Here is a 72,089-nt window from a genome sequence, read left to right as displayed (position 1 = left end):
GGGTGAATTTTTGCTCCGAGGGGTAAATTATGATAAAAAATTAGGTACATGTTGATGGTTTAATCAGAGATATACCATTATTTACTATTTATTAATTTAGCTACAACTACATTAAAATCACTTCCAACGACGAGGATGGGATACGAACACACGCGTGCAGAGCACAATGGATTAGCAGTCCATCGCCTTAACCACTCGGCCACCTCGTCCTATTGGGTGTTTGTTAAATAGGTTTTTGGTGGATTTTTGCTCCAAGGGGTAAACGATAACATAAAATTTGGTACATGTTGATGGTTTAATCAGAGATATACCATTATTTACTAATTAGTAATTTAGTAATCACTTCACCGACAAGGATGGGATTCGAACCCACGCGTGCAGAGCACAATGGATTAGCAGTCCATCGCCTTAACCACTCTGCAACCTCGTCCTATTGGGTGTTTGTTAAATAGGTTTTTGGTGGATTTTTGCTCCAAGGGGTAAACGATAATATAAAATTTGGTACATGTTGATGGTTTAATCAGAGATATACCATTATTTACTATTTAGTAATTTAGCTACAACTACATTAAAATCACTTCACCGACAAGGATGGGATTCTAACCCACGCGTGCAGAGCACAATGGATTAGCAGTCCATCGCCTTAACCACTCTGCCACCTCGTCCTATTGGGTGTTTGTTAAATAGGTTTTTGGTGGATTTTTGCTCCAAGGGGTAAACAATAATATAAAATTTGGTACATGTTGATGGTTTAATCAGAGATATACCATTATTTACTATTTAGTAATTTAGCTACAACTACATTAAAATCACTTCCACCGAAGAGGATGGGTTTCGAACACACACGTGCAGAGCACAATGGATTAGCAGTCCATCGCCTTAACCACTCGGCCACCTCTTCCTGTTGGGTGTTTGTTAAATAGGTTTTTGGTGGATTTTTGCTCCAAGGGGTAAACGATAATATAAAAATTGGTACATGTTGATGGTTTAATCAGAGATATACCATTATTTACTATTTAGCTACAACTACATTAAAGTCTCTTCCACCGACGAGGATGGGATTCGAAGCCACGCGTGCAGATCACAATGGATTAGCAGTCCATCGCCTTAACCACTCGGCCACCTCGTCCTATTGGGTGTTTGTTAAATAGGTTTTTGGTGGATTTTTGCTCCAAGGGGTAAACGATAATTAAAAAGTTGGTACATGTTGATGGTTTAATCAGAGATATACCATTATTTACTATTTAGCTATAACTACATTAAAATCACTTTCCCCGACGAGGATGGGATTCGAACCCACCCGTGCAGAGGACAATGGATTAGCAGTCCATCGCCTTAACCACTCGGCCACCTCGTCACATTGGGTGTTTGTGAAATTGGTTTTGGGTGAATTTTTGCTCCGAGGGGTAAATTATGATAAAAAATTGGGTACATGTTGAGGGTTTAATCAGAGATATACCATTATTTACTATTTAGTAATTTAGCTACAACTACATTAAAATCACTTCCACCGAAGAGGATGGGTTTCGAACACACACCTGCAGAGCACAATGGATTAGCAGTCCATCGCCTTAACCACTCGGCCACCTCTTCCTGTTGGGTGTTTGTTAAATAGGTTTTTGGTGGATTTTTGCTCCAAGGGGTAAACGATAATATAAAAATTGGTACATGTTGATGGTTTAATCAGAGATATACCATTATTTACTATTTAGCTACAACTACATTAAAATCACTTCCACCGATGAGGATGGGATTCGAACCCACGCGTGCAGCTCACAATGGATTAGCATTCCATCGCCTTAACCACTCGGCCACCTCGTCCTATTGGGTGTTTGGTAAATAGGTTTTTGGTGGATTTTTGCTCCAAGGGTAAACGATAATTAAAAAGTTGGTACATGTTGATGGTTTAATCAGAGATATACCATTATTTACTATTTAGCTATAACTACATTAAAATTACTTTCCCCGACGAGGATGGGATTCGAACCCACCCGTGCAGAGGACAATGAATTAGCAGTCCATCACCTTAACCACTCGGCCACCTCGTCATATTGGGTGTTTATGAAATTGGTTTTGGGTGAATTTTTGCTCCGAGGGGTAAATTATGATAAAAAATTGGGTACATGTTGATGGTTTAATCAGAGATATACCATTATTTACTATTTATTAATTTAGCTACAACTACATTAAAATCACTTCCAACGACGAGGATGGGATACGAACACACGCGTGCAGAGCACAATGGATTAGCAGTCCATCGCCTTAACCACTCGGCCACCTCGTCCTATTGGGTGTTTGTTAAATAGGTTTTTGGTGGATTTTTGCTCCAAGGGGTAAACGATAACATAAAATTTGGTACATGTTGATGGTTTAATCAGAGATATACCATTATTTACTAATTAGTAATTTAGTAATCACTTCACCGACAAGGATGGGATTCGAACCCACGCGTGCAGAGCACAATGGATTAGCAGTCCATCGCCTTAACCACTCTGCAACCTCGTCCTATTGGGTGTTTGTTAAATAGGTTTTTGGTGGATTTTTGCTCCAAGGGGTAAACGATAATATAAAATTTGGTACATGTTGATGGTTTAATCAGAGATATACCATTATTTACTATTTAGTAATTTAGCTACAACTACATTAAAATCACTTCACCGACAAGGATGGGATTCTAACCCACGCGTGCAGAGCACAATGGATTAGCAGTCCATCGCCTTAACCACTCTGCCACCTCGTCCTATTGGGTGTTTGTTAAATAGGTTTTTGGTGGATTTTTGCTCCAAGGGGTAAACAATAATATAAAATTTGGTACATGTTGATGGTTTAATCAGAGATATACCATTATTTACTATTTAGTAATTTAGCTACAACTACATTAAAATCACTTCCACCGAAGAGGATGGGTTTCGAACACACACGTGCAGAGCACAATGGATTAGCAGTCCATCGCCTTAACCACTCGGCCACCTCTTCCTGTTGGGTGTTTGTTAAATAGGTTTTTGGTGGATTTTTGCTCCAAGGGGTAAACGATAATATAAAAATTGGTACATGTTGATGGTTTAATCAGAGATATACCATTATTTACTATTTAGCTACAACTACATTAAAATCACTTCCACCGACGAGGATGGGATTCGAACCCACGCGTGCAGATCACAATTGATTAGCAGTCCATCGCCTTAACCACTCGGCCACCTCGTCCTATTGGGTGTTTGTTAAATAGGTTTTTGGTGGATTTTTGCTCCAAGGGGTAAACGATAATTAACAAGTTGGTACATGTTGATGGTTTAATCAGAGATATACCATTATTTACTATTTAGCTATAACTACATTAAAATCACTTTCCCCGACGAGGATGGGATTCGAACCCACCCGTGCAGAGGACAACGGATTAGCAGTCCATCGCCTTAACCACTCGGCCACCTCGTCACATTGGGTGTTTGTGAAATTGGTTTTGGGTGAATTTTTGCTCCGAGGGGTAAATTATGATAAAAAATTGGGTACATGTTGATGGTTTAATCAGAGATATACCATTATTTACTATTTCGTAATTTAGCTACACCTACATTAAAATCACTTCCAACGACGGGATTCGAACACACGCGTGCAGAGCACAATGGATTAGCAGTCCATCGCCTTAACCACTCAGCCACCTCGTCCTATTGGGTGTTTGTTAAATAGGTTTTTGGTGGATTTTTGCTCCAAGGGGTAAACGATAACATAAAATTTGGTACATGTTGATGGTTTAATCAGAGATATACCATTATTTACTATTTAGTAATTTAGCTACAACTACATTAAAATATCTTCCACCGACGAGGATGGGTTTCAAACACACACGTGCAGAGCACAATGGATTAGCAGTCCATCGCCTTAACCACTCGGCCACCTCTTCCTATTGGGTGTTTGTTAAATCGGTTTTTGGTGGATTTTTGCTCCAAGGGGTAAACGATAATATAAAAATTGGTACGTGTTGAAGGTTTAATCAGAGATATACCATTATTTACTATTTAGCTATAACTACATTAAAATCACTTTCCCCGACGAGGATGGGATTCGAACCCACGTGTGCAGAGGACAATGGACTAGCAGTCCATCGCCTTAACCACTCGGCCCCCTCGTCACATTGGGTGTTTGTGAAATTGGTTTTTGGTGAATTTTTGCTCCGAGGGGTAAATTATGATAAAGAATTGGGTACATGTTGATGGTTTAATCAGAGATATACCATTATTTACCATTGATTAATATAGCTACAACTACATTAAAATCACTTCCACCGACTAGGATGGGATTCGAACCCACGCGTGCAGAGCACAATGGAGTAGCAGTCCATCGCCTTAACCACTCGGCCACCTCGTCCTATTGGGTGTTAGTTAAATAGGTTTTTGGTGGATTTTTGCTCCAAGGGGTAAATGATAATATAAATTTTGGTACATGTTGAGGGTTTAATCAGAGATATACCATTATTTACTATTTAGTAATTTAGCTACAACTACATTAAGATCACTTCACCGACAAGGATGGGATTCGAATCCCACGCGTGCAGAGCACAATGGATTAGCAGTCCATCGCCTTAACCACTCTGCCACCTCGTCCTATTGGGTGTTTGTTAAATAGGTTTTTGGTGGATTTTTGCTCCAAGGGGTAAACAATAATATAAAATTTGGTACATGTTGATGGTTTAATCAGAGATATACCATTATTTACTATTTAGTAATTTAGCTACAACTACATTAAAATCACTTCCACCGAAGAGGATGGGTTTCGAACACACACGTGCAGAGCACAATGGATTAGCAGTCCATCGCCTTAACCACTCAGCCACCTCTTCCTGTTGGGTGTTTGTTAAATAGGTTTTTGGTGGATTTTTGCTCCAAGGGGTAAACGATAATATAAAAATTGGTACATGTTGATGGTTTAATCAGAGATATACCATTATTTACTATTTAGCTACAACTACATTAAAATCACTTCCACCGACGAGGATGGGATTCGAACCCACGCGTGCAGATCACAATGGATTAGCAGTCCATCCCCTTAACCACTCGGCCACCTCGTCCTATTGGGTGTTTGTTAAATAGGTTTTTGGTGGATTTTTGCTCCAAGGGGTAAACGATAATTAAAAAGTTTGTACATGTTGATGGTTTAATCAGAGATATACCATTATTTACTATTTAGCTATAACTACATTAAAATCACTTTCCCCGACGAGGATGGGATTCGAACCCACCCGTGCAGAGGACAATGGATTAGCAGTCCATCGCCTTAACCACTCGGCCAAAAATGGGGCAAAAGGGACTGCTAGGGGGGGGGGAGAAGGAAAAAGAGGGGGGGGGAGGGGGGGAAAGAGAAAAAACGGAAAGAGAAAAGGAGAAAAACAAACAATTTGTCATGTTTTTTTCTCCACTCACAACGCCTTTAAAGTTATTTTCACACGCATGTGCGCTTATTTTTATCACTTTTATCGACAACATTGACACTTTGTCTCCTGCAGGATTCGATCCGACGACGCTGTGCACCGTGGCAGCATGCACCAATACCATGCATTAACATAATATTTCTTTCGTATAACGTGTATATTGCTTGTATTAAGTGAGTTGTGTGAATATTGCATGTATTGTTTAAAAGCAGCCAGAACCAAAATCATTGTGTGTGTGTTAACATACTTGGCCAATAAATCTGATTTTGATGTAATTAAAGTGCTATGTGTCATTCATCCTGATTAGGGGGTTAGTTGTCCCAGATATATATATATATATTTAGCAACTGTCCCAGACTGCGGGGGACCAGAAGTGGGTGAACAACCTGAACTTGTTCTTCAACAGGTTTGATCAGCCCCTACCCCGGCTGCTGCACACCTCAGGTGCACCCCCAGAACACTGCCCTACCCCCATCTCCACAGCACTCAGGTCACAGACCCCCACCGCTTTGGCTTCTCCTGCCCCATCCCTTTCATCTCACCTCTTACCCTCAGCTCCACCCCCTCTCAACACCCCCTACAACATCAAACACTGGTGAGAAAAGAGGTCAGGAAGATCAAAGCAAGAAAGTATGTATTTTCATTGGCAGAGGGCTTTCCAGGAGTGCTGATATTTAATAACAGCACTGGTAGCCTACTTAGTTACTTTGCAAGAGTTCTAGGAATAAAGTATAGGAGGTATAGGAGAAAAACAATCCAGAAGTCAAAATTTGAGAAACTTTGGTCAGTTTATTAAACCTGAAAGTATATATTTAGCAAATATATACATCTTTATTTTTTTGTTGTTTTCTTTTTTAGAACACCATGCAATGCACAAACACAGAAATGAAAAACTTAACTATATACAATACTTAACTATTTACACATAACTATTATATACAGTATTTATTTATTCATACATTTTCCTTTATTTCCCACTGGCAAGACTGGTCAACTGGTCCTTCCACTCTGCCAGGGTGAGTCCTGAGGCTGGACAGTACCACCGCCCCTTCAGCTGGGTGTGACCCGTACTTTTGTTTTTCCCCTGCCCACACTGCTTGCAAATGTACTGGTAGGTATCCCTGAACTTCTTGCGTGGAGGTTCACCCCTAGCCATCAGCTCCTCGTTCTCCTGGGCAGCTTTTTTCTGTCTCCACGTACGTTGCCTTGGCTGAACAGAGGTGCCAGGTGGTGGAGGGGCCAGGTACAGTGGATGGTCAGCAGGTGGCTGGAAGGGGGGAGGTGGCTGGAAGGGGGGAGGTGGCTGGAAGGGGAGAGGTGGCTGGAAGGGGGGAGGTGGCTGGTACGAAGGCCAGGCAGGAGATGGTGGTGGTGGCAGGTAATCCTGCTGGTACGAAGGCCAGGCAGGAGATGGTGGTGGTGGCAGGTAATCCTGCTGGTACGAGGGCCAGGCAGGAGATGGTGGTGGTGGCATGTAATCCTGCTGGTACGAGTCCCAGGCAGGAGATGGTGGTGGTGGCAGGTGACCCTGCTGGTACGAGGCCCAGGCAGGAGATGGGGGTGGTGGTGGTGGCAGGTGACCCTGCTGGTACGAGGCCCAGGCAGGAGATGGGGGTGGTGGCAGGTTACCATGCTCATACGAGGCTGAGCCAGCAGAACCAGGCCATACGTATGACCCAGGCTGGTAGTGCTGTGCCAAGGCAGAACGAACACTGTGCCGAGGGCGTATCACTGCCTCACCCTCCCGGTTCTCTGGCTCCTCAAACACCATAGCCTCATGCCCATGCTGCACAGGAGCAGCCGGAAGAGTCTGGGCTTCAGGGAGTGAGTCCTTGGCCAGTTCAAACCGTTTGGGGAGTATGGTGCCCTGCAGCAGCATGTCCCTGTCCTTCCTCTTATCCCTCCTAAGCAGCCTAAAAGACAAAAATGCATACAGTAGCTTCAGTTAGTTCTTTTATACATAGTAGCCTATCCTCCTATGTTTAGTATTTTCTAACAAGCAAGCAGTTGAAGGTTTTTCTTGCAGTTTAATAATATAATAATATAATGTCATTGTATAGGAAAGGTGCACACGTAAAAAACAAGACTCACCAAGAAGAGATTGTTGTGTTGTTTACTGGTATCAGAACCACGTTGGTCTTCTCCAGAACAACCCTGCTGTCCTCCAGCAGCTGTTTAAGATGGCTGTAGGCCACCACAATGGACTGTGGGATGGGCAGAGTTCTACTCCTTGTGTCCTTGGGCCTGTTTGGTGCTTGCTGAAACTCTTTTAAAAGTCTCAGGCAAACACATTCGCTGACCCTGTGGACTTCGGGGTCCTGGGCTGCCTGCCCGTGAGTCATGAACAGTCTTTGGGAAAGAAGGATGATATGGTCCGGACTTTAAACAAGGCTGTAAACAAAAAAAAATAATAATAGCAACAACCTGTCACCTGTGAACAGCCCAATTTACCCCCCACAAACTAATATAATCACAAAATATTTTTTTCAATCCTGGTTTGACGCAGTACAGCCTTCTGATTCAATGATTTGTAATGAACCAAAATGATTAAGAATTGTGTCAAATCACCTCTCTGCCGCCTGCTGTCCAGGAGCAGAGCCACTCGGCTTCCTGGGCGCTCTCCAAGGTCCTGCCACGGTCTTCTTCCTCGCTTTCTGGCCGAACCTCAAAGGTTCCTTGTCCATAGCAGGGAGAGCCATGTAAAGATGGACTATGTCAGCCTCCTCTTTTGATGACAAGGCAGTGATGGTTCGGTTCAGGCCAACCAGGTAGGCTGCCAGGTCATCAACCGCATCCCAGCCCAAGACACCTCTGGAATCACATCGGCTATTCTGAAAAGTGAAAATCATGAAAAAAACACATGTAAATAAATGTGTAAATTTCTTTGAACTATTTGAGCAATGTTGACCTTTTTTCTCTCTCCATAAAACGTAATACTTGACGTTTTACTTGACAAACGTATGATACTTGTGGCATATCATTAGCGAACTTGTTACATATCTTGTTTTTGAGAAAGGTGTTACATTACCTGGTCTGATGTGCTGTCTTGTGTGTCGTCTTCCTCCACAATGATGTCCTCATCCAGGGATCTGGGTCCACTGTCACCCTCCAGTGTCACCTGGGCCTCCACGGCACATATTGGAGGATCAGGATCACCTACCCTAAGGTCAGCTACCTGGCACACCGTGACGTCAGGTTCACCCCCGTCGTCCTCGAGCTCCTCTGTGGGGATCTCTGGCAGCTGCTGTGGAACCAGCAGGTCGCCTCTATTGGACTGGGCCAACAGGTACTCCACAGCAATGCGCTCGCCTGTAACACATAGTGTTTAAACACATAGTTAAAGAAGAGGAAAGGACACAAACACAGACACAGACACATCTCCTACATGTAGAGCCCGATCTTCACTCCCACGTCCTCTGAGGAGGGGTGGAGGTGGCAGAGAAAAGAAAAGTGGGAGAGGAAGTAATACTCAAATGCTCAGTGCTGATCTGAGAGCTATCTCACCAGTAGGTTTTCCAGGTGGGGTGAATTCTGGAACCAGAGAACAACCAAGGACCCGCTGGCTCATGCTGTTTAGGTGAGACATCAAGCGAACATCAAATGTCCTCAGGGTTGATGCCCCCACCACAGCTACAGCTTCCTTTGCCCGGTTCATGTTCCACCTCGATACCCCCTCCAGCATGTACATTTGTGTGTGCAATGCATTGCATCGAAAGCCTAAGAAACAAAATACTCAGGTTAGGTCAACCATTATTATGAAGTCAATACATATTAACACCTATTAAATACAAAGTGACAATTACATTGTTATTTGAATAATTCAAGTGCATACTATGTCATAACACAGACTTTTTTTTAAGATCAGCATACGGCAAGTTAACATTTTGAATTTACCTGGAACAAAAGCACACTGGTGGCGGTGAAAACTCTCGAGGGAGGAGGACCCCCTCCCACACCTGAGGACGTCAAGGACTTTGCCACCCTTCTGCAGTGTCCCTGTCTTTGTGTACAACTCCACCCCTGCAGGGTCCTGGATGCACTCCAGGTGCTTCTGCTGCACCTCCCACACATGGTGCATGCTGTCAGGGTTCACTAGACGCAGCCCCGTGGTGTCAGTCAGCTCCCACATCGATTCGAGCAGCCCCGAAATCATGACCCGGATTTCCTCCACTGCACGGGTCCTCCGCCTGCAGTGCTTTGCCATTTCACCAGTGCTGATACTGGCCAAGAGCAGTGCCTCAGTGGGAGCATTTCCGCCATGGCTGCTCTTCCACTCCCCTTTCTTGGCCTCCTTAAGCCGTTGCACATCCTCCTGATCCCACTCAAAGATACAGGCGGAAAGTTTGGAGCAAAAGGTACCGTAGAGAGGGTGGTGCTCAGTAGTGAGGCCGCAGTTAAACCTTCGCATGAAGTGGAAGACGTCTAAACGGACGACAAACTTCCATGGTCGAAAGAGTCTCAGCACTGACGACACACCTGTGAAAGACAAACATTGATTATTACAGACGTGATCATCTATTTTTTGGGCAATTACATTACATTGTTAGTTTATAGATTACTATCACCATTTTTCTCTTTTTTTAACATCATAATTAACTTTAGTTAATTACATACTGTAATCTGCAATGTATATTTCATAAAGTAACAATTTCAGCATCCCACCTGACTGGCTGCAGCAGTCCCGGTCAACATAGATAGCCTCAGGCTCAGCTTGTCCAGCATTCTCATAACGTGTGACGATGCCCTGGCACAACTCTTCCAGCCCTGCACCTTCACCTGTCGTCAGAACACTGTTCAGAACCTGGCCAAGCTCGTTGCCGATGTTGGACATCCATGCAGCGGTGTCCCCTATACTGCCAGCCAGCTTCTTGGTGATCTGAAAAACAAACAAAAACAGAACGTTCTAAAGAAAACTGTACAAACTTACTAAAATTAATACTATTTCATCATTAGGATGATAAAGTAAACTATTTATATCCATTCCAATTGGTTAACATCAGAGTAAATAAAATTAATGCTAAAACCCTCACCTTCTTTGTAGAGTCCATCTTCAGAATTCTACCATAGGTAGAGGTGATCACCCCCTTCATCTCTTCCAGGTGGCTGAGGATGTCGTTGGAGTGGACCGTCTCAAACCACTGGGCAAGTGGAAGGGGCCTGAAGGGTGGAGGAGGAAGATGGACAGCTGCAGAAGAGACGAAGGTAGCCATCTTCAAATGAAGCTCACAGTCAGACAGGTAGCGGATGGTCTGACGTGCCCACTCCTCGCTGTGTGCTTCCTCTACTGCAGACTGGAGGTAGGAGGAACTGTTCCCACTGGTCCTTGGCTTCAGGAAAGTCATACACTTCCTATCCAGGGCTAGCTGTGTAGTGAGGACAGCGGGAAACAGGCTCCTATGTGCCACATCCAGTTGAGCAAGGATTTCCTGGCTCCATGGGCAGACCGGCAGCATACACTTGCTGCAACGTGGATAGTCCCCTCCCACAAGGTAGTAGCGGGTATCCACATCTATCACCTCCCTCACCTTCGGGTAGATCCCTGAGTGGTGCATTTTCCGGTCACACCGCGTGCATTTCAGAGGAATCCCCCACATCCTCATTGGTGCCCAGAGGAACATCCTCTGCCGGAAGTGCCACCCGGGCTCGGGAGGAGACGGTTTGTGCTGCAGTGGTGGATGAAACCAGCACGCCTCCATTTTCTGCCTCAGCTGACCTGTAGGCTCATAGAGGACCTTGGCAATCCACACCCGATCTGCTGGCTGTATAACCTTTTTGAATTGATTGGGGAGAAAAGCTTCCCAATCAATGGAAGCTGGCCTAAGTGGAGTTTGAGGAGTGTGGCGTGGCGTGCTGGAGCAACCTGTTGGAGGAGGGAGCAGAGATGTAGTTGTCGGCGGAGATGGTGTGGGCTGTAGAGATGGTGTGGCCGTTAGCCGTGGAGATGGTGTGGGCCGCGGAGATGGTGTGGTCCACGGAGATGGCGTGGCCGTTAGCCGTGGAGATGGTGTGGGCCGCGGAGATGGTGTGGGCCCTGGAGATGGTGTGGGCCCTGGAGATGGTGTGGGCCGCGGAGTTGGTGTGGGCCGCGGAGATGGTGTGGCCGTTAGCCGCGGAGATGGTGTTGGCCGTGGGGATGGTGTGGTGGAGCTACCTGTTGAAGTTGGCGATGGAGGTTGAGCCAACCAGGATAAATAATGGAACTGTTCTATATGCTCCAACAGGCCAACAGAACCTTGGACCTTGGCCCCACAGGTGTCACATGTCTCCTCTACATGGCGGTCAGAAAGGTGCATGGAGAATTTTTCTGCCTTCACAACCTGATTGCACTGACAGCACTTTACTGTTCTGTCTGCACTGGTGCCTCCGCCTGCCTGCCTTGAGCCTCCACCTGCCTCATAGGAGCCTCCACCTGCCTGACTGGAGCCTTCTCCTGCCTGACTGGAGCCTTCTCCTGCCTGACTGGAGCCTTCTCCTGCCTGACTGGAGCCTTCTCCTGCCTGACTGGAGCCTTCTCCTGCCTGACTGGAGCCTTCTCCTGCCTGACTGGAGCCTTCACCTGCCTCACAGGAGCCTTCTCCTGCCTGCCTGGAGCCTCCACCTGCCTCACAGGAGCCTTCTCTTGCCTGCCTGGAGCCTCCACCTGCCTGCCTGGAGCCTCCACCTGCCTCATAGGAGCCTCCACCTGCCTCATAGGAGCCTCACCTGCCTCTGATGCATCTGACTGAAGGGGGGAGGCAGGATTTCAAGTACAAAAGAGGCTCATGCTACTTGTAATAAATAATTTCACCAATGATCCTACACTGTTAGTTTTATCCAAATTTGTGCACATAGGGTATGATCCATCAAATAATCGACTTCATGCTACAGCAACTTATCATCACTTAAATGAAATAAATCATCATATAACCTACCTTATGGAACCCACAAGAGCATTTTAGGTGTCTCCCGAACAGATCCACCTTACTCTTGCTCTGCAGCGGGCAAGCATCTATACACTCCAGGGCTCTTTTCCATTTCTTACCACCGGGCCTTTTGCCTGTGGAAAACTGGTAGCTGCCCTGGGCATACTTTTGGCAGATGTCTCTCCAGTATGAGTCTGGCTTCCCCGTCTTGGTCATATCTGCAAACATGAGCTAAGTTAGACTAAACGACCAAGTTCTCTGTTGTGATTACATTCTCAATCAATTTAGCATAGATGTACAGTCGTGATAGTTTGCTCTGGCTATGGTACAGTAATACCAGGTCCATACCATTTTATAAAATTAATACTTCCATAGAATAATATGCTTGTACTCCAACACGTCAACTTAATTTTGTTATCTCAACAACCTGGTCAAAGTATCATCAATGTAGTCATATTTTGTACTTCTGAGGTCAAATTAAAGTCAGCGGAAAAGTTGCATCTCACAGAGGGGACTGTACTATGGGGGGCAGCGAGTCTACATCGACAATTTAAATACCAGGACCGACATAAAAACATGTACATTCAAATCGTACGTCCATGGAATAATTTGCCTGTACATATCGATATTATTTTTTTTGTTACGCTGACAAAGACCAAGTAACTACTCAATTTAGCATTGATGTATCTACTGTCTACTGTACGCGTACTGTACCACTACGTTCAGCGGATAAGTTACAGACAATAAGAATACGTTTATCGAGACAGTTAGTCTACATCGGTCAATCAACATAATTCAGAAATACATGTCGCTTATACATATAATTTGCATTTACATACCTATTTTTCTGTTGTTCTTTTCTTTTGTACGTCTTAAAAAAAGTTCTGTGCAGTACTGGCTCTTTCACTCAGCGCGCTGATTTGTAGTCTTCTGCAGTTTTACGTCACGTCAAAATGGGGCAAAAGGGTCACGTGACCCCTAGACCCACCTCTGTTCAGAATGGTTCGAAATGTGTTCGGAATTAGCAGTTGTTCAGAATATTTTCCTAATGTGGTTCGGATATTGTTAAGATGTATTTGCAGTCCAATTCTTGGCGGGTACCCCTCATCCTATTGAGTGTTTGTGATATTGGTTTTTGGTGAATTTTTGCTCCAAGGGATAAATTATGATAAAAAATGTGGTACATGTTGATGGTTTAATCAGAGATATACCATTATTTACTATTTAATAATTTAGCTACAACTACATTAAAATCACTTCCACCGACGAGGATGGGATTCGAACCCACGCGTGCAGAGCACAATGGATTAGCAGTCCATCGCCTTAAACACTCGGCCACCTTGTCCTATTGGGTGTTTTGTTAAATAGGTTTTTGGTGGATTTTTGCTCCAAGGGGTAAACGATAATAAAAATTTTAATTATCGTTTACCCCTTGGAGCAAAAATCCACCAAAAACCTATTTAACAAAACACCCAACAGGACAAGGTGGCCGAGTGTTTAAGGCGATGGACTGCTAATCCATTGTGCTCTGCACGCGTGGGTTCGAATCCCATCCTCGTTGTACATGTACATGTTGATGGTTTAATCAGAGATATACCATTATTTACTATTTAGCTACAACTACATTAAAATCACTTCTACCGACGAGGATGGGATTTGAATCCACGCATGCAGAGCACAATGGATTAGCAGTCCATCGCCTTAACCACTCGGCCACCTCGTCCTGTAGAGTGTTTGTAAAATAGGTTTTTGGTGGATTTTTGCTCCAAGGGGTAAACGATAATTAAAAATGTGGTACATGTTGATGGTTTAATCAGAGATATACCATTATTTACTATTTAGCTACAACTACATTAAAATCACTTCCACCGACGAGGATGGGATTCGAACCCACGCATGCAGAGCACAATGGATTAGCAGTCCATCGCCTTAACCACTCGGCCACCTCGTCACGTTTGGTGTTTGTGATATTGGTTTTTGGTGAATTTTTGCTCCAAGGGGTAAATTATGATTAAAAATGTGGTACATGTTGATGGTTTAATCAGAGATATACCATTATTTAATATTTAGTAATTTAGCTACAACTACATTAAAATCACTTCCACCGACGAGGATGGGATTCGAACCCACGCGTGCAGAGCACAATGGATTAGCAGTCCATCGCCTTAACCACTCGGCCACCTCGTCCTATTGGGTGTTTGTTAAATAGGTTTTTTGGTAGATTTTTGCTCCAAGGGGTAAACGATAATATAAAATTTGGTACATGTTGATGGTTTAATCAGAGATATACCATTATTTACTATTTAGCTACAACTACATTAAAATCACTTTCCCCGACAAGGATGGGATTCAAACCCACGCGTGCGGAGCACAATGGATTAGCAGTCCATCGCCTTAACCACTCGGCCACCTCGTCATATTGGGTGTTTGTTAAATAGGTTTTTGGTGGATTTTTGCTCCAAGGGGTAAATTATAATTTAAAATTTGGTACATGTTGATGGTTTAATCAAGACTTTTAGAAATTTTTTGTTTTTAACAGTTAAACCAATGTTAACATTTTAACCTGGAACCTTTTCTGGACCACATGGGCAAAGTGTAGGGGATATCCTTATCCCTTTATATCCCCATATCCCACATTAACAGGATATAATATCTGAATCCTCTCTCTCTCTCTCTCTCTCTCTCTCTCTCTCTCTCTCTCGCTCGCTCGCTCGCTCTCTCTCTCTCTCGCTCGCTCTCTCTCGCTCTCTCTCGCTCTCTCTCGCTCTCTCTCTCTCTCTCTCTCATTTAGCTAGATGTTTCTGTTTATATAAAATATATTGGAAATGATCCAGTAACTGGGATATCCATGGGGAGCTGGCGTCAGTAGGTCAGAGACACGAGCCTGACTCCAATCCAACTGTGAAGTGAGGAAGCCATACCTCACTCACATTTGCCACTGGAGCTATTGGTTTGAAATGAGAATGCAGCTATGCAGGCTTTGCATTGAATGTGCTTTGCTCAGTTCTACTAAAATCAATTGCATTATGTGCATCAGTGTGTACATCAGATAAATGGCAGAGCATAGGATGATGTGTTATTTCATTTGTATGCAAATTAAAATGTAAAAAGTAAAATGTATATAATAAAGCTGCCTTGTTCAGCATAAGGATAATAACAGTCTATTTAATTTAAACATGCTATGAGTAGTATGGTCGAACCTCGTGAAATGTATCGATTGTTGCTTAACCGGGGGCAGGGGTGTAGTGTTGCTGGAGCGCACCCGAGTGTCTCTCCGCCACTTCTCACAATGGTGCTTTTAGTAAAGTTAAATCAAAGCTGAATCAACGTCTTGGAAGATCACATAATGATTCATAAGTATTATTCATAACAGAAACATATATAATAATATTGTATAAAACGTCAAATGACTGGCATGCAGATGCAGTTAGTTTGGATGTTTCATCGGTAAATGTGAAGAATGATCATTACAATTGACATTGATTACGACCTATTTTGAAATGAGGTATGCCTAACTTGGTGTTTGAGAGTATTAAAAATAGAAAATGTTCTTGAGAGAATATGTGTGGGCATAGGCAGACGTTGCAATTGGAGGATGCATTTTATGCATATTATACACTGAACAAAAATATAAACGCAACATATAAAGTGTTGGTCCCATGTTTCATGAGCTGAAATAAAATATCCCAGAAATTGGACATACACAAAAAGCTAATTTCTCTCAAATGTTGTGCATAAATTTGTTTACATCCCTGTTAGTGAGCATTTCTGCTTTGCCAAGATAACCCATCCACCTGACAGGTGTGGAATATCAAGAAGCTGATTAAACAGCACGATCATTACACAGGTGCACCTTGTGCTGGGGACAATAAAAGGCCACTCTAAAATGTGCAGTTTAGTCACACAACACCACAGTGCAATTGGCATGCTGACTGCAGGAATGTCCCCCAGCGCTGTTGCTAGAGAAATTAATGTTCATTTCTCTACCATAAGCCACTTCCAACGTCGTTTTAGAGAATTTGGCATTAGGTCCAACCGGCCTCACAACCGCAGACCACGTGTAACCACGCCAGCCCAGGACCTCCACATCCGGCTTCTTCACCTCCAGGATCGTCTGAGACCAGCCACCCGGACAGCTGATGAAACTGTGGATTTGCACAACCGAAGAATTTCTGCACAAACTGTCAGAAACCATCTCAGGGAAGCTCATGAGCATGCTGGTCATCCTCACCAGGGTCTTGACCTGACTGCAGTTCAGCGTCGTAACCGACTTCAGTGGGCAAATGCTCACCTTCGATGGCCACTGGCACGCTGGAGGAGTGTGCTCTTCAGGGATGAATCCCGTTTTCAACTGTACCGGGCAGATTGCATCATGTGGGCGAGCGGTTTGCCGATGTCAACGTTGTGAACAGAGTACCCCATGGTGGCGGTGGGGTTATGGTATGGGCAGGCATAAGCTACGGACAATGAACACAATTGCATTTTATCTATGGTAATTTGAATGCACAGAAATACTGTGACGGGATCCTGAGGCCCATTGCGTGCCATTCATCCGCCGCAATCACTTCATGTTTCAGCATGATAATGCATGGCCCCATGTAATAAGGTACTTTACACAATTCCTGGAAGCTGAAAACGTCCCAGTTCTTCCATAGCCTGCACACTCACTAGACATGTCACCATGCATTGAGCCTGTTTGGGATGCTCTGGATTGACGTGTACGACAGCGTGTTCCAGTTCCCGCCAATATATAGCAATTTCGCACAGCCATTGAAGAGAAGTGGGACAACATTCCACAGGCAACAATCAACAGCCTGATCAACTCTATGCGAAGGAGATGTGTTGCGCTGCATGAGGCAAATGGTGGTCACACCAGATACTGAATGGTTTTCTGATCCACGCCCCTACCTTTGTTTTTAAGGTATATGTCACCAACAGATGCATATCTGTATTTCCAGTCATGTGAAATTCATAGATTAGGGCTTAACAAATTTATTTCAATTGACTGATTTCCTTATATGAACTGTAACTCAGTAACATCTTTGAAATTGTTGCATGTTGCGTTTATATTTTTGTTCAGTGTATAATGAGATTCAATAGGCTACAACTGTCGGTGCTGCCTCCTCAAAAAATGTCATGTAGGCGAGACTGTTCCGCAAATGTCCCGCAAAATCATCCTGTTGTCCTTCCTGCATTTTAGTATTTTAAATGTGGTCACCCTATGCCCTTTACACAGACAAAGAGACAACAATTATGATTGGACAATAGATTGAAAAACACGGCTAAGCTTGCTTTATGCAGGGTTGCATTATGTAGGCCTTTGCATCTGTAATTCATTACATTTACATTTACGTCATTTAGCAGACGCTCTTATCCAGAGCGACTTACAAATTGGTGGATTCACCTTATGATAGCCAGTGGGACAACCACTTTCCATTTTATTTTATTTTGTAATTTAAACAAATATATATTACTAAATGTAAAAAAAATAATGTTATTTTTCTCTTTTCTTTTTGTTAGTATATTCCTAATTTTCATTAGTTTTATATATATATATTTTTTGTTTGTTTTTATATTTAAATTACATTTTTAATAATTTTTGCTAATTTTCGTTTTATGCTCTTTATTTATTTCTTTTTCTATTATTAAAATTATATTAATTTTATCTATAATATATTTATTATTATAATTATAATTATTATTATTATTATTATTATTAATTTTTTTTTATTTTTTGTGGGGGTGGGGTTGGGTGAGGGTAGAAGGATTACTTTTATACTGTCCAAATTCAAAAGTTATTCATACAGTATGTCATTACTATTATGTTGATTGATTAATTCCAGTCAATAATTTGTAGGGTAAACTATAGTCTCCCTTATTCAACCTAACATATCTCTCTTACCCTCTGTTTCATTCTCTGACACTATCTTGGTTTTCTGTCTCTCTCTGTCTCTCTTTCTGTCTGTCTCTCGCTCTCTCATATCATCAGTCTAGCTTAGTCATATCCAATCTTGTCAATCATGTATTCCTTTGAAATTAAATGCTTTATTGCAATCCTTCCCTGCCTTTTTTTCAGTGTTTTATGTATTTTTATATGTTTTATATGTTTTTGTATGAAGAAATATATAGGATGAGCCATGACTATAATACAGTTGAAGTCGGAAGTTTACATACACCTTAGCCAAATAAATTTAAACTCAGTTTTTCACAATTCCTGACATTTAATCCTAGTAAACATTCCCTGTCTTAGGTCAGTTAGGATCACCACTTTATTTTAAGAATGTGAAATGTCAGAATAATAGTATAGAGAATGATTTTATTCTGCTTTTATTACTTTCATCACATTCCCAGTGGGTCAGAAGTTTACATACACTCAATTAGTATTTGATAGCATTGCCTTTAAATTGTTTAACTTGGGTCAAAAGTTTCGGGTAGCCTTCCACAAGCTTCCCACAATAAGTTGGGTGAATTTTGGCCCATTCCTCCTGACCGAGCTGGTGTAACTGAATCAGATTTGTAGGCCTGCTTGCTCGCTCACGCTTTTTCAGTTCTGCCCACACATTTTCTATAGGATTGAGGTCAGGGCTTTGTGATGGCTACTCCAATACCTTGACTTTGTTGTCCTTAAGCCATTTTGCCACAACTTTGCAAGTATGCTTGGGGTCATTGTCCATTTGGAAGACCCATTTGGGTCCCACGGGTCTGACCTAGAGTATGTGGACAACTACAAATACCTAGGTGTCTGGTTAGACTGTAAACTCAACTTCCAGACTCACATAAAGAATCTCCAATCCAAAGTTAAATCTAGAATCGGCTTCCTATTTCGCAATAAAGCCTCCTTCACTCATGCTGCCAAACATGCCCTCGTAAAACTGACTATCCTACCGATCCTTGACTTCGGCGATGTAATTTACAAAATAGCCTCCAACACTCTACTCAGCAAATTGGATGTAGTCTATCACAGTGCCATCCGTTTTGTCTCCAAAGCCCCATACACTACCCACCACTGTGACCTGTACGCTCTTGTTGGCTGGTCCTCACTACATGTTCGTCGTCAAACCCACTGGCTCCAGGCCATCTATAAATCACTGCTAGGCAAATCCCCGCCTTATCTTAGCTAATTGGTCACCATAGCAGCACCCACCCGTAGTCTGCGCTCCAGCAGGTATATCTCACTGGTCATTCCCAAAGCCAACACCTCCTTTGGCCGCCATTCCTTCCAGTTCTCTGCTGCCAATGACTGGAACGAATTGCAAAAATCTCTGAAGCTGGAGACTCTTATCTCCCTCAATAACTTTAAGCATCAGTTGTCAGAGCACCTTACCGATCACTGCACCTGTACACAGCCCATCCGAAATTAGCCCACCCAACTACCTCATCCCTATATTGTTATTTATTTTGCTCTTTTGCACCCCAGTATCTCTATTTGCACATAATCTCTTGCACATCTAGTATTCCAGTGTTAATACTATTGTAATTATTCTGCACTATAGCCTATTTATTGCCTTACCTCCATAACTTGCTACATTTGCACACACTGTATATATATTTTCTGTTGTATTTCTGACTTTATGTTTATTTTTATTTATTTTTTTATTTTATTTTTTTACCCCATATGTAACTCTGTTGTTTTTATTGCACTACTTTGCTTTATCTTGGCCAGGTCGCAGTTGTAAATGAGAACCTGTTCTCAACTGGCTTACCTGGTTAAATAAAGGTGAAATAAAAAAAACATTAAAAAAATTTGCGACCAAGCTTTTACTTCCTGACTGATGTCTTGAGATGTTGCTTCAATATATCAAAATCATTTTCCTTCCTCATGATGCCATCTGTTTTGTGAAGTGCACCAGTCCCTCCTGCAGCAAAGTACCCCCACAGCATGATGCTGCCACCCCCGTGCTTCACGGTTGGGATGGTGTTCTTCGGCTTGCAAGCCACCCCCTTTTTTCTCCAAACATAACGATGGTCATTATGGCCAAATAGTTATATTTTTGTTTCATCAGACCAGAGGACATTACTCCAAAAAGTACGATATTTGTCCCCATGTGCAGTTGCAAACTGTAGTCTGGCTTTTTTATGGCGGTTTTGGAGCAGTGGCTTCATCCTTGCTGAACGGCCTTTCAGGTTATGTCGATATAGGACTCGTTTTACTGTGGATATAGATACTTTTGTACCTGTTTCCTCCAGCATCTTCACATGGTCCTTTGCTGTTGTTCTGGGATTGATTTGCACTTTTCGCACCAAAGTACGTTCATCTCTAGGAGACAGAACGCGTCTCCTTCCTGAGCGGTATGATGGCTGCGTGGTCCCATGGTGTATATACTTGCGTACTATTGTTTGTACAGATGAACGTGGTACCTTCAGGCGTTTGGAAATTTCTCCCAAGGATGAACCTGTCTGTAAACAATTGTTAGAAAAATTACTTGTGTCATGCACAAAGTAGATGTCCTAACCGACTTGCCAAAACTATAGTTTGTTAACAAGACATTTGTGGAGTGGTTGAAAAACAAGTTTTAATGACTCCAACCTAAGTGTATGTTAACTTCCGACTTCAACTGTACATATAAAGTGGGTAAAACAGTATGTAAACATTATTAAAGTGACCAGTTTTCAATGACTCTATGTACATAGGGCAGCAGTCTCTAAGGTGAAGGGTAGAGTACAGGGTGGTAGCCGGCTAGTGACAGTGTCTAAGGTTCAGGGCAGGGTACCGGTCAGAGGCTAGCTAGTGATTCATGTTTAACAGTCTGATGGCCTGTAGATAGAAGCTGTTTCTCAGTCTCTTGGTCCCAGCTTTGATGTACTTGTACTGTCTCCGCTTTCTAGATCAGTGGTTCCCAACCAAGGGTACTAGGACCCCTGGGGGTACTGGGCCTATCCACAAGCGGTACTTGAGAAGACTCATGAGACCATAAGCTTACTGGTAAAATGCACATGAGGAGGTACTTCAGCGGTATTCCGGTTAGAGCAAAATTCAGTTGGTGGTACAGTAACCGAAAAAGGTTGGGAACCACTGTTCTAGAGCCGGAGATTCAGGTGGCTGAAGTCCTTGATGATCTGCTTAGCCTTCCTGTGACACCAGGTGCTGTAGATGTCCTGGAGGGCAGGCATTGTGCCCATATAAAAAAAAAAAAATAATATATATGTATTCACTAACTGTAAGTCACTCTGGATAAGAGCGTCTGCTAAATGACTAAAATGTAAATGTAATGCTGAGCACAATGGATTAGCAGTCCATCGCCTTAACCACTCGGCCACCTCGTCACATTGGGTGTTTGTGAAATTGTTTTTTGGTGAATTTTTGCTCCAAGGGGTAAATTATAATTAAAAATTTGGTACATGTTGATGGTTTAATCAAGACTTTTAGAAAAAATTTAGCCACACACTCTTGCTTCAATATAAATAATTTTTAACAGTTAAACCAATGTTAACATTTTAACCTGGAACATTTTCTGGACCACATGGGCAAAGTGTAGGGGATATCCTTATCCCTTTATATCCCCATATCCCACATTAACAGGATATAATATATGAATCCTCTCTCTCTCTCTCTCTCTCTCTCTCTCTCTCTCTATCTCTCTCTCGCTCTCTCTCTCTCGCTCTCTCTCTCGCTCTCTCTCTCTCTCTCTCGCTCTCTCATTTAGCTAGATGTTTCTGTTTATATGAAATATATTGGAAATGATCCAGTAACTGGGATATCCATGGGGAGCTGGCATCAGTAGGTCAGAGACACGAGCCTGACTCCACTCCAACTGTGAAGGCAGAGGAAGCCATACCTCACTCACATTTGCCACTGGAGCTATTTGTTTGAAATGAGAATGCAGCTATGCAGGCTTTGCATTGAATGTGCTTTGCTCAGTTCTACTAAAAGCAATTGCAGTATGTGCATCAGTGTGTACATCAGATAAATGGCAGAGCATAGGATTATGTGTTATTTCATTTGTATGCAAATTAAAACGTAAAAAGTAAAATGTATATAAAAAAGCTGCCTTGTTCAGCATAAGGATAATAACAGTCTATTTAATTGAAACATGCAATGAGTAGTATGGTCGAACCTCATGAAATGTATCGATTGTTGCTTGTGATTGTAAATCTATGACCTTCATTGTCCTGTCTATATTGTACTGCTATATGATTGGTCCTTGCAATCTCAGTTGCTTGGGACGTCCCTACCCCATTGAAGTTGAAAAAAAAAATGGTTAGGGTTAGGTACCGTTATGATTAGGGTAACGGTCGGGGTTCCGTTTAGGGTTTAGGGTAGGGACGTCCCAAGAATCTCGGATAACACTAACCCTAAATGATTGGCCAGAACAGATAAGGACTTGCCCCTGTATTAACCACTCACCGCTCGCGCCTTCTCCACGTGATATTAAGACAGACGTTCCAAAGTTAAAAACAGACTTTGTTTATTTTAAAGGGTGCTGCGGAAATGTCCATGGACTAGTTTTCTCTTTTGCGCATCGTTTTTTTCATGCTCTTGTCCGATTTATTCTGAAAGGAGTAGTAGTTATATATTGTTTATCCTAAAAAAATTGTCGAATTTATTTGACATTAATTTTGCTACTACATTTCATATTTTGTTTGGTATTATAGCTGACGTGATATAACGCGACCAAGCAAGCTGCCTGAGGGTGAGGATTAACGTACTCACAATGTTTGCCAAGCATGTGCATAACATCAATGTTTACTTTAGATGCACATTTTGTTTGATTGTTTGTTCACGCTGTTTTGCACGTTTCTGCTATTTTTTTCCGTGACAGACCAAACGGTGGGGATTGCTATCAAACGGTAAACAACCATTTCAAGAGCGCCATGTCGACGGAAGTGGAGACATGGACCACCGTTCAAAAACACGATGGTGAGTTATTTGAATAGCATATGCACGAATACATGCTTATTTCAAGGCAGTAAATCGTTTGGATTGAACGAGGAAAACATGTTTGCCCACTTCGCCTATTGTCTCAAAGGGTTGGGCTGCAGTTCCAGCCACATTCCACCATGTGCTCGAGTTAGCAATGAAGCTAGATAGCTAGCACGTTAATTCGACGGCCAACTCACAAATTGCTGAACGATATATTTGAGGATGCATTGTTTTCTAGTTTTTTTTATGGACCCATTGTCTTGCTGGGCACATGTGAAGACGCTCTCTAATACTTAACCCCTTCGAGACTTGTGGTTTTGCAGTGCATTACCTTCCTATTTGCATCTTGCTATCTAACTGGCTAGCCAGATACGTTAGCCCTTCGCCAATCAACATACTGTAGAACACCGTTGTTGCGCAATCAATCACTAACAGTTATATACTGACCTGTCAAATGTTTAAATTACGGACATTTGCCTACGCATTTATTTGTATTAAGGGGTGTTTTGTGATTAACGTTACTGCTTTGAAGAACACATTTCCTTTACCTCTAGTCTGGAATGACCATAAACATTGATGCGACAGTGCTTTCATTCTTGGCCAATGTTATCATGTGTTTTTAATCATAATCTCGGTAATTTGACAAACCCCTTTGTTTGTATAAGCATGCGGTCAATCGACGAACTGAATGTTAATGTTGTCAAACAATACCACGCCCCCTTACCAGACGTGCAATCCGTTGCGTGCAATACCTTTTTTATTGGGCTACTTGAAAAATACTGCAACGAACATCAAGTAACTTATATGCATATTTGTTAAATACAACCTGTATGCCATATTGCACATCATTCATTATGCCAATGTTGAATGGGATGGATTCGGAAACGAGCTCTAATCATTCTCTCTATTGCATCGACATGAATATCCCCATTGAGCAAAATGGTCGCATGACATCTTGCATTGGCCGAAGACATACTGTTTCATGTGGCTTCATGTGGCATGTGGCTTCTACATAATACATTTTGTCTTTCTCGAGCAGAATTCGAGATTAGTAGACACACACACAACCCTGTGTAACCTACGACTGACTACTCATGCTGAGTTGATAACCAGTGGGAATTTACCACCATATAGTTAGATTGAGGACTCTAGATGGATAAAACAAGTTTTGGCATGGACATTGCCATTGAGAGCTTCACCATTTTAAAGTAGTCAACTGGGTGGGACTTCCTATGAGTGAAGGAAGGATCACATGATTCCATCTATACTTGGAATATCTGATAATGATTACAATTCACTGTGAAAATATTTATTCATAAACATTAAATACAACAAGTGTTCAGCAGAATTAAACCCAGGGTTTCATTATAGTGTCACATCATGTGTGAAAATACTCAAGTTGTTGCCATTTGTAAAGTACAAGTACATACATTGGAATTTCACTTTTTTTTAAAAAAGTAGTGCTGAGTGATTAGTGCTTTTTGAGGTCATTTTGGTTTAGAATATATGTAAAAAAAAACATTCACTGAAATATCAAAAAAAAAAAGTTGGAAATTACTATGAAATAATATAATATTTCAGTTGTGTATATTACTTAGTTTTTATTTGTGTTATTTTTAATTCCTAAAAGTAATCTCATCTCTGCTCAGGCAATAGCAACCAAACAGCCAGACAACGTTCTCTGTGCTGTACTGTCTTTAGTCCTCTTATTTAGCTAGGCATGCTGCAGAACTGTTTGACAATCATTTTACTAGTTCTTCAAAGTAGATCGGGATACTTTTACGAACTGTCTTTATCCATCTTGGTTGTGTTGTTGCCCTCTCATGCGGTCTGTGTGTATCTAACATAGCAGGCGTAAAAGTGTGTCCATCTCGGTCCGAGGCGGAAAATACAGGCGCAATGGATTATGGTCACTGTAGTTAAATACCATGTTGCACTGAATTAGGTTGAATATTTGCTTAATTAAAAATACAACTCCCTTCAGCCCAGCGGCCCACATACAGTGGGGAAAAAAAGTATTTAGTCAGCCACCAATTGTGCAAGTTCTCCCACTTAAAAAGATGAGAGGCCTGTAATTTTCATCATAGGTACACGTCAACTATGACAGACAAAATGAGGGAAAAAAATCCAGAAAATCACATTGTAGGATTTTTAATTTATTTATTTGCAAATTATGGTGGAAAATAAGTATTTGGTCACCTACAAACAAGCAAGATTTCTGGCTCTCACAGACCTGTAACTTCTTCTTTAAGAGGCTCCTCTGTCCTCCACTCATTACCTGTATTAATGGCACCTGTTTGAACATGTTATCAGTATAAAAGACACCTGTCCACAACCTCAAACAGTCACACTCCAAACTCCACTATGGCCAAGACCAAAGAGCTGTCAAAGGACACCAGAAACAAAATTTTAGACCTGCACCAGGCTGGGAAGACTGAATCTGCAATAGGTAAGCAGCTTGGTTTGAAGAAATCAACTGTGGGAGCAATTATTAGGAAATGGAAGACATACAAGACCACTGATAATCTCCCTCGATCTGGGGCTCCACGCAAGATCTCACCCCGTGGGGTCAAAATGATCACAAGAACGGTGAGCAGAAATCCCAAAACCACACGGGGGGACCTAGTGAATGACCTGCAGAGAGCTGGGACCAAAGTAACAAAGCCTACCATCAGTAACACACTACGCCGCCAGGGACTCAAATCCTGCAGTGTCAGACGTTTCCCCCTGCTTAAGCCAGTACATGTCCAGGCCCGTCTGAAGTTTGCTAGAGTGCATTTGGATGATCCAGAAGAGGATTGGGAGAATGTCATATGGTCAGATGAAACCAAAATATAACTTTTTGGTAAAAACTCAACTCGTCGTGTTTGGAGGACAAAGAATGCTGAGTTGCATCCAAAGAACACCATACCTACTGTGAAGCATGGGGGTGGAAACATCATGCTTTGGGGCTGTTTTTCTGCAAAGGGACCAAGACGACTGATCCGTGTAAAAGAAAGAATGAATGGGGCCATGTATCTTGAGATTTTGAGTGAAAACCTCCTTCCATCAGCAAAGGCATTGAAGATGAAACGTGGCTGGGTCTTTCAGCATGACAATGATCCCAAACACACCGCCCGGGCAACGAAGGAGTGGCTTCGTAAGAAGCATTTCAAGGTCCTGGAGTGGCCTAGCCAGTCTCCAGATCTCAACCCCATAGAAAATCTTTGGAGGGAGTTGAAAGTCTGTGTTGCCCAGCGACAGCCCCAAAACATCACTGCTCTAGAGGAGATCTGCATGGAGGAATGGGCCAAAATACCAGCAACAGTGTGTGAAAACCTTGTGAAGACTTACAGAAAACGTTTGACCTGTGTCATTGCCAACAAAGGGTGTATAACAAAGTATTGAGAAACTGTTGTTATTGACCAAATACTTATTTTCCACCATAATTTGCAAATCAATTCATAAAAAATCCTACAATGTGATTTTCTGGATTTTTTTCCCTCAATTTGTCTGTCATAGTTGACGTGTACCTATGATGAAAATTACAGGCCTCTCATCTTTTTAAGTGGGAGAACATGCACAATTGGTGGCTGACTAAATACTTTTTTCCCCACTGTAGGTCTTGACATGATTTCTCTCCTGAATGGTTTGATCTCTAGAGGAATTGCGTGTTGGGGTCACAAAAAATACTAACTAAATGGAATTCAAGTAATTGAACTGAAGTTGTCCAATTTAGTTGTTTAATAACCAATCTTTTTTGTTGTTGTTGGGTTAATCACTCAGATCTACTAAGAAGATTTTAAACACACAAGTATATAAAATACAACCCCCCCATATGTAAGGCAAGAAAGTGCAAGGAATGTGCACTTTAATGGTACACTCCTTGCTCGAGTCATAGTTGTTTACCATACATCTGTGCACATATGGGCTGTTGCTCTTCCATATGAACTCTGTTGGCCCTAGTCTACTCGAGGAAGGCCTGTCGCGCTTGATTAAACAGCTCCGCTGCTGTGGTGGTGGTAACACTCCCCGTCAAAGACGCCTTTGTGTGGGTTGGAGGAAAAACCCTCCCGCAAACATACAGGCCTATGTGGGTCTATAGAGCTCATCACAACTGTCAGTGAAATTATTTAACCCGTGAAATGCTGCAACGTCCACACCACCGCTGACATATCTTGCATAGGCTTACATATAGCCTAGCAGCAACTGGAACAAACTGCATTTTCAATTATTACTAGTATACTTGTTTGAGTTGACATTTTTTATAATATACCTGCTTTGGCATGTCTTTATTTGATGATTATCTGATGCGAGTGTGGAGCGTAACCCATCTTTTGAATGGAGCAGCAACCTGCCTATAGAGTATTAACGTGATGGGCTGCAGTGTTATTTTAGCAGCGTTGTAGGGTACTACATGTCAGCAGAACATTTATATAGATAGTAGTCCTGAGGTAAATATAGGCTGAAAAGTAGAGCATAATGGAGCTTGCGCTACACTGAAATGTGAAGCCGGATTTGTTTATGGCCTACTGACTACACATAATGTACGTTAAGGTCCACGACTCAGTCAATCGCTTAATTTCAAATGAGGACAGAAAACAAACCCAGCTGGGAACAGATATATGGCCTGTCTGAAATGGCACTGTATTCCCTATCACCCTATGCTATTTGGGATGCAGCTTAAGTCTAAGCAAAAGACACTGAGCCTCATTGGCTCTTTTTAGTGCAAACTTTTATTTACTTAAAACAATGATGTAAATCAAAGGAGGCCAAAACAACACTTAAAAAAACCCTAGTTCAATAATAGACATAATTGGAAATCGTCTAATATCTTCCCAGTAAGCTCTGTAGCTAACTCGTCTGTCTGGACAATCCTCTGTGTCTGTCTGCCCCTTACTGACAGTTGAACCCCCACCCCCCCCCTCCCCAGGACAGAATCACCAACCAACCACACCCCTCTCTCTCCCTCCTTAACCCAACTGTAACAACACACCAGATAAGTCTGATTGTCCTGGATCAAGCCGCAGAGAGTGCTTGTTCGTGTTCAGCAGGGAACATCGTATAAATACATTTAGCAACAGAAAACAATAATTTGTGTTGTATGTTATTGGTCTAGGTAGTAGCACCTCCCTTTTCACCCTGTTTGAAAACAAATTCTCCACACTGAACACGGCCCTGTCGGACAACAGTTTGGGACTGCATTTCATCATGTGAAAGCCCCCTTCCTTGCCTTGGCTTTAGGGTTGCAAAACTCTGGTAACTTTTCCAAAATGCCCAGGTTTTCTAGAAATCCTGGTTGGAGGATTCCTGGATTTCTTGCCTATTCCTTTCTGATTCCGTTAATCTTCCAACCAGGATTTTGGGGAGTTTTGAGAAAGTTTACAGAATTTTGCAAACCTACTTTGCGTCCATTACCCCACTGACTCCAACCTGTTTGGCTGTGAGTGACCTCCTTACTGAACTGCCACTGTCACCTCACACCAAGCAGCCATTACTACTGTGGAACTGGGTCAATTCTCCCATCTCTCTGAAAATGTTGCTCCACTGACCCCAGCCTCTCACCACGTCCAAGCGGTGCCAGGCCTAAACAGTGTACATACACACTAGGGCAATGAGGTTATATCTACCGCAGTCATATACCCTTGAATGCACCTCGGCTACTACAAGTGGCGCAGTGGTCTAAGGCACTGCATCGCAGTGCTAGCTGTGCCACTAGAGATCCTGGTTCGAATCCAGGCTCTGTCGTAGCCGGCCGCGACTGGGAGACCCATGGGGCGGCGCACAATTGTCCCAGCGTCGTCCAGGGTATGGGAGGGAATGGCCGGCAGGGATGTAGCTCAGTTGGTAGAGCATGGCGTTTGCAACGCCAGGGTTGTGGGTTCGATTCCCACGGGGGGCCAGTATGAAAAAATTAAAAAATAATAATGTATGCACTCACTACCTGTAAGTCGCTCTGGATAAGAGCGTCTGCTAAATGACTAAAATGTAAATGTTTTTTGTCTGCAAGGTTACACTATGGCTTTTTAAATGACGACACAAAACCTTCTCTGGAGAAAGTTTCGAAGCGCCACTGAACGGGCATTTTACTTGTCTGTAAAGGAATGGCGCTTCTGAAGCGGGACGAACGTCCATCACTAGGTGACCAGAACTGTCAATCAAATAATCTTGAGCTGCCTGCGTGCAGCTAGCCTGCTCGCCGACCACTCTTTCCTAAAAAAAGTACTTTCAAGTTTGTTAAATACTGTGACTTACCAAGACATTTAGTAGAAAGATAACCTTTTCCGCTAGGAATTGACTCCTAAAGCACTATTCGAACGGGCTAAGTTTTACTGGGGGAGCTCAGGTAATGTAATTATGTACACGAGCACAAGTCACCACATCTGTCATTTTAGTCCCGTCCGAATCTGCTATGTCAGTAATTTTTTACTTGGCAGGAAGGTTGTCCCTGTCCTAAAAACCTACTGTTTTTCGGCAAACTCCCAGGTCCTCTGATAATACTTATCCCGTGCGAATCGCCATCCCTGTGTTTCGAGGGATATTACAGAGTTTGGGTAAGAACATGGGAACAAATTGATGCTTACAAAAAGTGCTATGCACATTCATACAGATGAATGAGACGTTTTTGTCAAATATCAACTTTTTTTATTGGACGATATCGTACCAATAAATTGCCAAAAACATCAGTTAATTAAATGTCTGCGACGGTTACAGTTAATGGTTCTTATTGATATGCATTATGACTTTCTCTGAACTGAAGGCCATTAGGCCAATATTAGGGTATCCTTAGACATTTGAAATGTGGACACCCCTGCTGTTATTGTGAAGTGGAAACGTCTAGGAGCAACAACGGCTCAACCGCGAAGTGGTAGGCCACACAACCTCCCAGGACGGGACTGGCGAGCGCTTTAGCGGGTAGCGCATAAAAATCGTCTGTCCTCAGTTGCAACACTCGCTACCGAGTTCCAAACTGCCTCTGGAAGTAACGTCAGTGCAATAACTGTTCGTCGGGAGCGCCATTAAATGGATTTCCATGGCTGAGCAGCCGCATACGGCTGGAGTGGTGTAAAGCTCGCCGCCATTGGACTCTTGAGCAGTGGAAATGCCTTCTCTGTCACGCTTCACCATCTGGCAATCCGACGGACTAATCTGGGTGTGGCGGATGCCAGGAGAACTGGTGGAGGAGGTATAATGGTCTGCGGCTGTTTTTCATGGTTCGGGCTAGGCCCCTTAGTTCCAGTGACGGGAAATTTGAACGCTACAATATACAATGACATTCTGTGCTTCCAACTTTGTGGCAACAGTTTGGGGAAGGCCCTTTCTGTTTCAGCATGATAATGCCCCCCTGTACAATGGGAGGTCCATACAGAAATGGTTTGTCAAGATCGGTGTGGAGGAACTAGACTGGCCTGCACAGAGCCCTGATCTCAACCTGACCATTATCCCAGAAACCCTAGACCCACTCTAATTTGCATACCGCCCCAACAGATCCACAGATGATGCAATCTTTATTGCGCTCCACACTGCCCTTTCACACCTGGACAAAAGGAACACTTATGTGAGAATGCTATTCATTGACTACAGCTCAGCGTTCAACACCATAGTGCCCTCAAAGCTCATCACTAAGCTAAGGACCCTGGGACTAAACACCTCCCTCTGCAACTGGATCCTGGACTTCCTGACGGGCCGCCCCCAGGTGGTATGGGTAGGTAACAACACGCTGATCCTCAACACAGGGGCCACTCAGGGGTGCGTGCTCAGTCCACTCCTGTACTCCCTGTTCACTCATGACTGTATGGCCAGGCACGACTCCAACACCATCATTAAGTTTGCCGATGACACAACAGTGGTAGGCCTGATCACCTACAACGACGAGACAGCCTATAGGGAGGAGGTCCGAGACCTGGCCGTGTAAGGGCTTTGAAGTAAGCATTTCACTGTAAGGTCTACGCCTGTTGTATTCGGTGCATGTGACAAATAAGATTCGATTTATTTGATTTGAACACCTGGATTAATTGGAACGCCGACTGCGAGCCAGGCCTAGTCGCCCAACATCAGTGCCCGACTTCACTAATGCTCTTGTGGCTGAATGGAAGCAAGTCACTGTAGCAATGTTCCAACATCTAGTGGAAAGCCTTCCCAGAAGAGTGGAGGCTGTATAGCAGCAAAGGGGGGACCAACTCCATATTAATGCCCATGGCTTTGGAATGAGATGTTCGACGAGCAGGTGTCCACATACTTTTGCCTCCAGGCTTCATCTTAATGGTCAATTTTGAATTACAGGGGCAGTTTGGTAAAACTAATCCCGTCTGAATCGTCCACTGGAAAAACGGACATGCTGGGGTAATAATTACATAACCGACGTTCTATAGTAATACTAGTCCCGTGCGACTAGGGCTTAAGATTCAGTATTTTTGGAATGGAGGAGACTGATTTAGTTCCCGTACTTCCGAGAAACAAACACACATCTTTCATTGCGAGGGGCAGAGAAAGAGGGGAGGGGCACAGTATAGGCAGGTCGGCCACCAGACAGACTGAATCTGAACCATGTACTAGGCCTATCTATCAACAATCAAAATCTGTATCTCGCAATGGAATGCTGTATTTACTGGCTTGCAATGTCTCGCAACATCAGTAAAGCAGGGCCTATCATCAATAAATAGGCTAGGATATTCTACACGCGAAAGACTGAACACATGTTCGTATCATTAGCGAAGAGAAAGGGCAGGCGATCCAGCTGCAATGTGATTTAAAAATTGTGGGGTTATGGATTTTTCTTAATGTTAAGGATCCCAATTTTGTTTAAATGTGTACACACACACAGGTCTACTGAATACCTTTACACTACTAGTGGGAGTTAATCTTACGATTACCCATGTAGGCCTACAGGCTACTAACGCAGGAATACAAGGGGTTGTTTTTGACAGCAAAGTTCCCCTCTGACCTGGATCAAGCCCAAAGCTTTTAGGAGGATCTGCTGTCTGTCCTGCTGTTTAGTTTTATTAATTTATTTTTTACTCCGGTTAATTTACTAAGGTTACTGTAATACTGTTTAAGAGGAGTGTGTGTGTGAGAGAGAAATAGTTTCAGACTGGGGGGGGTAGCCTATGGGCTAGTAATCTTTTTGTCTGAGTGTGTGTGGGGCAGTCGTGATTAAATACAGAGCGCAGAAGGAACGTGTATCTGATTTGCGCCAGTCATTGCCCTGCGGAAACTGCAACTCACTTTATTTGAATCCACAAATCACAATACAGTCGACGGATTCAAACATTTCAAAGGACACACATATGGACTCTTATGGATACAGAAAGCACTTCTCCATACAGCTAGGCTGCCTATGATAGACACACACACCAACAATAAAATAAAAATAAACACACACTGAAGTAGAAAAAAAAGTTTCTAGCACTTTCAGTTCCCTATACAGTCAGTGACAACTTACATGGCCTCAAAGACTACAGATCACTGCATTACAAATGTCAAAAGGCATGTGGCCAGTGCTAGCTACTCCGAGAGGTATAAAGTTACCTTTTGCTTATGTAGCACATTTAGTTTCTGGTTTCTGACTTAGAAGAACCCTAGTTTCCTCTCTCTGCTCTCCTCTCCTCCTTTTCTTCCTTTTTCCAATTGGCCAGGCCTGTTTTTGGCTGGTTGACATGGGTCTTCCTCTAATTTACTGCTCTGGCAGGGCATGTGGCCTATTTGAAGGGAGGTGGAGGAGTACAAGAGACTTGGTTAGTTGTTTACAGCTTTGCAGGCTCAGGGTGTGTTTCTGACCGACGGTTGGCCGGCCCACGCTTGTGTTTAGAATCAGAGAGCGAGAGACTCTTCCTGTGTGTGTGCATACCGTACAGCAATCTGTTACACCTTTTACACCCTGTAGGAATCCTTTTCACTTGATCCATGTACAAAACGCCTCACTGACCACTAGCTCGTTTGAATGATTGATGTACTCGTGGGTGCCTGGATCATCTAGCCCTTCTAGGAGAGCAGACACACAGGCTTTGTCCAAAAGTGCACTACTTTTAACTTAAACAGGGCCCACTGGCCTCAGAAGTAGTGCAATATCTAGGGAACAGGGTGCCATTTTGGATGCAGGCACACACAGCACTCATGGCCAGTAAAAGTAGCTTGGCTGGTGCTAGCTCCACTCCAGTCTCCAGACAGTGCTGGATCTGCTCTGTGGTCGGGCCGCCCTTCTCGTCCCTGTAATCTATAGGGCCGTAACTCCTCTTAGGGCTCGGCCTTGGGGCGGTGGGCTTTGTTGGAGGGCTCTGGGGTATTCATTACACCCTGAGAAATTCCTGCTCCTCTTGAGGGGGTCATCTGACTGGCCGTGGGCCCAACACTGCCATATGTAGTCTGACCCATGCTGAGTGGTAGCGACGAGATGCCGACGAGAAGGATAGAAATAGCGCTCACGTCAGCATTTTTCGCCCCCCATGTGCCCTTTGCTTGCCCCCACCACTACTAGGGCTCTACTTCAACTCCATTTGGTGTTGTTCCCACAAGACGCTTAATGTAGACTGAGACCTGTCCTTTTCCCTGGCTCCGTACACACGAGGGAGCAGGAGGGAATTAAATGTTTTGCTAATCCTCTTAACAGTCTTAACTAGCTACTGCACCTGTGGGCTGAATGGCTGGTAGTGCAGGAGTGTGTGTGTGTCAATGTGTAGCTCGTGTTGTGTGGTCAGTCTCCATAATAAATTGGGATTAGTGGGTTGCCCTGGTGTTGTAAGGGCTGAGACCTGCTAAAAGTGTCACCGCACAACTGTTTAATATATGGAAGTGGGCCAACTATGCTTGGGGTAGTCCTGGTAGTAGTAAGACTATTTGTCTTCAGAATGTTACCTGCATAATGCATTTTATTATCTCTTTCTCCTGATCTCTGGTATTATAGCTCAAAGGTGTTTCGAGACTTAGGTGTAGACTATTAGGCACGTTTTGGTTTGCATATGTTGTGTACGTGTGGACTTGCCTCTGTAAATCACCTTATTAAGCTATGTGGTGTGAGCAGCCACGAGGGCTTCTAACAGCTGGTAACGTCCCACACCGCCTGAGCATGCTCTGCTGTTTGAGCTGACATGTTGATGTTAGCGCTTCAATCTATCCAGTTCTATCGTTGATTAACCCATTGGGTAGTCGTTATCATAGAATGCAAACCCTTTAAAAGCAGATAAGACTGATAGGTTATGCTTAACAGACCAATATTCATCAAAACTTACCTCCGTTCACCACATTCTTGAGTTGGCCTGATAAAATAAGGCTTTGTTGTAAAATAGGGCGGAGGCTCGACACTTGACAGAAGAATGTATAGGCCTAGTCTAAATCTGGACTTTCTACCCGTAAGACACTTATTTTATTTTTATGATTCTGGCTTTATGGGCCTAAGCAGTTTGGTTAGTAAAGCGCTTAAACTCTGAAGGGCCCCATAGGATCGTGCAGTTGCTGTAAACATTGCATCATTTTGTTAAAGCGCCAATCAGCAGTTTAAATAATAACAAAGATCTCCCTGCCAATGTTTGAGTAAAAAGCTGAGGGCAGGAGTGAAACCACTCAAATGTATAGGCCGAGCTATTGATGCAAAGACTAGTTTTTATCATGTTTTGAGGCTATACAGTGTTAGTTTACTTTGTTTATGAACATTGGAGGAAAACAAGCGTATGTTTTGGGTTCTGATGTGGTATGACAGTTGAACTAAGCTCATGAGGCATTTATAGGTTATACTCTTCAAGAATCAATGGTTACATGTAATTAATTTAGAAGTCACAAAATTGATGGACTTTAGATTGCCCCTCTTTTTTAAAGCTACAGTACAGCACACAAATATAGATAAGGGCACATTTTGCCATGGCAGAACCATGTCTGATGTGAAGCACTTTGTGGCTGTTGGTTTAAAGGTGCAATATGCAGAAATCGCTCCGCCATTTCCGTTCAGTATACCGGGGTATTTGGAAAGGGCCACGGGATGGTTTTTCAATACCGTCAATACAGTTTTTAAACTATTTGTTTGAAGTTTTTCTATAAATTATCATATTTGTAGCTACTTTTTAAGTAAACACCTGCAGTCAACTTGTGCAATACATTAGGAGATAAGATTGCGTTCTTCATTTCACCTGTCACATTATTTTACATTTTGAAGCTTACCGTAGTTTGACAAGCTCAACTGGTCTGACGGTTTGTTTGCCAATAGCACAATGGGAGAAAGCAGGAGCAGGTGAGTCCAGCTGTGTATTGACGGGTGTCGTTTTATACTGAACAAAAATATAAATGCAACTTGCAACAATTACGAAGATTGGGGCGGCAGGTAGCCTAGTGTTTGGGCCAGTAACTTAAAGGTCACTGGTTCGAATCCCCGAGCCGACTAGGTGAAAAATATGATGTGCTCATGAGCAAGGCACTTTCCCTTAATTGCTCCTGGAAGTCGCTCTGGATAAGAGCATCTGCTAAATGACTAAAATTTAAATTTTACTGAGTTAGTTCATATGAGGAAATCAGTCAATTGAAATACATTCATTAGGCCCTAATCTATGGGTTTCACATTACTTGGAATACAGATATGCATCTGTTGGTCACAGATGCAAAAAATGGGCATCACAATGGGCCTCAGGATCTCATCACGGTATTTTTGTGCTTTCAAATTGCCAATTGATAAAATGCTATTGTGTTCATTGTCCGTAGCTTATGCCTGCCCATACCATAACCCCACCGCCATCATGGGGCACTCTGTTCACAACGTTGACATCAGCAAACCGCTCACCCACACAACGCCATACACATGGTCTGCGGTTGTAAGGCCATCGGAGGCAGCTTATGGTGGAGAAATGAACATTAAATTATCTGGCAACAGCGCTGGTGGACATACCTGCAGTCAGCATGCCAATTGCACACTCCCTCAAAACTTAAGACCTCTGTGGCATTGTGTTTTGTGGCATAACTGCACATTTTAGTGGCCTTTTATTGTCCCAGCACAAGGTGCACCTGTGTAATGATCATGCTGTTTAATCAGCTTCTTGATATGGCACTCCTGTCAGGTGGATGGACTATCTTAGCAAATGAGAAATGCTCACTTACAGGGATTTAAACAAATTTGTGCACAAAATTTGAGCATTAAGCTTTTAGTGCATATGGAACATTTCTGGGATCTTTTATTTCAGCTCATGAAACATGAAACCAACACTTTACATGTTGCGTTTATATTTAAGTTCAGTGTATATTGAAAGTTTTTTTTTTTGCTTCAATACAGTGATCAGGGGCGTGCAACTTTAGTTTTCTTTCACAGAAAATACATTATTGCAATACATTTGGCAGAAAATGGCTTCATTTTCATCGGATGACAACAGAAGTGCAGCACTATTTGGCTGGCAGCCACAAGTAAATTAGTTTACAATGAAAAAGAAAGGTGGTCTTTGCAAAAATAATGCATGGCCATCATATTTCTAATGTTTATCCTAGAAATAATTTAGCCAGCTACATTTTCTAATGTTTTGCTTAAAATTAATCTACACCGAAAAGTAGCTACACATCAGTCCGAGTGCTGTCTGCTGTTTGTGAATTCCGTTTTGCTGTTTAGAATTCCGTTTTGCTGTTTAGAATGCCGTTTGTGAATTCTCCGAGTGTAGAAGTGAAACTGAAGAACAAAATTAGTCTAAGGCTGAGCAGAAATTACAATAAGAAGCATTTTAGAGTTGCATTTAGAAAATGCAGTAAGATATATATAAAAAAATGATGTTAGCCCCTTTTTCTCCCCAATTCCGTGACATCCAATTGGTAGTTACAATCTTGTCTCATCACTGCAACTCCCCAACGGGCTCGGGAGAGGCGAAGGTTGAGTCATGCGTCCTCTAAAACCTGACCCGCCAAGCGCTGCTGCTTCTTAACACACTGCTCGCTTAACCCGTAAGCCAGCCACACCATTCAACTGATGACTGAAGTCAGCTTGCAGGTGCCTGTCCCGCCACAAGGAGTCGCTAGAGTGCCATGGGCCAAGGAAAACCCCTGGCCAAACCCTCCCCTAACCCGGACGACCCTGGAACAATTATGCGCCGCCCTATGGGGCTCCCGGTCACGGCCGCATCTCAGCACTGCGATGCAGTGCCTAAGACTTCTGCGCCTCTCAGGAGTGTAGCAAGATATTTCTTATGCATATTTTTTTTTTTGGGGGGGGGGCTAGTTATCTAAGAAAGTGGCTGAATTAATAAGGAGATGGGGCATCATATAGTGTTCCTCCAAGTCCTTAGAAAGTTTTGAATATTTTCCTTGACTTACTGGCTCTCTCTCTGTAATCCTTTAATTATTATAATCTCATGACCGTGACTGGACACGTTTCTCATACTTGGGGATTCTGATTCTCTGTAATTTGTAGTAGAAGTGCTGGCAGTTGACATTCAAATAGTTGTCATGTTTCCACAGACATATAAACCTTTTGAATATCCATCTCCATAACTTACTACACTGAACAATGTAGGCTACACAATCAAATTCATACCTCTGTTGTCAAAGGTGCATTCTGTAGAGTCTTTGTCCCCCTGTGGCCACTGGAAGAACGGCACAAATAGTTTAATAAAAAAATAAAAACCTGCAGACATGTATTAACAAATGTATTTAAGCCAACCAAGGTGCAGTCCTGCTGGTTCAATGTTATTCATATTTACATGTAATTGATTAAACTCCATACTGCACCTTTTAAACTCACTGCCTGTCCTTGCAGGGGTGTTATCCTTCGATGACGATGTGGAGGTGGACCATCCCTATGGCGATGAGGACGAGGCTGCGCTCGAGGCGGAGGTGAACGGCAACTGGACGCCACAGGAGAAGGCGCTCCACGAGGCGCGGCTCAAGGCCAAGGCCAAGCGGCGTGTGCGCAAATCGTCATCCCGCAGCGAGTCGCTCTCCGAGTCGCTGTCGGGTGAGCTGGCCGACGGCGACTCCCACAGCCCCAAGGGCAAGGTGCCTGTCCCCAACGACCGCAAGTCCAGGACGGGCAAGGGCCGGGGCCTGCCCAAGAAAGGTATGTGCTAATGTTAGGCTAATAATGCTAACTATGCTAATAACGGTTGAGATGGATGGAAGTCATCTACTCTGTAAGCGCTGGTGGTCTAGTGCCAGTTTTGGTCTGGGGCCATACGTTTTTGTTTAGGATTGAAGTCAGGTAAACTGATCATAGAGCAGAGCTCATGGCTGAGGTAATCTCCCTGGGTTCACAAAACCCATCTATTCTAAATGTGTCGCCAGTGATAACTGACTAGCTCTGATGTTGATGTGGTCTTTTCACAACAGGTGGTGCAGGGGGTAAAGGTGTGTGGGGAGCAGCAGGGATGGTGTACGAGGTAGAGGAACCAGATGTCAAGGACCCCAACTACGACGAGGTTGCACAGGTAAGAGGGGGGGGCACAGGTTAGAGGTGTGTGTAAACGACATGAGCTCTCTCCTACCCCTAACCTACACAATAGAGCCTCTGCACGCACCCCTCTCGTCTCCTCTACACCAGTGTCCCCACAATCCCTGTCCCAAATTGTTACTACAACGACAACAGTTACTTAGATGAGGGGGCTACTACGGGGCCAGGGTCGGGTTCTAGTTGTTTTGCTCTGAGCTCTGTTTTTGGAATAGCTTTGTTCAGAAGTGGCCAGTCATCACAAAGCCGCTGCCCGTTTTGGATCATAAATAACATGCTGGTGGTGATTGCTGGGACTGGCGGTGAATGCAGGGGCCACATGCTCCCAGACAAGCAGATATTGTCCATACAAAGTCCACAACTGGGTCATGCTCATCAGGACACATTTTCAAAACATTTTGTAATAGAAAACTAAAAGCAGCATTTCGTATTGGACAGATAATACCTCCCCATTTAGCGCTCTGTTTCGGACTGCTTTCTTCCTTTTCATGCCGTCTGAACACAACCCTGTTGTCAACATCCATCGCCATAATTATGACTCACATAATGAGTCGTACATCCTCTTGAATATTTTTGAATGGAATCGGAAATACAGTTTTTATTTGTATTCTATTCTGGGTGGAATACCTTAAATTTTTATCACAAATGTAGGCTTGTTCTGTCATAGGCCTTAACGAAGCCAAACAATATAGTCATGTCTTATATTCCACCATACACCTTAGAAATGCTCTATGATGGCGAGGGTTTTTGAATTGCTATATAATTTTTTACTTTAACCACAGTATCAGTTGAAAGTGGATGTCGAAGGCTTTGTTTGCTATCCTGTGTGGTGAGGTCGCTGTGACTGAACCATGTAGTGGGAAAGTGCCTTCATCAAGGCAATTGCTCAAGAGATAAAAACCTAGAAAAAAAACGGTGCCAATTGCAATGCAGTTTGGCCTTGAATGCCGCTGTTTCAGAAACAGTACTGGAGCAGTGGTCCTGTGGCAGCAGGTAACTAGGACCGAGTTGGTGACACTAGAGAGCAGCCCTACTGACCTCTAAAAGCATATAGCCCTATGGGCTTGGCCCTGGTCAAAAGTAGTGCACTTTATAGGGAATAGGGTGCCATTTGGGACGTTACCATTCTCTTGAGACACACAGGCCTGCTCTCCAGTATATCCCAGTAGTGGTATGTCTGGGATCCCTACTAACTAGGTGGTTTGTGTAGTAAGGGAGTGGTAAGGGTCACATGGGTCCTGTTTTGAAAACTTGAAAGTATGCATCCATCCTCCTCCCTTCCTGGAAGTAATCACTCAATCACGACTGGGTCTGTGAAAGTTACTTGATTACACCATTTAAGATCAATGGTTACTTTAAGGAAGGGAGTTGCAGAATATTTTAAGTATTCCAACAATACCAGAACAGGTCATTGGTGCAGTCTGAGAACATTTTTGGTTGTTTTAAAGGTCAAGCATACTTCTGAAACCAGGAGGGAAAACAGGAAAGTGAGTCAGTGCATTGGGTAATGGCTGAAACCCTCCCTCCTCGCCTCTCTAGTGATATTTTCCCTTCTTTTCAACACAGGTCAAAACAATAGAGGTCTCACTCTCCGCTCTAGTTTCCTAAAGCCCTGCGCACTGAGGAAGCTTGCTTTCTCTTGTTTCTCTTGAATCGGCCAAGTGCACTCATCTGCTGGTATTGTTGTTTATAAAAAATATTTAAGCCGCTCTCTAGCGCGACTGGTGTGTTAATATTCAAAGTTTAGAAGTACACTGTATATGTCGGCAGCACTTTGCACAGAACTGCTATCATGCTGTTACACTTGCCATAACCCGGCCATTCAGCCTAAATATAATGGCAGTTATTGACCCCTGTCCTACACCTTAAAAGGCCCAGTGCAGTCAAAAATGTGATTTTCTTGTGTTTTATATACATTTCCACACTAGGTTAGAATAATACTGTGAAATTGTAAAAATTATGATTATGCCCTTTTTTAGTTTAAACACTGTTTGAAAAGACCGCCTGAATTTTCTGCCTGTTTTGGTGGGAGGGAGTTTTGGCCTTCCATGGTGACATTACTATGCGGTAAATTAGTTAGACAAATACCTAACCTAATTTTCAGTTTTCCACTCAAACCACTCCGACAGACCTAGCAAAATTATTGCTTGAGAAATTGCTCTTTGCTAAGAAGCTATTTATTTGACCATTAAATTGAAAACAATCACAGTAAGGTACTTCATTGTTACCCAGAAATGATTTGATATTGAGATAAAAACAGCTGCATTGGACTTTTAACAAATGCACCAGTAGCATTTCAGATTACAGCATGGAATAAAGTGGTAAAAACATTAGGATTTCATGTATTGATTTGTTGTTTACATTTCTTTAGATTTGACTGTTTTCCCTCACCCTTTTCTCTTCTTCATCTCCTTTCCCCCCGTTTAAAAAAAAAGTGTATTCAGTATATACTTTTGAGAAATTACACTTCAATTACATGTTGCTTTTCAGGGCCGGTCCTTGCTGTTCTGCTGCCCTAGGCAAGACAAAAATTAGTTACGTTGAAAAGACGTCATTTATAGACGTCTATGTTTGGGCCAAATCAAGGCTGGTCCAGACCGGACAAAATCTGAACCAAACAGTCTATGATTGGTTTAGATTTTGTCCGGACCGGACAAAAATCAATGTCCGTGGATGTGGAAATCAAGGCCGGTACGGACAGCACCAAAATAATATGTCCAAAAGACATCGGTCCGTGCTTATTGAGGTGTAGCCTACAGTGTTGCCTGAAATATAATTTTATGAATGACCATCTATGTGGTTTGTAAAACACCAAAAAAAGACGTCCAAAAGACGTCGGTTTCGTGCTTACTGGGTGTAGCCTACCATGTTGGCAGCAATGGAATTTTATGCCCATCCATGTGGTAGGCCCACCATTTGTAAAACAGGCTGTTGCCTTGGCTTTATTAGTCCTGATTCCTGTGACTAATCAATTTGTCTATTTTAAGCTCTGAATATCAGCTACCCAACTTTATCAGGAGTTATCGTGAGCCTATTTGCAATGTGTTTACACAGCAGGAACTGCAGAAGTATTTTACTTTTCACTATGATCGGCTTGTCAAAGATTTACAGATACAATCATGAAACCATTGATCATGACAATGGGGTGAAACACCATGACAACAGGTTTGATTGTCCATTTTACTTTGACCTAACCTGTTTTTAGGATATGTTTGTTGTTTGACAGCACATTTGATTGGGTACCATTTAGGTTAGGCTATTTGATCGGAGAAACCTGCATGATGTAAAAAGTGTAAGTCTCACTACATTCATAAATTCTATCTCCAGTCTGTAGGCTACAGAAAAGGCCACGTACTCTTTCTACCATATCCTATACAGTGTGGGAAAAAAGTATTTGATCCCCTGCTGATTTTGTACGTCTGCCCACTGACAAAGACATGATCAGTCTATAATTTTAATGGTAGGTTTATTTGAACAGTGAGAGACAGAATAACAACAGAATCATCCAGAAAAACGCATGTCAAAAATGTTATAAATTGATTTGCATTTTTAATGAGGGAAATAAGTATTTGACCGCTCTGCAAAACATGACTTAGTACTTGGTGGCAAAACCCGTTTTGCCAATCACAGAGGTCAGACGTTTCTTGTAGTTGGCCACCAGGTCTGCACACATCTCAGGAGGGATTTTGTCCCACTCCTACATTTACATTTTACATTTTAGTCATTTAGCAGACGCTCTTATCCAGAGCGACTTACAGTTAGTGAATACATATATATATTTTTTTTATATACTGGCCCCCCGTGGGAAACGAACCCACAACCCTGGCGTTGCAAACGCCATGCTCTATCAACTGAGCTACATCCCTGCCGGCCATTCCCTCCCCTACCCTGGACGACGCTGGGCCAATTGTGCGCCGCCCATGAGTCTCCCGGTCGCGGCCGGCTGCGACAGAGCCTGGATTCGAACCAGGATCTCTAGTGGCACAGTTAGCACTGCGATGCAGTGCCTTAGACCACTGCGCCACTCAGGCGCTCCTCTTTGCAGATCTTCTCCAAGTCATTAAGGTTTCGAGGCTGACGTTTGGCAACTCGAACCTTCAGCTCCCTCCACAGATTTTCCTGGCCACTCCAGGACCTTAATGTGCTTCTTCTTGAGCCACTCCTTTGTTGACTTGGCCGTGTGTTTTGGGTCATTGTCATGCTGGAATACCCATCCACGACCCATTTTCAATGCCCTGGCTGAGGGAAGGAGGTTCTCACCCAAGATTTGACGGTACATGGCCCCGTCCATCGTCCCTTTGATGCGGTGAAGTTGTCCTGTCCCCTTAGCAGAAAAACACCCCCAAAGCATAATGTTTCCACCTCCCATGTTTGATGGTGGGGAAGGTGTTCTTGGGGTCATAGGCAGCATTCCTCCTCCTCCAAACACGGCGAGTTGAGTTGATGCCAAAGAGCTCCATTTTGGTCTCATCTGACCACAACACTTTCACCCAGTTCTCCTCTGAATCATTCAGATGTTCATTGGCAAACTTCAGACGGCCCTGTATATGTGATTTCTTGAGCAGGGGGACCTTGCGGGCGCTGCAGGATTTCAGTCCTTCACGGCATAGTGTGTTACCAATTGTTTTCTTGGTGACTATGGTCCGAGCTGCCTTGAGATCATTGACAAGATCATCCTGTGTAGTTCTGGGCTGATTCCTCACTGTTCTCATGATCATTGCAACTCCACGAGGTGAGATCTTGCATGGAGCCCCAGGCAAAGGGAGATTGACAGTTATTTTGTTTCTTCCATTTGCGAATAATCGCACCAACTGTTGTCACCTTCTCACCAAGCTGCTTGGCGATGGTCTTGTAGCCCATTCCAGCCTTGTGTAGGTCTACAATCTTGTCCCTGACATCCTTGGAGAGCTCTTTGGTCTTGGCCATGGTGGAGAGTTTGGAATGTGATTGATTGATTGCTTCTGTGGACAGGTGTCTTTTATACAGGTAACAAGCTGAGATTAGGAGCACTCCCTTTAATAGTGTGCTCCTAATCTCAGCTCGTTACCTCTATAAAAGACACCTGGGAGCCAGAAATCTTTCTGATTGAGAGGGGGTCAAATACTTATTTCCCTCATTAAAATGCAAATCAATTTATAACATTTTTGACAAGCGTTTTTCTGGAATTTGTTGTTATTCTGTCTCTCACTGTTCAAATAAACCTACCATTAAAATGATAGACTGATAATTTCTTTGTCAGGTGGGCAAACGTACAAAATCAGCAGGGGATCAAATACTTTTTTCCCTCACTGTATCTGCTACATGATTTATGTTGGATGCTTTTTTTTTACGGAACGTTGGTGGAGTGACGCACGCGTCTCTAAAAGCACTCTGGAGAGGTGCGCTGGGAATGGACAAGCAAAATATTTTGCACCCCTGCCTTTGACAAAGTGGGCACTGTTTATCACAGGGCGCCATCAGTGCTAACCTAAAAAGCCTATGTGCCACTGGTTGAGAGAAATTGTCATTGTTTTGGGGCAGAATTGTGAGGTTTTATGTGTTGTTGGAGGTGCGTCTTGGTCAGTTTAGCTCAGAAAATGACGCCCTCGTCAATCTGCCGCCTAATCCTGCCTAATGAGCGAGCCGGCCGTGTTGATGTTATTAGATGGCTATTCCTGACCTATAATGTCGTGCGGTTTCATTTTAAAGGGAGACACAGTGTACGCCACAGTTGTTCCAGAGCTGGACGAGAGAGAACTGGAGAAGACCATCAACCCCATCGTACAGGAGTACTTTGAACACGGGGACACAAAAGAAGTCCAGGTAAGTGTTTGATGTTGTATTAAAGGGAGGAAGAGGTTGGATGGAGGGTTGGTTATTTGAGAAGGCCTTTAGGTGGTGGTGCATCCATTTTATTTTACTGTTTTGTCTCAAAATCATTTTACTTCAAGTTAACTGTGTGTGTTTCTCTCTGTGTTCCCTGTGTCTGCTCCATACCCCCTCTTCCACTCCCAGATGCTGCTGAAGGAGCTGAACCTTGGCCACCACAAGTACGAGTTCTCCAGCCTGGCCGTGTCCCTGTCTCTGGAGGGCAAGGCCAGCCACCGGGAGCTCACTTCCAGGCTGCTCCGTGACCTGGTCGGCAAGGAGCTCTCAGAGTCCGACATGGCCCGAGCCTTCGACAAGATCCTCAAAGAACTGCCCGACCTTATGCTGGACACGCCAGAGGCCCCACAGGTACTGGATGGGGGAAGGTCTTGTTGGAAAAATATATTAGCTGCATAACAAATGGCACTATTTAGTACACTACTTTTGACAAGGGACCATGGAGCTCTGGTCTGAAGTATTCAGACCCATTGACTTTTTCCAAAATGTTTTACTTTACAGCCTTATTCTAAAATGGATTTTTTCCCCCCCTCAATCTACACACAATACCCCATCATGACAAAGCAAAAACAGGTTTTTAGAAATGTTTGCAAATGTATAAAACATATGGAAATATGACATTTACGTAAGTATTCAGACCCTTTACTCAGTACTTTGTTGAAGCACCTTTGCAGCGATTACAGCCTCAAGTCTTCTTGGGTATGACACTACAAGCTTGAGTTTCTCCCATTCTTCTCTGCAGATCCCCTCAGGTTGGATGGGGAGCGTCGCTGCACAGCTATTTTCAGGTCTCTCCAGAGATGTTCGATTGGGTTCAAGTCCGGGCTCTGGCTGGACCACTCAAGGACATTCAGAGACTTGTCCCGAAGCCACTCCTGCGTTGTCTTGGCTGTGTGCTTAGGGTCATTGTCCTGTTGGAAGGTGAATCTTCGCCCCAGTCTGAGGTCTTGAGTGCAATGGAGCAAGTTTTCATCAAGGATCTCTGTACTTTGTTCCGTTAATCTTTCCCTCGATCCTGACTAGTCTCCCATTCCTTGCTGCTGAAAAACATCCCCACAGCATGATGCTGCCACCACCATGCTTCACCGTAGGGATGGTGCCAGGTTTCCTCCAGACGTGAAGCTTGGCTTTCAGGCCAAAGAGTCGAATCTTGGTTTCATCAGACCAGAGAATCTTGTTTCTCATGGTCTGAGAGTCCTTCATGTGCCTTTTACTGAGGAGTGGCTTCTGCCTGGCCACTCTACCATAAAGGCCTGATTGGTGGAGTGCTGCAGAGATGTCCTTCTGGAAAGTTCTCCCATCTCCACAGAGGCACTCTGCAGCTCTGTCAGAGTGACCATCGGGTTCTTGGTCACTTCCCTGACCAAGTCCCTTCTCCCCCGATTGCTCAGTTTGCCCGGGGCGGCCAGCTCTAAAAAGAGTCTTGGTGGTTCCAAACTTCTTCCATTTAATAATGATGGAGGCCACTGTGTTCTTGGGGACCTTCAATGTTGCAGAACCGTTTGGGTACCCACCCCCAGATCTGTGGCTCGAACCACAATCCTGTCTCGGAGCTCCACGGACAATTCAATCCAACCTCATGGCTTGGTTTTTGCTCTGACATGCACTGTCAACTGTGGGACCTTTATATAGACAGGTGTGTGCCTTTTACAAATCATGTCCAAACAATTGAATTTACCACAGGTGGACTCCAATCAAGTTGTAGAAACATCAAGGATTATCGATGGATAGAGGATGCACCTGAGCTCAATTTCGAGTTTCATAGCAAAAAGGTCTGAATACTTAATTAAATCAGGTATTTGTTTTTTTATTTTAAATAAATTGGCCATTTCTAAACTATTTTCGCTATGTCATTATGGGGTATTGTGTGTAGATTGAGGGGGGGAAATAATTTAATCAATTTTAGAATAAGGTTGTATTGTAACACAGTGGAAAAAGTAAAGGTCTGAATACTTTTTGAATGCAATGTATAAGGAATAAGGTGCCATTTGGTATACATTCATTGTCAATTTTCTTTCAGACATATTTATTTGTCATGCTGCTTTAAACCCAACCCAGCCCCCACAAGACAAACCCATTTTTTATTTAAAGAGAATAACAGAACATATACTGTAGGTTTTACCTTTAACTCTCTCCAACTCTACAGATGCTGGGACAGTTTATTGCCCGAGCCATCGCGGACCACGCTCTACCTATGGCATTCCTGGACCGCTACAAAGGCAAGGTGGACTGCGACCACGCTAGGTGAGCAGGGGTTAGAGGTCAAGGGGTGAGGGATATTATTTTCTTTTTTTAAGATGACATTGATTTGTGGAGGGGTGATTTAAATTCTAACAACTTTTTGTGTCCTTAGAATTCTATTTAGGGCTAAAGCGTTGCTTCAGACAAACAACAAACTGGCACAGAGACAATAAATCGACAAGAACATTAGAGACAATGATTTGAATCAAGGCAGGGAGGATTAGTTAATGGTGAGCATTTAGGGTGATGAGAATTCAGATGAAGTTGCCCCTAAGGTCAGTTTTGCTCAGTCAGTTTTCTCTAAGGATTAAGGAATATGGTGGAAAAGCCCACTTAACATCAAAGCAGCCTGAAGTGGTTACCTATATATCGGTCGCTGAGGTTGTGAGTTAATTGCTTAAGAACCGCCTGATAAGGGGCCAGGGTAAATGTTTGCGTTTTCTCACCATGGAGGCATAGTCATTCTCCAAGCAACTGAACAAGCCCCTCCAGAATTTATTGTAGCCACATGTCATGCCTAGGAGGACCCTTGTTTGGTTTTACCTAATGTTTGGAATCTTCCATTTTCTGTTGTTAAAGATGTACTACTCAAACCTGAGAATGTGAATTCCAATGCAAATGATACTGTTGGGAATTATTGATACTGTTGGGAAAGTCAATTTTGTAGTTAAAACCTGCTGTTACCTGACACATTCCCTGTCTTACTAGGCAATTTTATTCAGTATGTATTTTTTTTGTTCTGAATTCATGTGACCGTGTTCAATATCTAGCTGTGACTTGACACATTCCCCCTTTCTCATTGCGTCTCTCCGTGGTTATGGTCATGGTCGCGATGATGACTGTTGCGGTTATTCCCCTCCCCACAGAGCTGCGTTGGACCGCGCGGCGGTGCTCCTCTCCATGAAGAGAGAGATGGTGCGGCTAGACAACGTGTGGGGTGTGGGCGGCGGCCTAAGACCTGTCAAACACCTCGTCAAAGAGGTAAGAGGCCCTCTCTGCCAAGTAGGCGGGACCTGGCGCCCCGCCCGCCAATCATCACATGCCAGTGTTGTATCATCGTGTGACTCATATCAAAACATTCCAGTTATACAAGCAACCTCCCATTCCGGATGTTCTCTCTCTGCATGCATGAAATGTGATGCCTTGTTGGGAGTGATAGGAGACACTTAATGAGAATCAAAAATGGCAACAGACCTGGGTTCTGTTCATATTATTTAAACCCAGGTCTGAATGGCAATTCAACAAAACCTATATTCAGCTAACACCCATCTATCAGAGGTAGAAACATGCTAAACCAATCAAAGGAGAGCTTTGTTATATTTATCTGCAGCCTTCCATTGTGGGTCATCTGTATTTACACACAGTGGAGATTACAGTTTTGTTCCCTCCACCTGAACCCAGACTCTCGGTGCAGAGAGACGGGCTCTGTCTGGTTGTGTCCCAAATGGCACTGTATTCCCTACATAGTGCATTGAATAGGGTGCCATTTGGGACGGAGACTGCCTGGTGTTCTGGAGCTGCATTCGTCTGTTATGTAACGTAAACACAACAAGGTGGAGAGAGAACTGCATGCTGGGTAAAGAGTTACAGGGAGCCCTGCCAGGGTGGTGTCGGCTATCTGCCTGTTTCAGCACAACGCTGTCCCTCAGAGCTTGGATCTGTCTTGAGGGGTGTGTGCGTGCATTTGTATAGTCTAGAGTGGTCAAAGGGGTCTTTGCTCCCTGAACTAAATGGATCATTTGGCACCCTCGTGTGCCCTTGTGCGTGCATGCATGCAAGTGTGTGAATGTGCACGGCTGTACACGCTTGTGACGATGTGTCAGGAATGAGTATGCAATAGTAGAGCAAGAGTATTGTGTAACCCACCGTACGTTAGTCTCTGTAGCCTGCAGACTCCCGACCAGGTTTGATTTCCTGCCTGTCCTTGTTGGGCCTCAGGCTCTGATCGAGTGGGTCTTCACTGGGCTACAGAGGACACACACAGCCTGCCAGAACAGGAGCTCCTTGGGTGCGTCCCAAATGGCACCTTATCGCCTGTATACTGCACTACTTCTGACCAGAGCCCTATGGACCCTGGTCAAAAGTAGTGCACTACATAGGTTCATTAGGGAAACAGATTTTGCCTCTCTCCTCTGGGTTTGATCAAATCACTCTGCCACGGACTACATTGAAGTCAGTATGGGTGTTAAGAGCAATTTTGAATAGCAGTGTCCCCATAGGGCATTTTCACATATGGGTTTGGTACTGTGGTGAGGTTCCCTGGAGCGTTCTGTCACAAGACCTGGAAATAACTGTTTCAGGGTGTGATTTGACAACACGCTCCAAGAACCAGATCATACAGGCATATGTGTGTAAGAGTCAGACAAGTGCCCTTATAAACCCGGCTGTTACTTTGTATAGTGCTTTTGGCCGTGCATAGTTATCAGAATTGAATACAGGGGTGTGTGTGCACAGTGGGCAGTATCTTTGTAAACAAAGCTGCCTGTGACTACTGCGCAAACATTGTTAAGCCAGGGTTGATTGAATACCATACCATCGCACACACAAACCGAATAGGACTGATAAGTCAGTGCTGTGAGGGACTAGGAGACTAGTGGAGTCCTCCAGAGCATCTTGCTGTGTCCCAAATGGCACCCTATTTCCTTTTATAGTGCACTAATTTTTAACCAGAGCCCATAAGTAGTGCACTTTAAAGGGAATAGGGTCAGGGTGCCATTTGGGACACAGGCTGTCTGTCTAGCTTCTTTTAATCTGGGCTTTAGGAAGGCAGCCAGTCCTTTTATGCCCTTATTCTCACCACTTAAACACTGTCTGGCAGAGGACCGGATTGGTATGGTTTGGCAGTACCGTGCTCAGGGGTGAAGCCTTGTTCACGCTCGTCAGCGAGATTGCGCACCAGTTAAACCCCCAGCGGTGGCAACCGCTGGAACCCTGCCCCTATTTCACTGCTTCACCATGGAGAAGGGTAGTCGGCACAGTGCCTGCTCCAGCTGAGGGATGTTTGGAGAGGGTGTGTGTTTGGGGGGGCTAGGGGTTCTCTCCTGCCGGCGCATCCCATAGGAGATTGTTTACAGCTGGGGCCGTACAAACAGAACCAGCGTCAGCAATAGGGCTGTCCCCGACAAAAAAAACTACAATCTTGGTCGACCGAGTCTCGTCAGTTCTTTCGACCAAACATATTTTTTTTTTATATATATATATATATATACACACACAGTGGGGAGAACAAGTATTTGATACACTGCCGATTTTGCAGGTTTTCCTACTTACAAAGCATGTAGAGGTCTGTAATTTTTTATCATAGGTACACTTCAACTGTGAGAGACGGAATCTAAAACAAAAATCCAGAAAATCACATTGTATGATTTTTAAGTAATTAATTTGCATTTTATTGCATGACATAAGTATTTGATCACCTACCAACCAGTAAGAATTCCGGCTCTCACAGACCTGTTAGTTTTTCTTTAAGAAGCCCTCCTGTTCTCCACTCATTAGCCTGTATTAACTGCACCTGTTTGAACTCATTACCTGTATAAAAGACACCTGTCCACACACTTAATCAAACAGACTCCAACCTCTCCACAATGGCCAAGACCAGAGAGCTGTGTAAGGACAGGGATGAAATTGTAGACCTGCACAAGGCTGGGATGGGCTACAGAACAATAGGCAAGCAGCTTGGTGAGAAGGCAACAATTGTTGGCGCAATTATTAGAAAATGGAAGAAGTTCAAGATGACGGTCAATCACCCTCGGTCTGGGGCTCCATGCAAGATCTCACCTCGTGGGGCATCAATGATCATGAGGAAGGTGAGGGATCAGCTTAGAACTACACGGCAGGACCTGGTCAATGACCTGAAGAGAGCTGGGACCATAGTCTCAAAGAAAACCATTAGTAACACACTACGCCGTCATGGATTAAAATCCTGCAGCGCACGCAAGGTCCCCCTGCTCAAGCCAGCGCATGTCCAGGCCCGTCTGAAGTTTGCCAATGACCATCTGGATGATCCAGAGGAGGAATGGGAGAAGGTCATGTGGTCTGATGAGACAAAAATAGAGCTTTTTGGTCTAAACTCCACTCGCCGTGTTTGGAGGAAGAAGGAGGATGAGTACAACCCCAAGAACACCATCCCAACCGTGAAGCGTGGAAACATCATTCTTTGGGGATGCTTTTCTGCAAAGGGGACAGGACGACTGCACCGTATTGAGGGGAGGATGGATGGGGCCATGTATCGCGAGATCTTGGCCAACAACCTCCTTCCCTCAGTAAGAGCATTGAAGATGGGTCGTGGCTGGGTCTTCCAGCATGACAACGACCCGAAACACACAGCCAGGGCAACTAAGGAGTGGCTCCGTAAGAAGCATCTCAAGGTCCTGGAGTGGCCTAGCCAGTTTCCAGACCTGAACCCAATAGAAAATCTTTGGAGGGAGCTGAAAGTCCGTATTGCCCAGCGACAGCCCCGAAACCTGAAGGATCTGGAGAAGGTCTATATGGAGGAGTGGGCCAAAATCCCTGCTGCAGTGTGTGCAAACCTGGTCAAGACCTACAGGAAACGTATGATCTCTGTAATTGCAAACAAAGGTTTCTGTACCAAATATTAAGTTCTGCTTTTCTGATGTATCAAATACTTATGTCATGCAATAAAATGCAAATTAATCTATATATATCCTGTGTTTTTAATCAAATCAACTATATGCACTGAGCTTGTCTGATGCTTTAAGTGCACTGTTTGATGAAATAACACACAGATGACTAGAGTGAGTCAGACCGCAATTGATTTGTGCCGGGCCGGGCTCCAAAAAAAATAATGACAGCGAGTAACTGTGACCCGTTGTCTCTCTCGCCTCCCTGCTGCAGCGAGCACAACAAAACATCAACAGTGTTTATCGCGCTGTCAGTGTTGCTGAAGCCTTTATTACATCAAAGACTAAAAGCAGTTGCATGCATTTGTGAATGCAATTGCCGACATGGAACGGTTTATTTATTGTTTATGCTAATTATTCAAGGGCCACTTTATTTTATTTTAAACCCAATGCTTGATTGCATTTCAAATCATGAATGACTTGTATGCTGCATGATGACATGAACAAATTATTGTTTGTTACAGTAGGCTTTAAGTATAAAAGAATAGCCTAAGTTTCGGTATTAAGTCTAAACAGGATGCGCTCTTAGGCCTACAGCTCAATGGTGGTTATACAAGGCTGCTATACTAAGCCTACTAATGATAATGACATTACTTATTATTATAATGATCATATTAATAATGGTAATAAAATAAGGAGATCAAGATAAAGGGTTATTATTATGATTAATATTATTTTACTGACAATTTGGAACAGTGTAAACACTAAATAAGTAATACCAGAGGCTGTTCTAACGGAAAAATAAAGTGTAAAGTCTTTATTACAGCATAGCAAAGATTTAAAAGCAGCCTAATGTGTAAAATTGTTTATCAGACGTTGTGGTTGCTTGAGGCTTGGTGTTCACGGAATCAGTAGGCTATTAAACAAACACACAAGCAGGATCTGTCTTATTTCTGTAGATATATATATGGATGATTTATAAAGCCAAGCACATTTAACAGTTAGGCTGTTGATTTATAGACCTAATTAAGTTGGTTTCCCCTCTCTATTCTTAGACAATTGAGGCAAGGGCTGTTTTCTCATCTCCTAACTCCACTGCTGCCTCTGCCGCTTTATTCTCAACACCAATATGCTGGGTAACATTGCTATTATGCACATAGCAACATGGTCTAGGAAAAGGCGCCAATTCAACAGCGCACTGTTTCAGAACCATGGACAGCGGCCATTATCCAACGAGGGTGAAAGCGCATTTGTTATAAAATAATTTTTGTGTTGCACTGTTGTTCTTATGTAATATAACGATATACAATTTCAGTAGCACATGTCTTAGTGATGGACTGTGCCATCCTCACTGCCTCCACAATGGATTAGTCCACGCACACAGGTGTCTTGTACGCCATTAATGTATACTTTTTTTGCTATATGCTCGACTAAAGAAATCTCGGTCGACCAACAGCCTATCGACCAAACAATCGACCAGTCGACTAAATGGGGTCAGCCCTAGTCAGCAAAGCACCAAGCTTTTGTGGAATTGCAGTTGCACACAAGGTTCATAACTGAACAGGAACATGAGTACTACACATAAAAGCAGACATTGTTTGGTCATTGAGCATTGTGATTTGACTATTTGCTCCATTTTGTCCAGCCAGTGATCGCTTTTGGAGTCCTCTCCCCGATTCATGACTTCCTGTATTGACAGGGAAAAACCTTGCACTATCAAATAAACAAGGCCCGGTAGTCACTGCTGAGAAATGTCTGAAACTATAGATAAGATGCATATTTTATCTATTGGACCTAGGCTTTAGCTCAGTGGGATAAGTCTTGAGAACCATGTTCGAAACCTTGTCGGTCAAATCTGTATTGGGCAGTGTTTTAGCCATGGGTGGTGAATGATGGAGTGAATGATAGATTTGATTAATACTTTATTGATATGTGTTTCAGATGAACTTGCTGCTGAAGGAGTACTTGGTATCGGGAGAGGTGAAGGAGGCAGAACGCTGTCTGCGTGACCTAGAAGTACCTCACTTCCACCACGAGCTTGTCTATGAGGTAAACACTACTAAAAGCGCTTTGGGTCCTGTTTAGAAGGGCACACTGTATCAAAAAAATGTTGCAACAGAAAGCGAAAATGTTATTGGACAACTACATGGAGGATCTTCCTTTTAAAATTATTTTTAGAAAATATATATACTGAACATGGCCTTTGCTGTCAGCACAAGGATATTGATAGCGGGTCAGTGATGGCTCTACTGTACTTTCAATAGTTATGTGTCTAGTTGTCTATGCGTGCAATGTTGAATATGATGTGTGGTGTAATCTTACTTCCCTTTTCAGTATTTATAAGACTATAGGTTTATGACATATGTTATCTTAAAAATGCATCTATGGTCCATGATGCTGTAAAGAAAGTTTGATTTATTGTTTTTTGTCTGACATATGTTATCTTGCAAACCATTACCTAACATTATTCCACCAGCAACAGTATCCTTGATACCAATTAAATGCTAATGTAATCAGTTACTCAAAAATAAAATAATGCCAAATCCATGCACCATGGTGAGAATTAAAGTAATGCTGCCCCAATGTGGTTAAATAGGGGATTGAAACCTTTCTGAAAACATTTTACTAGTTTGAAAATAACAAGTTGACCAGCGCCTTTTAGTGTCAAATAATTATTCAGTCTCATCTTGGTCAAGCTGACATTCCACATAACGGAGAATTTAAGGCACTGTGTGCATGACAAAACCGGTCTCCCAAATGGCACCCTATTCCCTTTATAGTGCGCTGGGCAAATGTAGTGCACTATATAGGGAATAGGGTGCCATTTGGGACACAGTCAATTTTACAATCATTTTGTACATGAACATCCTGTTCATAGACATTAGCATGAAGTCTAATGCATTTTCTTCTCTTTTTCTCCTGGCTGGTCACCAGGCTGTTGTCATGGTGCTGGAGTCTAAGGGGGACACGGCCATCAAGATGATGTGTAAGCTCCTCCAGGCCTTCTGGAAGATTGGCCTCATCACAGTGGACCAGATGAACCGGGTACGTCCCTGTACACACCAGAAAGTAGCATCAAATTCACGGGTAGCACTAGCACAAAAAAAATGAACTTCAACTTCTAAAAACTATTTCCAGTGATATGACTGCAGGTTTTCATTTTTCAGCACTACAATTAAGATGGCATGAATCTAAAATGTTAAACTAGTAGTAATTGTCAACGTCAGACCTTGTGGATTCAAACCCATCTGTAGACATCCATAGCTACTCAGTCAAGGCATATTTACTTTTGCTGATATAGCTACAGTATTCTGCCATATTCTCTCTAGCTACAGTGTATATATTGTTATATTCTCTCTAGTCACTGTCAATGCATATTCATTTGTTACCTGACAAGCTCTGAAGTGACTGAATTGATTCATCTTCTCTTATATTGTCCTATGATGGAAAGTATTCTTTGACTGTATGATTTACTTACTCATCAAGTATTGTTGTAACATCCAGGGCTTCCAGCGTGTGTACGACGAGCTGCCAGAGATTAACCTGGATGTGCCCCATGCCCACTCAATCATGGAGTCCTTTACGGACCTCTGCTACCAGGAGTCTGTTATCACCAAACAGTTGAGAGACTCCTGTCCCTCCAGGTCAGTCCCAGTGTTGAGTGGTGCAAACTCTTTCATTTTGTCTATTGGGTATAGTCAGTCCCTCCAGGATTCTGCGATCACATTAATTTTAGCAAAATCAACAATTGCCTGCATATTATGCGAGGGCTTGCATATTATGCGAGGGCTTGCAAATTTGACCAATCACTGCACTATTTCTGCATAAAATTTAAAACATTGTGACCCATCACCGCACTACAAAAAGAGGGCTCACGATTTCAACCAATCACCGCACATTTACTGCATAATATGATTTAAATCAAGCCACATGTCAACAAACCTTTTCCCATGGGGCGGTGCACAATTGGCCCAGCGTTGTCCAGGGTAAGGGAGGGAATGGTCGGCAGGGATGTAGATCAGTTTGTAGAGCATGGCGTTTGCAACGCCAGGGTTGTGGGTTCGATGCCCACGGGGGGCCAGTATGAAAAAAATAATGTATGCACTCACTAACTAAGTCGCTCTGGATAAGAGCGTCTGCTAAATGACTAAAATGTAAATGTAATTTTCGCAACAAATTGGACAAAATCATTGCATATTGTCATGCAAAAGGTCAGAATTGCTGCATCAAAATTAAGCATTTTTGCCTGCAAATATCACTAAAATCTCTGCCAAATCCTGGAGTAAAGTCATGATCGAAGTAAAGTCATGATGTTTTTGATAATACTAGACTAATCGGAGTATGCATACTTAATGACCTTACTTCGATTAAGATAAGTGTTTACATTAATAATGCCATAGTCTGAGTAATACCAAGTTAGTGTACATGTAAACCCACTCAATGAGTATATTAATGACTTTATGTAAAGCTTAACTAGGCCCCAAGTGTTTTATATTGTAAGGCTGAGGACTCCTCTCCCCTAAACACATTGGTAGCCTATAAAGTATTGAATCACCTGTTCTGTCTGTGTCCACCAGGGGGCGGAAGCGGTTTGTGAGTGAGGGAGACGGGGGCCTGATCAAGATCTAGTGTGGAGGAGGGGGGTGCTAGGCGGCCCCTCGAGCCGCAGGTCTGATGCTGGGCAGGCTCGCGGTCAGACTCCCCTGCTTTATCTCCGGCCCTTTCACCCCCCACTCACTCACCCACCCACAGCCACACACTGATGCTGACATCAGGTGAAGGAGGACTGAGGAGACAGGCCCGGGCGATCTTTTTTTTGTTTGTTTTTTTAACTTGTTTTTTCCCCTGTAATTTTTGTAAGAAAGTTTACAAAAAAATCTGGGGTTGGTGATCATTCTTTTCAGTCTTGTCTGAGTCGAGGCCATGGAGAAAGGGGGGTCAAATGGAGTCACTTAAGATGGGGTTAAGGGTCAACGGGAAGTGGAAAGGGGATTATGTATTGTCTTGTGCTGGGCACGGGTTATTTTGGCTTAACAATTTTGCTACACCGGTGACTGTTTTTCTCTAATTTTATTTTTGCTTTGCATGTATAACGCTCATTAACAAAAAATACAAAACACTTGTCAAAAAAAGAACTCGTCATCAGCATACTGCATCGCAAGCTCTTATGAACCGAATCGCTCTTTGGAATGACATTTTTGGCCAAAGCTTTCTGTAATTACACAAAGACAAAGTTATATGGTTCTTTATTTTTCTTTTTGTTGGTGATTTTGCTGTATCAGTTGGATTATCTGTCCACTCCACAGGCAGGGGTGCTACTGTTCCTAGGCAGGGTTGTTAAACTGTAATAAGCAGAGCAGCAGTCACTCACAAAAGCCTGTCAGCTTTATAACTAGAGCCCAGATCAGGGCCTTCCTTCTTCCCCTTAGTGGAAGGCCTCTCCCTTCTAGTACACTGTAATTGAGTGTCAGAATGAGGGGCGGGGGGGAGAGCGTCTCTAAATATACAGTGCAAATACTCAGGATCTCTAGAACCCCTCTTCCATTCGCTGAGCTGTTGACAGACAAACTGGAACACCCTGCAGGCTTTTGTTGTGTTCGTATTGTGATGTTTCATTTACGAACTCCCACTGTTACATGTCATCCAGTGGAACCTGTAGAATCTGGACATCAAATACTTTTAATTGTGCTTGATTAGACTTGTCTGGCGCAATGGAACCAATTAATTAGTCTCCCTGCCTTTCAGGCACTCCAGGCAGGCTACATCAAATGCTCAATAAGTATTTGAAAGAAAAATACATTTGAACCCAGGTCTGGCCCTCGGAGAGTGCGAAGGAAACAGAAGTCTTATCGCTGATCTAGGGTCTCGTATGAGAATGCAATGTATTTTTCCTGCCTTTGTTGACCAATATGTAAAGTAATAAGCTCCGAATTGTAACGTGAGGGTTCTGGATGGGGAAAACAATACAGCTTTTCATTGATTAAAAAAATTGTTACAAAACTAGTGAGTTTGTCAGTGTCATCACCCCCATTTGTTTACATAAACTGGTTTGGGAATGGCTTTAAGAATGAGCTAGAAGTGAGTGGTCATCGCCCCCTAGGGCTCAGAGGAGGCGCCTGACGTCAGCGTTTACTCTTAGTCATCAGCTCTGAACCACACATTCCTGATTGCAATTCTCCATACATATCACTTATTTTACAGCATTTATATTTTGAAAAGTTCATAGCTGATACATTTAGGAGAATCCTTACAGTTCTGTTACATATACAATCACACCTCAACTACAGTTTGATAAGGATCTCAAAATCATATTCACAGTTGAATGCATTGTGTCCAGCTCTTATGTGACTACATCACAACAAGAAAACCGTGGTTTTTATACATAAGCCCCACAGAGCCATCTTTGTATTACTGTGTATAACTATGAAACACTTAAAAAAGTTTAATTGTTTCCAACTCCCTCATGCAGTTCATTTTACAATAATTTCAATACAATTCCATATTGCTCTTCAGTGTAATATTCTTTGGGGATATTTTTGCATAAGCAGTTCCTATTACACGTTACATGCTATTGCTAGGCATATGACAATCATCAATTGCTATCCAGTATGGGTCGAGCATTTATAGGATGGAATGATAAACAATGATCAACACTGAAATGCATTGCACAACCTGTCCCAATTCGAATACATGAATTTGGACTTATGAATATCTGCATGTTCTGGTTTAGTGAACACATTTAGGATGGCATAGTCCCAAATATCATAGTCCTGAACCATTGCATTAGTAGTTGACTGTAGTCCAAAGCATATTTTCTAGCCTATTCCTTACAGAACAGAATGGTGTGTATGGATTGAACGTTGTGACCTATGGCCAGACAACTCTCGAGCTGGGATGTAATCGTCATTAGTCAAAGAGTTGCAACATTACGTAGTGCAACAAACGAGTTTCCGTTGGACTGATTCAGGTAGGTCCTTCCCCGTTTAAGAAACGTTTTGCAACATAATCGGCGTAATGAATATACCCCTGGCGTGGGCTGTCAACGCTATGTACACGTCAGTGTTTCACCAGCGGGAGGGAACCAGGAAGTAACGCGAATTATGTGCAGCTGATATTCTGTCCATTTGAAAGGTGAGTTTTACATTTACTAACCATATTACAGGATATATATTACATTCCTCGGTGCATTGTTATGTGCTGCATTATTGGCATGAAAGCTTGTTTAAAAATTCTGCAAACTCGTGCTAAAACAGGTCTGCCCGATAGTGACAGCCACCGGTTTGCTAACCATTCATTAACCAGTTAGCTTTAGCCGAAAAGCTTGAATGTATGCTTTGCCTAGCGCAGTTTCTAAAAAATTAAATACGTGTAATAGTCTAAAGGTATTTCTTTATGCAACTTTGCAGGTAACGTTAAGTAATTATTTTCATAGTCGACGAGCCAACGTTACATTAACTTAGCTAGCTAGGTAGCAAACTACTACTAGCTAGTACTGTAGTTGCAAGCAATGTTGTTGCCACCTGACAGTGCCAGGCGCATCATAATTATCCAGGCTAAAATCTGAAGATGAGGTCTAGGTAACTAACTGGTTTTAGCAACGCTAGTATTTACACACTAGCGTTGTTGGCAATTAGCTTTCAAAACAACTGGTCCGCCGGAAGCCAGAGCAGTGGCGGCTCCTGAACAAATTCTCAGGGAGGGCAATTTTTCTGATGATTTAGGTGACCTACACACATTTTTAAAAAGATATGTCCAGCAACAACATGAAGACAGGGGCAGCATATAAGTCAATACCAGAAGCATTTATTGACTGATCTCAAAAGTGTTGGCTTACAAAAGCAAAATAAGTTATCACAGTAAAAATAATCAAGGGTGTTCTTTCACATTCCTCAACACTGCATAAACAATATGCATTTCCATAAACAAATGAAATATCAGCTGAAAATACAGCATCTTGGTATTTGTTCAGATTGCAGGATCAACAAGAGCTTTTACCACATTTTTTGATATCTGTTTAATCTTACCTTATGGCCTGCACTTGCTTGTGAAGCTGTCGAGGGCACGTTTGATAGAGACAGCATCGATGTCCTTCTTCTGTAGCTTCTGGTACAGAATGTCGACGTGGGGCATGATTTTGTGAAAAAGCCGCAGGAAAAAAATTAAATCTTCATCATGTAGTATCCTCACGTAGCCAGCTGCCTCTCTCAAGGTGTGCTGGTCAAATGAACCCAATGAACCCGTCCGGATGGCTTCAAAACATTATATGAGGTCGTCTCGATTCTCGTAGACAGTGTTCACGACTCTGCTGTTGCTAACCTCATCGTTGTGGCGGCGGACAGCTAGCCTGTATCCCTCATCCAGTTGAGTGGCAATATTCACTCTCCCAAAAGCAGACAATCTCAAACAGCTATATGTGGGTCTTTGACAGCTAATTTTTCTTAATCTTTTCTGAAAGATGGTGCATGTCGGTTACACCAGTCGCTGTCCAAGCGGTGCTGTCTGCTGTGCCGCCTTCAGGGTGGAAGAGTAAGCAGGGGTAGCAAAAAACTGCATTAGCTACATCGCAGCCTGCTAGCCAGGTTTTCCGTTCATACCAATTTTTGGAAAATCCTCGGGTGTAGGACTTCCCCCCTTTAGTAGACACCTGTTGAATTATTAAATTTGGTCTGGGGGGTCCTAATTGTTTCGTTGCCAATTTATCTTCATTTGTTCGCCGACAAAAAGGAACTTCTTTCAAACACACAATCGAGTTGGACTGAAGCCTAGCCATTTTGATAGTAGTAGTGAATTGAATGAGGCTGCTACCTGGTCTTTTCTTAGTTACGTTCATTCGTGGTTACGTTATGTATGACGAAAGCGCGTAAGTGCAAGCCCACAGACACCCATAGAGAATGTATTGAAAGCTTTGAAATGTGACAAAACTAGATTTTACATGGGAGTCTATGACAGACTTCTGGGCGATTTTCAACCTGACTGAAATCGCCCAAAAAACGGGCGGGGCCATTTGAAGCACGACTTTAGCCTGATTTGACATTTAGTGGCTGGCAGATCAGACGTGAACACTGATAACTGCTGTTGCCGTGATATAATTTTTTATAAATTTATTAAAAAAAAATATTTTTTTTTATTTAATTTTTTTTTAAATAATTGATTAGAAAGAAAATCCCTTCCTTTTCCCGTTTGGCAGTGCGTCGCCCATATCGCCCTATTGAACAAGCCGTCCCTGAGCCAGAGGTTAAATAAAATTACATTTCAACTTACTCTGATTGACTGTAGGCGTTGTCCTTATGCAGGCGGAATTCCAGAAGAAGAAAAAATACATCTAATGGCATGTATAAATAAACAGAATTCCCAAACGTAGGTCTGTTGTAGACCCATGTAGTTCCTCAGCCAGATTTGCCTGACAACTCAAACTGAATTGTTCTGTTTGCTACATACTTCAGTCATTTTTGGTGAAGTGAAAATGAGGGGTGTTGTACAAAACAAGTAATCAGCAATTGGAGTATCAAAGACGATGAAGAATTTCTAAACGTTGCTTTACCCACATGTGGCCCCGGCCCAACCCATTGGTTTCTGGGACCAATCAGAACGGTGAGAATGTGTTTGCGTTCTAGAAATCGTTGGGGAGGTACTCAGTTTCAGACTCATTGCTGAGAAGAAACTAAAGTCTTCCGCATGCTTTGGTTTGGCTGGCACCTAGACGAGTTTCCGAACGAGTGTGCTCGCATACTCTCTTTAAATACCTTAACTTGAAAAACAAGGGGAAAAGTGGCAATAGTACTGAGACGCCATAGCCAGTATAGAAAAGTCACAATTAATCAAAGATAATTAAGAATTTAATTTTACATCTAACTAGGATGTTTGGTGCAGTATTTCTCAAGTAAAAAATGCATGCAAACGAGTCGTCCATTGTTGAATGACAGCGAACAATTCATTGAAGAATCTCTAGACTTTGGCTACCGAAATTTGGCTTGCCTCGAGAAAAAATGTAATGTGCACGAACAGCCGAAAAAACGTCACAATGTTGTCATAATATACAGTGCCTTGAGAAAGTATGCATACCCCTTGACTTATTCCACATTTTGTTGTGTTACAGCCTGAATTCAAAATTGATTAAATCGATTGTTTTTCTCACCCATCTACACACAAAACCCCATAATGACAAAGTGAAAACATATTTTAGACTTTTGTTAATTTATTGAAAATGAAATACAGAAATATCTAATTTACATAAGTATTCACACCCCTAAGTCAATACTTTGTAGAAACACCTTTGGCAGTGATTACAGCTGTGAGTCTTTCTGGGTAAGTGTCTTAAGAGCTTTTCACACCTGGATTGTACAACATTTGCTCATGATTTTGCATTTTTGTTTCACCTGGCTGCCAATTTCTGATCTTCTAAGAACATAATTTGAGGAGTGTCCTGAAGCGTGAGAGGAATGGGAGCTACAGGTATACAACAGTGCTGAGGCAGAGGGCTCATAGTGAGGGCGACTGGCTACTATTCTGAACTTTGTGTGGTGAGCTTTCTGGCGCCCAGAGCTGCTGAGGCATCACCCAAGTGGGTGCTACACAGAGTGGAAGAGGAAAAGTCCAGTGGCTATAAGACTCAATCATCAGCAGACTCCATCACCATCATCTACCATTCTTTGATCAGCTCCCTCTGCTCAAGCCATGCACCTCTCCATCTTCGGAGGATGCAGCTTCCAAAGACTTGGCCTCTATTGGTTGACCTGTCATGATATATTGCTTGTTTGTTTTTTCCTACTTGAAGCACTTTGAAATTCTATGTAAAGCGGTATAGAAATGTTATAAAAAAATATTATTATTTTCAAAATTCTTCAAGCTTTGTCAAATTGGTTGTTGATCCTTGGTAGACAACCATTTTCAGGTCTTGCCATATATTTTCAAGTAGATTTAAGTCAAAAATGTAACTCTGCCACTCAGGAACTGTCTTCTTGGTAAGCAACTCTAGTGTAGATTTGGCCTTGTTTTAGTTTATTGTCCTGCTGAAAGGTGAATTAATCTCCCAGTGTCTGGTGGAAAGCAGACTGAACCAGGTTTTTCCCTGTGCTTAGCTCCATTCCGACTCCCCAGTCCTTAACGATGACAAGCATACCCATAACATTATGCAGCCACCACTATGCTTGAAAATATGAGGTGGGTACTCAGTAATGTGTTGTATTGGAATTGCCCCTAACAAGACAAAAAGTGAATTGCTTTGCCACAATTTTTGCAGTATTAATTCAGTGCCTTGTTGCAAACAGGATGCATGTTTTGGAATATTTTTTATTCTGTACAGGCTTCCTTCTTTTCACTATGTCAATTAGGTAAGTATTGTGGAGTAACTACAATGTTGATGATCCATCCTCAGTTTTCTCCTATCACAGCCATTCAACTCTGTAGCTGTTTTAAAGTCACCATTGGCCTCATGGCGAAATCCCTAAGCGGTTGCGTTCCTCTCATGCAACTAAGTTAGGAAGGACGCCTGTATCTTTTTAGTGACTGGGTTTATTGATACACCATCCAAAGTGTAATTCATAACTTCACCATGCTCAAAGGGATATTCAATGTCTGCTTTTTTTATTTTGACCCATCTACCAATAGGTGCCCTTCTTTGTGAGGCATTGGAAAACCTCCATGGTCTTTGTGGTTGAATCTGTGTCTAAAATTCACTGCTCGACTGAGGGACCTTACAGATACTTGTATGTGTGGGGTACAGAGATGAGTTAGTCATTCAAAAATCATGTTAAACACCATTATTGTACACAAAGTGAGTCCATGCAACTTGTTACGTGACTTGTTAAGCACTTTTTTTTACTGAACTTATTTAGGCTTGCCATAACAAATGGGTTGAATACTTATTGACTCAAGACCTTTCAGCTTTTACATTTTAATAATTTGTAAAAATGTCCAAAAAAAGAATTCCACTTTGACATTTTGGGGTATTGTGTGTAAACCAGTGACAAAAATCTCAATTTAATCCATTTTAAATTCAGGCTGTAACACAACAAAATGTGGAAAAAGTCAAGGGATGTGAATACTTAAGGCACGGTATGTACTGTTTCGGATGGGAAGCATGCGGACGCCTTAACGTCCGTGGGTGTATCGTTTTGCCGGAGTGAGGAGTTTGGGTAGCCAGCCAACAGTGAGGTCAGTTCCTCTCTGCTTCCCTCATGTCAAAATAAAAGTCCCCTACAACTTTTTATGTTCAGGTATTGTCATGTGCAGTCGGAGAGGAAGTGGGTCTACAACAGACCTATGTTTGGAAAGTCTGTTTAATTTATGTTCTATTATGTTTTTTCTCAATTTCCCCCCTGCGTAAGGACCAACCCTACGGACAATTGGCAGAGTAAGTTGAAATTAAATTCCTGCGGACTATTCAGTGTTTTGCAAGCAGCGCTAGTGTGTAAATGATAGCGTTGCTAAAGGCAGCTAAGGTCTAGGCCAGTGATGGACAACTTTGATGGGGGTGGGGCCCACAAAAAAACGGAATTAATCATGAGAGGCCGCAGTCGCTCGTGGGTCTGTGTACCCCCCCCGCCGTCAGCAAAACATTTTAGCGGCCGCCCTCATTAAATAAAATGAAATAAAAATATTGACAGCATTGGTCCACGGTCCTTCAAAAGAAGGGCCGCCAGTTGCCCATCCCTGGTCTAGGCTAATGTTTATACGGTAATGACTTTGTCCCTGTTATTCTATAAACTAAGAGCACTGGCATGCCATTCTGTTTTTGGTAACCAAATATGATAACATACTGGGTAGAACTCATACACATCTCTGAAAATAGTGTAGGCATGTTCATATTACCTAAAAATGTGGAGCGCATTCCTTTCCTCGCGTCCTCTCCTCGCTTCCCTCTATGTTGAGAAGGATGTGAGAAATTGGAGAGACATTTGAGATTCACCCACAGTATCCTTCTCTTCCTCCTCAGCTGGAAGGATGGGCAGGCAGAGGAAGAGAGTGGTGACTGGCGAGGCTGACCCCCCTCCCACAAGGAAAGACGAGAAGCCTGCCACCCTACAACGCAAGGAAAAGAAAAAGAAGCTTGACATCGGCAAAATCTTCATCAACATCTCCATCGGTCTCTGCATCTTCAGCCTTATCTGGTTCTTCTATGCCCTGTACATGCGTTCCTCGCTGGCCAAACGGGTGGTAACTCTGCACCACTCGCCGCCCGTCCTCGATGCCAACAGCACCAGCGCTGAGGTGTCCCCTGAGAGGTTTTGGGGCTCCTACCGACCCCAGGTCTACTTTGGGATGAAAACCAGGAGCCCCAGATCTGTTGTCACAGGTACAAGACTATAATTTCTCTACATTCACCCTTAAATATTTGCTAATACTATTGACTAAAGTGTCAGTTGGTAATAACAACTGTGTGTGCTATGTGACAAGCGGTACTAACCTGTTAGCTACTCACCAGAGGAACACAATGGAAATAAATTGTGTAATTTATTGTGTTTCCTCATATTATATGTGGATTATATCAGGGTTTCTGTAAGGAGCCTACTGTTAATCCTTAAAGTCCAAGGATCTTATGTTATTTTCAGAGGTAGACTGGCTCTGGCAGCCAAAACTGCCAAATACTCTTATCTAAACATGAATCGATTCTTAATTGCGATATGGTTGTAGAAGCATAAAGCCCTTTACTTTCATGTCACGTCAAAATCATTTTACAACTGCAAAATATACACCTACTGTACACTGTTTTATCTGGCTTTATCACAGTTGCAGCTGACAGTATCTTTCAGTGACGATACGTTTCTGGCGGCCTTCTTCCGTTACACACAGGTGTTTGGAGCATGCTAAATAGCTAGTTGGCACATGTGGTCCCTCTGTCTTCCGTAAACACACGCTGTAACATGGAGATATGACCTTGTGGAAAGACTAACCCTATATTTATATTTCTCAACTGGTAATTGAAGCGAGCTTCCCATTCGCCATTCAAGCGCATAGACAACTAGGCAGGCGTTAGCTCGTCACACACCACTTTGCAATGAGCTGGAAGCAGTATGCATTTTGAAAACATATGCTTAATTGTTTGAAACCTTAACATTTTACTGCATATTATGAGGCATGTCTTACCTTGCTTCTACTGGTTGTATGAATGTATGAATTTGGGATCTATCGTCTCACAACTGTCCCTGTCTGTTTGGAATAGTCTATTTCTTTCTCGCACAGATTGACAAACTGACCAATAGAATAGGTCAACTTTTCTACTATGGGGGAAAGTAGATTGACATAGGCTAGTGATTTTGCTGTTCGTTACTCGTTTTGTTGGCTGAGGAAAAGTAAATGTGGACAGTTATTCTGGACAGTTATTCTTCAAATTGCTCATCAGAATTCGGTAGGAAGGACATACGCCATTGCATCCTCGAATTGCATGTTTTGTTAAGATTAATTACCATAAAGTAAATGTGATTTCTTTCATTCTGAGCACCGTGGGTGGACGCTCTAATCAGGTTACACACCCAATGCATATGGATCCGGTAAATTTCTGAATGTCCTGTAAATTAAATGTCCAGCGCCACATTTTCTAACGGAAACCCTGGATTATATACACTACCGTTCAAAAGTTTGGGGTCACTTAGAAATGTCCTTGTTTTCAATTAAAACATACATGAAATGAGTTTGAATAGGAAATATAACAAAATGCATAGGAAATGTAGTCATTGACAACGTTATAAATAATTATTTTTAATTGAAATAATAATTGTGTCCTTCAAACTTTGCTTTTGTCAAAGAATCCTCTATTTGCAGCAATTACAGCCTTGAAGACCTTTGGCATAATAGTTGTCAATTTGTTGAGGTAATCTGAAGAGATTCCACCCCATGCTTCCTGAAGCACCTCCCACAAATTGGATTGGCTTGATGGGCACTTCAATCAAGCGCCGTCCACAGGGTATGGCATGGCGTTGCAAAATGGAGTGATAGCCTTCCTTCTTGACGATCCCTTTAACCCTGTACAAATCTCCCACTTTCCCACCACCAAAGCACCCCCAGACCATCACATTGCCTCCACCATGCTTGACAGATGGCATCAAGCACTCCTCCAGCATCTTTTCATTTGGTCTGCGTCTCACAAATGTTCTTCTTTGTGATCCGAACACCTCAAACTTCGATTCGTCTGTCCATAACACTTTTTTCCAATCTTCCTCGGTCCAGTGTCTGTGTTCTTTTGCCCATCTTAATCTTTTATTTTTATTGGCCAGTCTGAGGTATGGCTTTTTCTTTGCAACTCTGCCTAGAAGGTCAGCATCCCGGAGTCGCCTCTACACTGTTGATGTTGAGACTGGTGTTTTGCGGGTACTATTTAATGAAGCTGCCAGTTGAGGACAAGTGAGGCATCTGTTTCTCAAACTAGACACTCGAATGTATTTGTCCTCTTGCTCAGTTGTGCACCGGGGCCTCCCACTCCTCTTTCTATTCTGGTTAGAGCCAGTTTGCGCTGTTCTGTGAAGGGAGTAGTTTCTTGGCAAGTTCTCGCATTGGAATAGCCTTCATTTCTCAGAACAAGAATAGACTGACGAGTTTCAGAAGAAAGTTATTTGTTTCTGGCCATTTTGAGCCTATAATCGAACCCACAATTGCTGATGCTCCAGATACTCAACTTGTCTCAAGAAGGCCAGTTTTATTGCTTCTTTAATCAGCACAACAGTTTTCAGCTGTGCTAACATAATTGCAAAAGGTTTTCTAATGATCAATTAGCCTTTTAAAATGATAAACTTGGATTATCAAACACAACGTGCCATTGGAACACAGGACTGATGGTTGCTGATAATGGGCCTCTGTACGCCTATGTAGATATTCCATAAAAAATCAGCCTTTTCCAGCTACAATAGCCATTTACAACATTAACAATGTCTACCACTGTATTTCTGATCAATTTTATGTTATTTTAATGGAATAAATTTGCTTTTCTTTCGAAAACAAGGACATTTCTAAGTGACCCCAAACTTTTGAATGGTAATGTACATAATCCATGTACATGTTTAACATTTCATATTCTGGGGAATTATTAAATAAAATAAATGAATTAATTCTGTGTGTCCATTTCTCTACATCCCAGGGATGATGTGGATGCGTCAGTTCTCTGAGGTGGACGTGAACCTCAGGCACACATGCGAGCAGGGTGACCGGCTGCAGGGCTACGGCTGGCTGATGCATGACGGCCTCAGCTTCGGTGTGCAGGAGATCCACGACAGTGACTTTACCCTCACCACAGAGTTTGTCAAGCGGATGGGCGGTGAACACGGAGGGGACTGGACCTGGAGGATCACAGCCAAGCAGCATGTGAGTGTGGCGGGATACATACACACACCTTTATACCCACCTGGGAATTAACCAGGCATATTTTGTTCCGATTATTTGTCTTACATTGAAAGACATTTGAGTTTTGAAACTATTCGTATTGTCTCCTGGTGTAAAAATAAATAAATGACAAATTAGAATGCTACTGAACACAACCCTGGTGTTCTTCCACAGAGTTTTTCTCTCCCATTTCAAAATCAAATAAAATCACATTTTATTTGTCACATACACGTGTTTAGCAGATGTTATTGCGGGTGTAGCGAAATGCTTGTGCTTCTAGCTCTGACAGTGCAGTAATATCTAACAATTTCACAACATATACCCAATACACACAAATCTAAGAAAGGAATGGAATTAAGAATATATACATATATGGACGAGCAATGACAGAGCGGCATGGACTAAGATACAGTAGAATATTATAGAACATTTCAAAATGTTTTCTCCTTCCTACTGAATATGACCCAGTTCTTCCTTCCCCCAGAGTTCGGCTCCCCACGCGCCGGTCATCTCCCTGATGTTCTACGCTGCTGCCGACACCCAGGGTTCCCTGGAGGCCCACGTGGAAGAGAGAAACCGTCTGGGTTCCATCACTGGGTTCTCAGAGGAGCTGGGGAACTTCAAGATCACCTTCCGCAAGCCTGTCGCCGGGGAGTCCTCCAGTGCCAAATACGCCAGGTAGGTACTCTCCCAAACTGCTAACGTTAGCATTTCCTAACCCAAAAACCAATAGAACTCAATGAATGTACCCCAAATTAGCAATAGCATGCTTTAAAGCTCATTCCAAAATCATCAACAGAGAGAAATACTTTTGCAAACAGTGGACAAATGTGCCACAATAGTCCCTATTAATTAATATGTAAATAATACCAAGCAATATTAAATACATGAAGGAAATCTGAAGAAAATGTAATAACTGAAAAATAGAAATGGCACATAATCAATCTTTATCAATAAAATCAGTGAGCCTGTCAAGAGAGAAACATGATATGCGACAGAAATCATGTAGTATGAAACAAAGCATTGCAAATAATAAAGGCACAACTGCTTCAGCAATGCATTGAGACACAAAGCAGAGCTAGGACATCTCTTCAGTGTCTGCACTGAAGATGGCCAGCCAAACTGCTGTTCTGTCTCTCATATAAAGGTTATGTTAAACCTTTTGAGGGACAGAACAGAGAGACCTTGATCTGTTCCAGTGGTGAGGACAAGGACAATAGAGACTCAGATGCATAGAAATCAAAGGAACAGCAAGGTTTCACAATCAAGCCATAACGCAGGCCAGAAAAGAGAGTTGAATAGAATGTAGGAAGAGCAGGAACACAACACAGTAAACAAACAAGCCTATCTGCCATTTAGACAAGAAAGGACAAGGCTCCTTTTCAGTTTTCATTCAACATAACACATCGGTCAGTATAGGGTACTCTTTGTCCCTGACCCTTGGCTGAAGTAGTATGAAATCACAGATAGAGGTCAAAGGACATGCCACTTTCCAGGAGGCCACTGCCCTCTGAAGGGTATAAAACCCTATGGTGACTGCAGGTCAAGGGTATTGGTCTTGCTCCAATTCTAAGAGGAAGCTTTGGCAAGACGAGAACATGAGCGATTCATATTACCTTCAGGGTGGTTCACCTTCGTCTTCTCTCCTCAGCTACAACTACCTCCAGACTGTGTCGCCAGGCTTGGAGAGGCTGACGGACATCGTGAGGAACAGCTTGAACCGCAGGTTTGTCTACAGCCCCCCCAATGGCGAGAAGAGGCAGTACATCGCAGTGGACACCTACAAGCCCCCGCACCAGCAGCACCAGCAGAAACCAGCCGACCCCAGAAAGGAGAGCGACTTTGTCCTGCACCAGGTCACTGTCCAGACGCCCTTCCAGATTGAGGTACTGTTCGAGTCCGGTAGCTTCCATGACCGCCCCAACCAGCTTTCAGCGGCGGCCATGACGGAAGAGCTGGAGAAGAGGAAGGCGGCGTTCGATGCCAAGTTCGAGAAGACGTTCGGCCTCCAGGCCAAAGGCTTGGGCCAGGCCCAGGTGAAGTTCAGCAAGGCGGCGCTGAGCAACATGCTGGGTGGAATGGGTTACTTCTACGGCCAGTCGGTGGTCCAGTCGGTGTACAACGAGTACCCGCTGCTCTACCCTGAGGGCGCCCTGTTCACCGCCGTGCCCTCGCGCTCCTTCTTCCCCCGGGGGTTCCTGTGGGACGAAGGCTTCCACCAGCTGCTACTCAGCAAGTGGGACCCCCAGGTGACGCGGGAGGCCACGGCCCACTGGTTGGACCTAGTCAATATGGAGGGATGGATTCCCCGGGAGCAGATCCTGGGCGACGAGGCGCGCAGCAAGGTCCCTGCCGAGTTTGTGGTGCAGCGCAACGAGAACGCCAACCCGCCCACCCTCTTCTTGGCCCTGCAGAAGCTAGTGGAGCAGCTCCAGGCCAACCCGGACGCAGAGTCCTCCCAGCCCACCCTGCCCTTCCTCCGCAGGCTCTACCCCCGGCTCCAGACGTGGTTCGAGTGGTACAACACCACCCAGACAGGCCCGCTGCCCAACTCCTACCGCTGGCGGGGCCGCGACAAGGACACCAACCTCTTCCTCAATCCCAAGACGTTGACGTCTGGCCTGGATGACTATCCGCGGGCCTCGCACCCGTCGGCCGAGGAACGCCACGTGGACCTGCACTGCTGGATGGCGCTGGCGTCGGGCATCATGGCCAGCGTGGCCCGGCTGCTGGGAGAGCCCCACCAGGAGTACGAGCGCACCCACCAGAAGCTCAGCGACAACGGACTGCTGGACGAGCTGCACTGGTCAGACCAGCTTCGCTCCTTCAGCGACTATGGCAACCACACGCAGGCGGTGTCGCTGCAGCAGGAGAAGGTGTACGTGCCCCCTGGGCAGCCGAGGCACCAGTTTCCCGTGGCGCGCCTGGTACGCTCGGTCCGCCGGGCCCCCAAGCCGCAGTTCGTCAATGCTTTGGGCTACATCAGCCTATTTCCCTTCCTGCTGCACGTCCTGACGCCCGACTCGCCCAAGCTAGAGCACATCTTCAGAGACATGAGGGACGTGGACAAGCTGTGGACGCCCTACGGCCTGCGCTCTCTGTCCAGGGCCGACCCGCTCTACATGAAACGCAACACGGAGCACGACGCTCCCTACTGGCGGGGCCCCATATGGATCAACATCAACTACCTGGCCGTCAGGGCCCTGCACCACTACAGCAACACTGACGGGCCATATCAGGAGAAGGCGGCCGCCCTCTATCAGGAACTCAGAACTAATATCATGAACAATGTTTACAGACAGTATGCGGAGACAGGGTATATCTGGGAACAGTACAATGACAGCACGGGCAAGGGGCAAGGGAGCCACCCCTTCACCGGCTGGTCGGCACTAACTGTTTTGATAATGGCTGAGCAGTATTGACACTGATGCTAAAAAATCTCATCTTGCTTTTTGTAAGATGTTCTCTTAAAATGTGCCATTAACGTCGACAGATGTTAAGTCTATGATTTAAGATTTTCTTAAATAATGATTTTCTCAATTGATTACAAAACACCAACTCCAATGTTCCAATTCTTCCCCTTTGGCTGTCTCAGTGAGTGTTTGTACAAAGCCCATACCCAGTAAAATGGATGAAAGGTTATTTTTGAATACCCCATATACTTATCAATGAACTCCCCAAGTGCCGCCTGACTGAGAGAAGTCTGTTTGATGGCAGAAACCTTTTAAGAACTATAGTAACAATAGTAGTAGTAAAATAATAGTCTTGACAGAAATCATTCATACAGTATCATATCAAGACTACTGTACCAGGAACTAATGCACTTTTCATGCATTTTCTGTTGAACAAAACAATACCTGTAATTGGTGGACCTAATTGAGAACTAGTATATTCAGTCTTAGCAAATATTTGATCCCTAGGTTAATTTCATTTCTGGTTACTTTGAATTACAATCTTATTTAAGCAAGTATAAATTGAGGAATAAGTTTTGTTTTCGCCAAATGTTTAACTGCAAACAAACGGTTTCCTGTTAATTTTATCAATGCAAAACAAGAGAAAGATGTATTGTATCTCCACTGGTAGCAGATATTCTGAGTGGCACGGAATAACATGAGTCACTTCATTGCATTGGTTTGTTACATCTTCAGTGAGAAGAACAATAAATATGTTGAAACCTTATGTATTGTGTCGATGACTGCTGATTACTTTTTTTCAGTGTCTGTGGGAAGGATGATTAACATTCAAAAGTCATTATCGCCTTTTAGTAAAGACACTTTTATTTGCTCAATATCTACTGTTGTGTGGTATTGTTACTCTAGCCTCTGGTTTTGGTAACCAATCATAAAATAATATATTTTTTGTATAGTTTATAGCAGTGCTTATTAAGATGTATTAAACTACAGCTGATAATGTACACTTCTGATAGGAGTGACCCTCCAGATCAGTAACCGGTGACTGGGTCAATTTGTCTCGCTTTGATTCCTTGCATCCTCTCACCTAGCCTCCTCCTCAACCGTATTGGACGAGATGG

At 43.2% G+C, this 72,089-nt stretch overlaps 3 protein-coding genes across 5 annotated transcripts; 2 read left to right on the top strand and 1 right to left on the bottom strand.

Moving 5' to 3' along the window:
* Positions 1-6,304: 6,304 nt before the first annotated feature.
* LOC311112173 (uncharacterized protein) lies at positions 6,305-11,774 on the bottom strand. Its single transcript, XM_084155150.1, has 8 exons — positions 10,453-11,774; positions 10,085-10,298; positions 9,317-9,898; positions 8,927-9,139; positions 8,451-8,731; positions 7,991-8,253; positions 7,514-7,771; positions 6,305-7,335 (listed from the first exon to the last, which is right to left on the bottom strand). The coding sequence occupies exons 1-8, from the start codon at positions 11,713-11,715 to the stop codon at positions 6,390-6,392; spliced, it is 4,020 nt and encodes a 1,339-aa protein (XP_084011276.1). The 5' UTR covers positions 11,716-11,774; the 3' UTR covers positions 6,305-6,389.
* Positions 11,775-22,689: 10,915 nt separating this feature from the next.
* Positions 22,690-57,250, top strand: pdcd4a (programmed cell death 4a). The gene is made up of 12 exons (XM_084155335.1): positions 22,690-22,955; positions 23,085-23,182; positions 37,875-38,174; positions 38,444-38,541; positions 44,250-44,363; positions 44,556-44,777; positions 46,573-46,670; positions 47,534-47,648; positions 53,189-53,296; positions 54,182-54,292; positions 54,752-54,891; positions 55,825-57,250. Exons 2-12 carry the CDS (start codon positions 23,137-23,139, stop codon positions 55,874-55,876), a joined length of 1,404 nt encoding a protein of 467 aa, XP_084011461.1. The 5' UTR covers positions 22,690-22,955; positions 23,085-23,136; the 3' UTR covers positions 55,877-57,250.
* Positions 57,251-58,301: 1,051 nt separating this feature from the next.
* mogs (mannosyl-oligosaccharide glucosidase) lies at positions 58,302-71,737 on the top strand. Of its 3 annotated transcripts, none has more exons than XM_084155331.1 (6): positions 58,318-58,378; positions 63,574-63,599; positions 64,182-64,541; positions 67,317-67,540; positions 68,043-68,236; positions 69,210-71,737. In XM_084155331.1, exons 3-6 carry the CDS (start codon positions 64,190-64,192, stop codon positions 70,978-70,980), a joined length of 2,541 nt encoding a protein of 846 aa, XP_084011457.1. In that variant the 5' UTR covers positions 58,318-58,378; positions 63,574-63,599; positions 64,182-64,189; the 3' UTR covers positions 70,981-71,737. The 3 variants fall into 3 exon arrangements, with proteins under 3 accessions (XP_084011458.1, XP_084011457.1, XP_084011459.1); XM_084155333.1 differs by lacking the exon at positions 58,318-58,378 and adding an exon at positions 63,247-63,400; XM_084155332.1 differs by lacking the exon at positions 63,574-63,599 and having other exon boundaries at positions 58,302-58,378.
* Positions 71,738-72,089: the final 352 nt, after the last annotated feature.

Source organism: Coregonus lavaretus (genome assembly GCF_964263955.1).
Source record: "Coregonus lavaretus genome assembly, chromosome: 38".
Taxonomy (NCBI): domain Eukaryota; kingdom Metazoa; phylum Chordata; class Actinopteri; order Salmoniformes; family Salmonidae; genus Coregonus; species Coregonus lavaretus.
Note: the sequence above shows the minus strand (reverse complement) of the source record. Positions and strands in the feature narration are given on the sequence as shown.

Excerpts from the sequence above, each read along its gene's own strand:
- LOC311112173 (XM_084155150.1), bottom strand. The coding sequence starts at position 11,715 with ATGCACCTTTCTGACCGCCATGTAGAGGAGACATGTGACACCTGTGGG. Across the intron at positions 8,254-8,450 it reads AAGACAGCACATCAGACCAG|AATAGCCGATGTGATTCCAG; the intron begins GTAATGTAACAC and ends TTCACTTTTCAG. Across the intron at positions 7,336-7,513 it reads AACACAACAATCTCTTCTTG|GCTGCTTAGGAGGGATAAGA; the intron begins GTGAGTCTTGTT and ends TTTGTCTTTTAG.
- pdcd4a (XM_084155335.1), top strand. The coding sequence starts at position 23,137 with ATGTCGACGGAAGTGGAGACATGGACCACCGTTCAAAAACACGATG. Across the intron at positions 44,364-44,555 it reads GGGACACAAAAGAAGTCCAG|ATGCTGCTGAAGGAGCTGAA; the intron begins GTAAGTGTTTGA and ends TTCCACTCCCAG. Across the intron at positions 54,892-55,824 it reads AGAGACTCCTGTCCCTCCAG|GGGGCGGAAGCGGTTTGTGA; the intron begins GTCAGTCCCAGT and ends TGTGTCCACCAG.
- mogs (XM_084155332.1), top strand. The coding sequence starts at position 64,190 with ATGGGCAGGCAGAGGAAGAGAGTGGTGACTGGCGAGGCTGACCCCCCT. Across the intron at positions 67,541-68,042 it reads GGATCACAGCCAAGCAGCAT|AGTTCGGCTCCCCACGCGCC; the intron begins GTGAGTGTGGCG and ends TCCTTCCCCCAG. Across the intron at positions 68,237-69,209 it reads TCCAGTGCCAAATACGCCAG|CTACAACTACCTCCAGACTG; the intron begins GTAGGTACTCTC and ends TTCTCTCCTCAG.